Below are 70,574 nucleotides of genomic sequence, written 5' to 3'. Positions count from 1 at the left end.
GCTACCCTTCAATACAAAATAAAAAAATAAAAATGAATAAGATAAAAAAACAAAAGAAGAGGAGATTAGGACAAGGAGATGCACAAATGGAAGACCATGTGAGGACACAGGGAGAAGACAGCCATCTCTAAGCCAAGGAGAGAAGACTTAAGAAATCGATACTGCCACACCTTGATCTTGGACTTTCAACCTCCAGGACTGAGAAAATACATTTCTGCTGCTTAGGCTGCCCAGTCTGTGTTCCTTTGCCATGGCAGCCCTAGCAAACTAATGCAAGCCGTGTGACATCTTTTCACATAAATTCTGTGTCCATTTCCCTCATTTATAAAATTGGGGTTACAATAGGATCTCCCTCATAAGAATGTTTTGAGGCTTTAAACACAGAATATATTTAGAACAGGGCCTGACACAGAATTAGCACTCAGTAAGTAAATGAATAATTATGGCGATGATTACCTGTCTCCCTGCCCCACCAGATTTCAAGGGCAGAGATTCCCTACCCATTTCCCAATGTCTAGCACTCAGTGGAATACAGAATAGCCTGCTCCTAGAAGGGAATAGTGTTGGACAAATGGGTGAATGAATGAACGTCCTTTTAAATGCTGCTTGGAAGAAGGCAGGGCTAAAATTGTTTTCAGTTGTTCTCTCTCTAATATCTAGATGGAAATGCTTAAAAACAAAGTCAGTGCCCAAGTGTCAAAATGGGGGATTTCTGTATTTGGGGGAAAGGAGAGGCAGTGACACTCAGTCATCACTGCCCAGCAGGTGACCTTTACCAGACATACCTGGGCCTGGGCCAGAGGCTTACCTGCATCTTGTGAGGCTGACGCAGCGTGCATGGGGGATGTGGCCGATGAGCAGGACATGACCAAGCACGCGAGCAGGGTGAGGATGTCAGAGAAACAGGCGAGACGCCCTTCCAGCTGGGCTGCCTGTTAGCATAGCGGCTGGCACCTGCCCTGGGCAGACACAAGGGCCTGTCAACTCCAAATGCCCCGACTACACCCATCTTTCTCCTTATTTTTTGCGTATTGAGTTTCGACGCCCTCCCTCCCCCCAGACCCCCCCCATTTTCTGGTCACTGATCTCTCTGCCCTTTTACCTGTAATCCCAAAGCCAGTTCTGTGAACCTAAGAAAGCAATGGGGAAATCTTGGATCCCTACAGAGAGCAATTCTGGCCTTTAAATACCTATGATTCTGCCCAGAGTTGGAGGCTGTAGTTGGCAGAAATTTCCTGGAGATAATAAGGTTTAAATACAATTATATCAGACATTAAAGCCAGCCACCCCAAGCCAGCCTGCCATGAGGCAATGTAGGCATCGTTCCATCAATGTTTATTAAGTGTCTTCTCTGTGCCAGCCAGGCTCTGGATGTTGGGGACACACTGGTCACCAGGAGAGTTTTCTCAAAGAGATAAAGAAGAAACAGCACAAAAGAAGAGACAGCCCTGCAAACAAAACATTCAGGCTTCATTGCAATGTTGCCATCACAGAGAACCTCCTTTAGGGGTGCCATGGGGCGACATGGCAATGGCGACCTTCCAGATGGCATCCTGGAAGGTCTGAGAAGGAGGAACCCACAGATGTGTCTCAGAGAACAAAATGACCACGAATACCCTCGCAGGCCAGGTAGAGACCGTATGAATACTTCCTCCTAGTAAATTTTAATTGTCCCCCATATGCTTCTTCTAAGCCTCTTCTTCCATGTTGATAGTTGGAAATTATTAAAACTGTCCCTGGAAAGGGCGGAGGTCTTCACCTGCTGTCAGGCAAGAGTAGAGAAAGTTGTTTCCCAGGGAATTGTCCAGATCAGCGGCATCCAGTAGAACTTCCTGTTATGATGGAAATACTTGCTGTCTGGTGCAGTAGCCACTGGGTCACGTGGGGCTATCATAAGCCCTTGAAATGTAGCTCATCTTTCACTTCATTTCATTGGAATTAATTTAAAAATAGCCACACGCGGCTACTGGCTATTATATTAGAAAGCGCAGGGCTGGGCATCAAGGAAGCCGCCTCATCAGACCTGCGTCCACCCTGTTTCCTAAGGCTCACTCTCTCCAGGAGCGCTTCATGCCCTGCTCCTCTGTCTCCTGCCCCTGGTGCCCTGTCTCCTGCGGGGATGCGGGCACCCTGCTGCAGGTGTGGTGTTGACACCTCTGGCCACACACTCAGGCGCACAGGAAACGTCCATTTCCTTATTTTCTTTAAGTCAGATAAAACCTGACTGGCAGTTCCCTTTTTGCCAGCTCTGAGGGAAGTTCAGTCTCAGTCCTGAGTGGGCACCCAGCTCTCCCACACCTGTGTCACAGCAAGGTTCCAGGGCTGGGTTACAGAGCAGCCAGACACTGGGTAACCCAAGCTTCCTTCCGGGCAGGGGATGCCTCCTGGGCACCAGGACCCTCTGGAGAGGGTGGGTTGAGGATACTGCCGTCCCTCCCCTTCCTTAAGACATGGGGTCAAAGGTCCCGGCTGCTAATAGAACCCTAGACTTTGTCCGCACCCCAGACAGAGAGATCTCCCCCCTCTACCTTCTAGCTTCTCTCCTTCCCTTCTGGTATTCTTGGCCAGAATCAAAATTTTACTCGCTTCAGCCTTTACCAAAACAAAAACCAGCAGGGGCTGTGTCTTGCTTTGAGCCCAGTAAGCCCAACTCTGGGTCACGAAGGCTCAAAATGGCCAGGTTTTTTTTCCCTAGAACCCTACTGAAAAAGCTTAAAAAGAACCCCACTGTTCAATATTGCAATTAATTACACTTCTTCCTAAAACTGTGATGCCCCACAAGGAGAAGAAAGCGAGAGGCCAGGAAAAGACATTCACAGCACAGGGAACAGCATGTGCAAAGGGACAGAGGCCGTTAAGCTCCGCGGCAACCAGATTCCAGTGGGGCAGCCTCAGGGTAGTTCATCCGAATGGTGGCAGCTCACTGAGTGTCTGCTATGTGATTATTCCCGCCAATCCTCGCGGCTTAGTTATCGTCGTGCCCATTTCAAAGATGAGGAAACTGAGGTTCCAAGAGGTCAGACGATTTGGCCAAGGTCTCCCAGGATCTAAACCCAGGTCTCATGGACTAGAAGCTTCAGTTCCTGCAGCCAGTCTGGGAACAGATGATGTAGTTGAGGAGCAAGGAGGAAGGTGAGACAGCAGTTTGCCTCGGGAATGCGGTGTCCCAGTGGTGAGAGGCCCAGCCCTCAGCCAGGGGGCGCGTCAAGGGAGGCGGCCTAAAATCTGAATCACCCAGGTGTTGCCAGAAACCGCTGGCCCGTCAGTGAGTGTGTCTACCTTCCCCAGCTTCTATTAATAATCAGCCACAGGAAGCCACCCACAGTTATGCACTTAATGATTAAGCACATTGTCACCCCTTCCCAGAGTGCAGTCCTACTGCCCTGGAGCAGGCAGGAGTGACATCACCGGCAAAACCCTCCCTCCCTTTGAGAAGAGGTGGTGTTGGCTGGGATTGCGGGAAGACTGGATTCAGAGTCACAGGGCCGGGGGCCTGGGGCCCGACGTACTCCCTCTTGATTGTCAGGTCCTCCACCTACAGAGAGAAAGTGTTGGCTCCAAGCATCTCCCCGCCAACATTACATACAAGAGTGTTTGTAGAGCCTCTTGCATTTAGAAGGCACTTGGTGGTTTAGGAGAAAGAATGTGGGTTCGGGGACCCTCCAGACGCAGTGGTCAGGGACAAATTTGGGAGCCAGACCGCCTGGGTTTGAATCCCAGCTCTACTATGTACTAGCTGGGCCGTCTTCGGCAAATTACTTAATTTTTTCCGCCTTGGTGTTTCCATTTATGAAGTAGAGATGACAAAAATGGTACCCTAAGTCTTAGAGATGTGGTGAAGATTATGATTATCACATGCAAATGATTTATAACAGTCCCCAGTACCTTGTGCTTAATAGGTATCAGCTATTCACCTTAGCCATGAATCCTTGGCCCAGGATTTTATCTGTTTGAGGCTCAGCTTCCCCATCTGCAAAATGGAGACAAGTAAAATTCATGGTTGCTACCCAAAAAATCCTTTTGCATTTCTTGACCTGGTCCCAGGTGATGGTGGATGGGGAGTTGTCAGCCAGGAGCCCCCAGGGACACCTATCAGACTCTGGTCTCACTTCCTACCAACTAAGACAATCTAAAGTTTTGCCCAGAACATCAGTGAGCACCTGCAGAGATAAGGTAAATGCAGATTCGGAGGCCAAAAGAGCAGATTAAAGTTTAGGAAATGCCAAGGTACCATCCTATCCCCTAAAGCTGGATGATTAGTGGTTGTGTTACTGTACTCAGGTTCAGCTGCTCGTGGCTCAAGAATCCAAAACTGAGAGATAAGTGTTGAGTAAAAGAAAAGATTGCTTTATTGAGGAAGCCTGCAATTCTGGGGAGAAGGTGGACCCATGTCCCCCTAAAACCAACTCCCCGCTTCCCAGGTTTTGCTCAGAGATTATACAGGGAAAAGAGTAAAAGGGCTACATGCTAAGGAGAGGCTGTAGGGGTATGTGATCAGCTTGGGGACATTCTTCTGATGGGTTGGTGGGGAGGTAATCGGGAGTTGGCATCATCAAACTTCTGGTTCCGACCTGTGTGGGTCTACGTGCTTGTGGGCAGCATATGGTTAACTTCTTCCACCTGGCGGGGGTTTCAGTATCTGTGAAACAGCTCAAAGGATATGGCTCAGAATATTATCTATAGCCCTTGAGGAGGAACTAAAAGTCCTTGACTTTGTTTAATGGGTAAACTATTACTATTGGGTCTTGTTTGATTGCTTTCCTTTGCTTTTTCTTGTTTCTCTGATTAAATTTATTCTTTGGCTAAAGTTTTCCTACAGACAAGAGGCAGGTGGAGGACAAGGGTGGCAGGTGTCTGTCCTGGGAAGGCCCCACAGTGTCCTGCTTGGTTACAGTAGTTTTACGTCGACTGTCTGTACATAAGTTCAAATCTTCTTCCTCCTTCCCTCCTTCCTTCTGTTCAATTAGCAAATATTATTTAAGTTTTGCCTGCCCTGTGCAAAGCAGTGTGGTCCCAAGACAGAGAAGCTGCTGCTCCTTTTTGCAGGGAGCTCTGCCTACAGAGGTACAAGCAAAGCAGAGAGGATGAAGGAGCCAGAACAGCTGGGCCGGGCAGGCAGGCAGGTTAGGCTGGAAAGTGCAGTTGGAGGTGGTGGTGGAGACAGGCGGTCAAGCCAGGAAGGTGGGTGGAGAGTGAAGGGTCAGCAGCTTCAGGATGAGTGGCTGCCAAACATACACGCAGGCTCTTCAAAGCCCCCATGACCTCTCAGAGAAAATAGGGGAAGTTTCCCAGGGTTCTGTCCTCCTCAGAGTTTAGGAGTTCTCTAATGAACTGACCTAAACTTAACTGACAGCCTTCTGATTTACTCGAGAAAGGACCCATCTGAGAACAAAGCCAACATGGAGTAAAACTGATCTGGGAGATCCTGAGAGCTAGAGAGACAGAGATCTAGTGACACCAGGCCCTGGATCCAGCCATGCCTGAAGCTAACACTCCTCTGGCTATTATTGCTACATGAGCCCATAAGTATGTCCCCCTTTTATTGCTTAAGCCATTTGAAATTATGTTTATGCCACCTATACACTAATGAGTTCTAACTAATGACAAGAAAGGAAAACGCACAATGCTCTGGGGGCAGAAGGTGGTAAGAGCATGCTTATCTGTGCCTAGTCCAATGGCTGCCCGCTTCAAATACCCCTTTTTCAGGAGGATTTTTCTGAAACCTTGAGAGTAGGTGAGATCTCGGGTCATATAGTCTTCTAAGACTCTGTGTTGTTTTTTTTGTTTGTTTGTTTGCTTGTTTTTGCGGTACACAGGCCTCTCACTGCTGTGGCCTCTCCCGCTGCGGAGCACAGGCTCCAGACGCGCAGGCTCAGCGGCCATGGCTCACGGGCCCAGCCGCTCCGTGGCATGTGGGATCCTCCCGGACCACGGCGTGAGCCCGCACCCCCTGCATCGGCAGGCAGACTCTCAACCACTGCGCCACCAGGGAAGCCCCAAGACTCTGTGTTCTTAACAAATTTGTAACAATTCCAATTATAGAATCATGCCGTTTTCATCTCTTTCTTGCTAGCACTTCACATAGTGCCTGATGGATTTTAAATGCTAGACCAACTACGTATTGAATTTTTTTAAAAAAGTGAATCTAGTTGGAGAAGAACAAGAGAGGTTTACTGGAGGAGCTGACATTTGCCATAGCCTTGGAAGATGGTGACCCAGTCAGGATGGGCTGTGTTGGGCTGCAGTGACAAACACCCTCAGAATGCTAGTGGCACGTGGCAACAGGGTTTATTTCTTCTCCTGGTCACACGTCCACTTTGGTCAGCTGGGGACTCTGCTCTGAGTTTCCTCCTTCCAGGGCCCAGGGGATGGAGTTTCTATCATCTGGAGTCGTCAGTGTGGCTGGGCTAAGAATGATCAGGACAGGAGGTGAATTACAGGCTGGCTGTTAAAGTCCCCATCTGGAAGGGACACAAATCACTTCCACTCCCCGTTCACTGACAGTGAAAATCATACCCATGTGCCTCATTTCAGGGACAGTGGAAGAGCTGAAATGGGGGTGACCAATCTGGTGGCATCTCAGCTCTCAGCCTCTCCCAGATCAGTCTGCTCCACACTAGCTTTGTTCTCAGGCAGGTCCTTTCTAGATTAAATCAGTGTTTTCCCCAGATGAGTGACAACTCCAGAGAAGGGAGTGTAGGAGGGCTTTCTGGAAGGAGAAAACAGCTTGGCCAAAGGTTCAGAGGTGAAGACGTGAGGGTCTACTCAAGGGAAAGCGGTGAGTAACCCAGTGACTCAAGGACGGAGAGAAAAATGCGGACATGTCGAGGGACATCTCCGTTGACACACGGGGGAGGGGTGGTGAACTCGGCAGTCAGAGAGAGCAGTAGAAGGTTGAATTAGGCAGGACCTATGATTTAGGTTATTCAAGATGCCAGCCAAGCACGGGATGAAGGGAATGGAGAGGTAGATGCCAGAAGCGGGGCGGCTGGTGGGAAGCTGGGCAAGAACCACTGCGGGATCATCACAGAGTAGCTTCATCAGGGCTGCCCCCAGCCAGCAGGTAGGTAGGTCTCTCTGCAAAGACATGAAAAATATTTGTTAAGTACATATTAACTATGTACTGGGTTGAATCCTGTCACCACTGCCCCCCCCAACAAATTCATTGTCACCCCTCAGAATGTGACCTCATTTGGAAATACGGTCTTTGCAGAGGTAATCAGTTAGGTTCAGATGGGGTCATATTGCATTAGGGTGGGCCTTTCAGCCACTATGCCTGGTGTCCTCATAAGAAGAGGAGAGATACAGAGACAGAGACACAAGGGAAGAAGGCCATGGGATGACAGAGGCAGAGATCAGAGTGATGCAGCTACGGGCCAGGGAACACCAAAGATTGCCTGCAAGCACCGGGAGCTGGAAGAGGCAGGGAAGGATTCTACCCTGGAGGCTGCAGAGAGAGCAAGGCCCTGCTGACACCGTGATTTTGGACTTCTGGCTTCCAAAGCTGTGAAACAATACATTTCTCTAGTTTAAGCTGCCCAGTTTGTGGTCGTTTGTTACAGCAGCCCTGACAAACTATTCCAAACCAGGAGCAAAGAGACCCTGATTTTTATGGGCCCAAAGTTGTATACCTCTTCATTTCTGTCCAAAGTAAAAGATTCATTACAGGGCTTCCCTGGTGGCGCAGTGGTTGAGAGTCCGCCTGCCGATGCAGGGGACGCGGGTTCGCGCCCCGGTCCGGGAAGATCCCACATGCCGCGGAGTGGCTGGGCCGGTGAGCCATGGCCACTGAACCTGCGCGTCCGGAGCCTGTGCTCCACAACGGGAGAGGCCACAACAGTGAGAGGCCCGCATACCGCAAAAAAAAAAAAAAAAGATTCATTACAGACCCTGAACATATGCTAACACCCACCCTCCTTTGGAATTGTTTTCCTTTTGCAGATTTTCCCCATTGCTCACAACTGGACCTTATATGTCAAGGATGCTCTCAGAGAACTGGGAGAATGTACGGACGTCCACAGATAGAGATCCTTCCACTCGGGCTCCTGAAGCAAGTAGAGAGATCCCTTCCCCCCCCAACAAAGTTTCCAAGCAAGGCTGCATAAAGTAAGGAGAGTTCAGGAATAAATGTTTGCATTCACTCACTTACTCGACCAATATTTACTGGATTTCTGTATGAATCAGGTACTTTGCAAGATATCAGGAGAGGTGGGATGAGATGATGATGGTGATGATGATGATGATGGTGGTGACTAACATTCTCTCAAGGGCTTTCTATGTGCCAGGCACTGTTCTAGGACTTTTCGCAGGTCCTTTACATGTAGTAACTCATATTTCTTACGACAACCCTAGAAGTTAGCTCTGTCATTATGAGTACATCTTCTCGATGAGGAGGCTGAGGCAGGAAATTATAGAACTTGCCCAGGGGTAGGAAGCTGGTGAGTGGCAGAGATGAGACACAGATGATCTGCAAAGAGATGAAAGTACTGGCTTCCGAGGGGGAGGGGGAAGTAAGAAAGTTGGGGGGTGGGGTGTGGAGGCGGAGAAGGCTATTGTTTTTCCTAACAAGCTTTGTAGAATTATTAAGCCAGGACTGACCCCTGAGCAACTTGATAAATTAAACACTAAAAAGTTAAAGGAAGGGGGGCTTCCCTGGTGGCGCAGTGGTTGAGAGTCTGCCTGCCGATGCAGGGGACACGGGTTCGTGCCCCGGTCCGGGAAGATCCCACATGCTGCGGAGCGGCTGAGCCCGTGAGCCATGGCCGCTGAGCCTAAGCGTCCGGAGCCTGTGCTCCGCAACGGGAGAGGCCTCAGCAGTGAGAGGCCCGCGTACCGCAAAAAAAAAAAAAAAAAAAAAAAAGTTAAAGGGGAGATGAGGAAGTGGAGACTATGTGGATGGGCATCTATTTACAGAAGTTTGGGGAGGAAGAGGGAGAGGTTAAGGCTACGGTAATTGGAGGAGAATCTGGGGTTAAGACAGGATTGTTAGGATGGGTCAGTGACTGCCGTGAATGTGTACTTGTTGATTAGAACGACCCACAGGAGAGGGAGATATGGATTCTGGAGAAGCTCGAAGATGGGGGGGGGGCAGAGCCCAATACTAGAGCTGGGGGATGCTGGGTTTTCAGGGACACTTTCTCATCTTAACGGGAGGGGAAAATACGGAACTGCAGCAGTGGGCTCATAAAACGTGGTCGGAAGGTCGACGGCTCCTCTTACCCGCAGGAGACGCAGAGAGAGGCAGGGTAACTGCCCAAGGTGCCACAGCTCCTGGGTGTTGAAATCAGGCATTCTTCCCCTGAACTCCAGCTTTCTCTTGGGTCTCTCTCAACCCTGAGTACCCATGAACTCCAAGAAAGAAGGCCAGGAATGAATGATGCCTATGGTCCTTTTAGTTAGAATAGCCTATGAAAAAAATTTTGGTGCTGCTAACTAGAAATTTCCAGGGACATTAGTCCAGAAAATCCAGTCTCATTCTGTGATGGCTTTGCAGCACACGTGCATTTACTAAGCAAACCTAATTCTACTGCTGACCAGTGAGAAAGAGAAATAATTTAAACAGTTCAATACAATTGCACCCACGTTTGGCTCTGAGAGCTTCTGCTGTCTCAGCTGGCCTGGGCTGGGGACGCGGAGGTGCGGGAAGCTCTCAGTTCCCTGGGGCTGCTCCACAGTACAAGCATCTTCTACCCGTGTGTGTGCAGCCGGGGCTGCCCCCAAGTCAGTCCTTCCTACAGCGAAATGCAAGAAAACTGCTTCATCTGGTACTCAGGGCATCGCAGAAACAACAATGCATTGCAGCACTGAAGGAAAAAGTGGCTGCGTTGGACCCATGAGAGGGAGTCTGGGACCCAAACGACACCTTCATCAGAACTTTTCCAAGCCTATTCGGACTCTGCAACGATCTCCTCTCACCCTGGTTGAAGAACGCCGCCCCTCTCAGAAAATTCCACTCCCCTGTAGAATTCTTCTTTTCTCCTCTCTTTGCCTCTGGTACCTTGTCTCCTCTGTCCTCTCACTTGTTCTCTGCTCATTGTGTTCCAGAAGGCTGGGGCTCCTAAGCACAAGCCTAGCCTCCCATTGGGCAAATCTGGCTGCAGGTCTGGGCTGCTCTCTGTGCCCCACCCCCAAGTCTTCCTCAAAGCTTCCACTTGTTAATGAAGGAGGCTGCAGCCTACTCCACTTTTGAACTTGACCTTCTATATTTTTGCCAGGTAATAAACCATAGGGGCTCAAGAAATGTGTGTTCAAAGTCAAAATGGGGGAGGTAAGGGAAAATGGATGTACATGAGTGGGGTAAAAGAAAGCTGGCCTGCAGACTGTTAGACCGGGGAGGGTGTTCCTACAACAGGGTGGATCTGGAAAAGGCAAACTTTTTGTTCATTACCATGTCCCCAGAGTCTAGAACAGAGCCTGGACAGAAAAGGTGCTCAAGCCAGTTACCCAGTAAATGAGCTCAGCTTAAACTTCTCCTTGTGCAGATGGAGAAAATGAGCCTTGGGGCTCCTGTGCTATGAACCCCAGGGAAGGGACCTTGCCTTTTCACTCCTTTTCCCAGAAGCTCAGCACAGGACCTGGCTCACAGCAGTGGCTCAATAAATATTTGTGGAATGACAGAATAGGTAAATAGCAGGGCCCATGCAGGCAAATGGGACGCACAGAGGAGAGGCAGGCCACTGCCTTGAGCAAAGCCTGGGCTGGTGGAGGGAAGAGGTTTACCACCGGCAGGCAGATGGAGGGGGAGGGGCGCAGGTCCCTGCAAACACAAGTCTGGGCAAGGGGCCTGGGGACAACGACAGGGTCTTTTCTTCACCCATAAAATGATGCTCTCTCAGTGCAGTGATTCTCACCGGGGCTGCACATTAGAACCATCTGGGAAGCTCTTAAAAGACGTCTGGTCTGCCGTCCTTGAGATTCTAATCAAACTGTCCTGGGGTGGAGCCCTGGCACGTACCTTATAAAAATGCCCGGTCAGAACGCCGGGCATTCTGATCTGCAGAGCGGCTTGAGAACACGGAGGCAAAAACCGGACAGCAGACAAGGAAGCTAAGCGTGGAAAGGGTGCTCAGGACAAGTTCTGGGATCCAGGAGAGGAAAGAGTGAGAATCTTCCCTTCCAGCCAGGGTCCTGGGGGCGGGGAGAGAGACGCCAGGGCGGGAAAGGGCGGGTGGGCTCAGAACCCGGGAGGCGGATAGGAAGCGGTGCGGGGGGCGGGGGCGGGGCGGTGTCCAGGCTGTAGGATGGGCTGAGCAAGACGGACGTGATCAAATGGGAGCGTGCATTTCAGCGGAGAGCTGATGCAACAAGGCAGGGGCCTGGGGTGAGAGTCGCAGGGAGCGGGTCTCCGGGAAGCAAAGGAGGCAGCTAAATGGAGCTCGGGAGCTAAAACCTAGAGGAAGTGGGGAGTCGCCCGTAAGGGATGTCAGGGCGTGGCGCGACGGGACTCGGAAGAAGAAACTCTGAGATGGAGATGGTCACACAGAGACACACGGAAGTCCGCATGCACACGGACGAGCGCGCACAGGCACACGCACCCGCGCACAAACGCATCCCCGGTGCACACACGCCCGCTGCACACGCCGAGGCCCCGGCCTTCCGGGCGAAGGAAGGGACAGCAGAGCCTAACGGCCGCCGGGACCGGAGGCCCCTCCCCGCCGCGCCCCTACTCGGGCTTGCGCAACAGGCGGCGGCTCCGGCGGGCGCCCGCCGCGCGCAGCTCCAGCACGGCCAGTGGCGCCCAAGGGAGCGGGAGGAGCGCCCGCGAGGAGGGAGCGGCGAGGGGTGTGTCCCCGCTGCGAGCCGGGCCCGGGAGGGCGGGGGCGGGGCGAAGCGCGGCGGGGCGGGGCCGCAGCGCCTATAAAATCGCCCTCCTCCGGGGCATAAACAAACCTCTCCTGGCTCCCATCTCCGGCTCGGGAGCGCACGCCTCTCTTCGCCGCTCTCGCTCCCTCTGGGGCCGCCAGCCTAGCTCCGGCTCTTTTTGCTTTTCTCTCTCAACCTCAGGTAAGCCTGACGCCCTCTTCCCGCCGGGCGGGGAGGGATCGGTCGCCCGTGGGTGCTGCTGCAGCTCCTGGACCGCCCTTTGTGGCCCCGCGGAGCTGCAAGTGCTCGGCTTCCCCGTGGCGCGAGGGCGAGAGCGAGCAGGGGCTTTGGGGGCGCGGGCACTGCCGGAGTGAGGGGTTTCGATTCGGCCTCAAGAGGAAAAAAAGGTCCCCGTTCACCTTCCCCCTAGCTGAGGAAGTGGGATCCTGGGGGTCGGGGTCGGGGGTGGAGAGGCTCGGGGCACACCTTGACCGCGCTCCCGGGGCCCTCCCAGACCACAGCTGGCGCCGCGGGCCGGGGGGCGAGCTGGAGCTGGGAGCAGGGGGAGGGACCAAGAGTGCGTGTGTCGGAGGCGGGGTGGCGTTTGTCCCTGCAGTGGGGTGTCTGGGGAAGGAGGGGTTGAGTGCGCGTGTGTAGAAAGGCGGTGGGCAGGGGTGAGCGGCGATGGGGATGAGGCGGGAGAAGGGGGCGTGGGTGTGCCTGCTTCCCAGACCGTGCCCAGAGTCAGGGTGCGTCCGAGGGGCGGGGGCCCATTCAGCCTGGAAGCCGGGGTGGGGCGCGCTTGTATGTGTGTGTGTGTGTGTGTGCGTGGTGGGGTGGGTCCGAGGTGTGTCACAGCGCGTGTGACACGCGCGGGAGCGAGGGTGGCAGGGTGCGGCCCCCGAGGTGGCCCGGGGTGGGCACTGTGGCGTCGCGGAAGAGGTGGCCTGGGCCGGAGGGGGCTTCGAGTGGCGTCATTTTCGCCTCCGCCCAGCCTCCCCCGCTTCGCCTCTCTCTCCTGCCTCCCGGGCCCGCCTCTCCTGCCCTGCAGGAGGAGAGCCGCTGGAGTTGCTCGGACGTTCCTGGGCCATCCGCCGCGGTCTCTGGTTCAGCCGTGGGCAGGGCGTGTGCAAAGCGGTGCGCTCCGGGGCAAACGCGCGGTCACCGCTTGGGTCACGTTAGTGGCTGACGCTGGGATTTAGTGGCTCTTTTCCTTACCCCTCCCCCCCACCCCAGCCCACCAGTCCCACTCGCCCGTCTGTCGCCTCTGCTGTCAGACGTCCCTGTGGGTCTGGGGCAGCACCGATTTGTGGCTTGGAAGGGGGAGGTGCCTGGCAGCTGGTGGGGGAGGGAAATCTGGTGGCGGAGGGCCCGGTTGTCTTGTGCCTGAGACCAACTCTTCTTCGCAGATGTCCTGGGCGCTTCAGTTTGAAGTTTGTCTGGTTCCTTTGAGTTACTGGGAAAGATTAAAAATTCAAAGAGAGTTCAGCCAGTGGCCACGCAGGAGGACTTTAGCCTCCTCCTAATGGCCATTAGCCATACTTCACCTTCTCCTAAAGAACAAAATATCTAAACACAAACCGTGTTCTTGCTATGAAAAATGCAGTTTCAAGGCAAACCTTCCAGCACAGCCTCCTCCTTTATAGAAAGTCTGGTATCGTTACTGAGTTTCACAAACGTGAAGTGAAATAAGCAAGGTACAGAGAGTGCCGGCTCCGCCACCTGCCTTCAAGGGGCTCACCGAGTAGGGGAGGAATGCAGGTGCGGGTGCAGCCCCCAGCCCTCTGTGGTGGTAACTGCTGGAACAGAGCGGCACAGGGTGGGAGTCAGGGGAGGAGGGGAGGTAGAGGTGGTCCGGAAGTGCTGGGAAACCTCCAAAGGGACAGTGCTCCGGTGTAAGGATCGAAGCCTGGGATGTCCCTTCTGGTCCCTTGCGGGACCTTGTCTCTCATTAGAGAGTGAGAAGGAAGGCGTTGCCTGCCTCGCCCGTCACTTGGCACTTGGCCCAGGGCCAGGTCCTTGGGCAGGGATCAAACACAGACGCTGAATGAATTGAATGGCTCCTTCCCTTCTGCCCCACTCCCCGATGATCCCTCGGATAGCCAGCATCCCAAGGAGGCAGTAGACCTTTTGGTGGTAGCATGTGCCTGGGCTTTCCAAGGAGACCTTGGAGCATCTCTTGGGGTCTCCTCTCCTGAGATGCAAATCCAGGATTACTATCCATTGGTTTGATAATTTGGACTGGAATTAAAAACTCACACAACTTACTGGTCCAACTTCTACCCATTTTACAGATGGAAACTGAGACAGGGAACGACTTAGGAAGGATGAGCCGAAACTGGGAATCGGCTCTCCGAGACCCTTTCCAGGGGTCTCCTGGCTGGGACTGAAGGTGGTGAAAGGGGGTCTCAGTCTTGAGAGATTTATTTTCTGCTGTCAGAGGGGCAAAAATAAATTGGATCTTCACCGAGTTTCTGGTGAGGAAACTTTCCAGACAGAATGTGGGTGATGGATTGATTGATTTTCAGCGTGAATTGTGTGTTCTTGAGAGATTAGCAGACTCAGTCTAGTGAGAAAGGGCTGCAGCCCCGCTAAGCGGTGGTTGATGGGGTTCGGGCTGCCTCCTCCAGCTTGGACCCCAGATCCAAACAGAGCTGGACCCCCTTTTCCTCCCCTCAGTGCATTGAAATCTGGCCTGAGCTGCCTCAGCAAGGATGGGGAAGAAAGATCGCATTGTGTTTTTCTGATGGCCTGAAGCTGCAGTTCTTCCTTGGGACCCAACTCCAGAGAATCCCATCCAAGGCGTGACTCAGAAGGCCCTGTGCTTCAGAAAGGAAGCCAAGGTGATGACTCAGCATCCGAGAGTCTAGCAAGGAGGGGGCCTGACTCAGGCGGAGGGGGCCGGGGAGGGACAAGACCTCTCTCTCTTCAGATCAGTGGCTGTATCCTCGCATCCCGTCTCATCCTTGAAAGAGCTCTGCTTGGGCTGTCTTGGCTCCATTGAATGGATGAGAAAGCCAAGGCCAAGAATGTTTAAGGGAATGCTTGTGGGCCACGTGACTGAAAGTGGGAGAGCCAGACTTAGAACCCAGAGAGTCAGACTTGAAAGCCTTTGTTCTTTTTCATGATAGCATGTTGGGGTGATCGCATAAGGGCTTGAATGAAAAGTACAGAGAGGCGATCAGGAGCTCTGGGCCTCCGTTTCCTCCCCTGAAAAATGAGAATAACAGACACTGTCTCACTGGGATGTGTAAATATTAATTGAGTTAATCCATGCAAGGAACTGAGAACAGTACTCGCCTGTGAGGACACATGAGGGACTTTGCTGTCAATCAGTTCCACAAATGACAAGGCATTTCCTTGGCAATCAGTGGCAGGAAACTTTGTTCTAAACTTACCCTGACCAGTGGGAGCACCTGCAAATGCTGGACTCATGTTTTGCTTCTTGAAGTTTTTCCAAAAAGCTAGGCTTGGGCTTCCCTGGTGGTGCAGTGGTTAAGAATCCTCCTGCCAATGCAGGCGACACGGGTTCAAGTTCTGGTCCGGGAAGATCCCACATTGCCGCGGAGCAACTAAGCCCGTGTGCCACAACTACTGAGCCTGCACTCTGGAGCCCGCCAGCCACAACTACTGAGCCCGCGTGCCACAGCTACTGAAGCCTGCCTAGAGCCCACGCTCTGCAACAAGAGAAGCCACTGCAGTGAGAAGCCCACGCACGGCAACAAAGAGTGGCCACTGCTCGTTGCAGCTAGAGAAAGCCCGCGCACAGCAACAAAGACCCAGTGCAGCCAAAAATAAATAAATAAAATAACTACATTTATTTAAAAAAAAAAAAGCTAGGCTTATGCTGAACGCTTAAAAATGTAATGGGAACCTAGTCTGAAATGCAGATTTCCAGGCCTAGTAGGTCTGGGATATGCCAGGAATCTGCATTGTTTCAAAGCTCCCTGGGCTGGACTGGGGGTAGGGTTTACTGAAGGCAGCCAGAGTTGAGGATACCTGCTCCAGAATAATGGGTAGGGGGAGAGGAAAAGAAAGAGGTGGCCACATTTCTCATACCTCCAGGGTCTGGGGACACAGTACTCAGTAAGTAGCTCTTATCTGGCTAACGTGACTTGTGATTTCAGGGCATCGCCTGGTTCGGTTGAGATAGGAGACATCCTTGCCATTTCTCAGGTCAGAAAACTGAGGCTTGCGCAGGTCACTTGCTTGTCCAGAATCAAGTGATGGGGTTCTGTTCCACGTGAGCCGCCCTGGACGTTTCCCTGCCCAGATCCCTCTGGACCTGTCTGTAGAACTTGAACTTTGTTTCTTGGATTCATTTCAGGCAGCCCTTGCTGCCTCCCTGATCTCAGTCTGGTTCCCTGCCCTTCTGCTTGCTCTTTCTCTTTATGTTTGGAGACAGAGACGGGCGGGTTGGCCATTTCTGCTGCAGAAACTGAGGAGGTTAAATTCCCTGGACACTCACTTGGCCCCTTGCTGTGCCAGCCCAGGCTTGTTGCAGGGGGGTGGGCAGGAGGGGTGGGGGACTCTGATCAGGTGTGCATGGAGCCCAGCTCTTCAGGGTGGGCGCCTTGTGAGAAGAGACCTGGGTAATCCTGGGAATCTGACTTGGCACTGCAGAACAGACTGGATTACAGAATTCGGGTCCGCACATAGGCCTCTCTTTGACCCAATCTTTGACTTCATCATTTACTGAAGACCTGCCAACCCCTGCTCACCTGGGCTCCAGCTCCAGGCGTTTCCATTCCGTCAGGGCTGTTCCTCCAACAGGTGGTAGGAAATGGGGCTCGTTAGCAGTCTGGGGGCCTTATCTTTTATAGATTTTTTTTCCTCCTTAAACCTGTGGAAACCTCTGTACATATAAATGTTACGCCCATGTGCAGCTCTGCTGAAAGAAGTGGATGGGGACCGGGGTTCCATCCTGTTCCCCCACCTTGACCCCCGACTCCACCCTGTTGGCTTTGAGAAGGTTCTGGGCAGCCCTCTCTGAATGTGGGTGTGAGAGGCATTCTTAAGAGGCAGGTAATTCTGAGGATTCTCTTAGCTGGGAGGCTTCACCTCCTTTCCCCTCCCCTTATTAATCATTGAACTTGTCTCTTGTCTCCAGAAAGCCCTCCCTGGCCTTCCCCTCCAGGCATGCAGGCTGGGTTAGGTACCCTTCTTGGATCATTCTGGGCTGTCTCCTTATTCACCCTTTTCCCCGTAGACCTGAGAGCCTGGCACTTAGTAGGCACTCAATTAATGTTGGTCCAAAGGAAATCTCCACTTATTAAGGCAATAACTTGGGCCCTCTTGTGTAGGAAAGGTCAGAAGGCCATCCAGAGGGTAGAAGCAGCAAGACCAGTTCGGGGAAGGATCCTGTCAGCGTGGCACTCATCCCATCTCAGGGACAAAGGGTTTTGTGAGAAGAAACTACATCCACATCCAATGCGAACACTGGCTCCGCCTGTGTGCTTTCCACAAATTATCCCACAGACCATCCAGTGCCGCCCATGCTTGTCCCGCAGATTCTCAGAAAAATCCTCTAACCCACCCAGCATCCTCCTTTGGACTTCCGTTATTCTGCTGGTCCCTGCAGACGGTCTGATCTTCTCTCTGCCAAACACGTAGCTGGGCTGCCAACACTCCCGCTGAGAACCTACAGGAAGATCCTGGGTGGTGTTGCAGGGAAGGGGGAGGGTGAGGACCAAGCGCTGGCCCCTCCCTCTTCCTGCTATTGTGTCCCAGACACACTCCCTGACCTTCTTGCTAGTTCTGTGCTCTGGCCGAACACAGACAAGTTCCGTTTCAGCTCTAGACTGGTACCCGGGGAATGCATGCAGCTGGGTGTGTCTTCTCTTTAGTGATTCCTTTTTCATTCTTTCAGTATCAGACAGTTCCTTGAATGCCGCCGAGGTTCAACCTCCATGCAAAGCAGCAGGGGCCTCGAGGAATTCTGATTGTCTGATCATCTTTTCCGCAATTGTGTTGTCACTGTTTTATTGACTTCCGAAAGCCCTATTTTTGACTTCCCTTCCCCTCAACTGGGGAACTTTCTTGAAGGTCCAGTGAGTCCAGCCATATTTTTTACTAGGTTTATTACTTAAGTAAAACATTGAGAGTTAAGGCCAGCAAGTTCCTCACCCTCCCCAGAGCCTTGGGTTTCGAAAGGTCCAGAAAACATCAAGAGAACCCACGAACTGCCCGGTAGCTTGGCACCAAAATCTCTTCGGCAAAGAAAGGACCAAAGAACGCGTTCACAGCAAGGCAGAGAGAGGCAAGGCATACCCCAAGGCTACTTTCCTTGAGGTTAACGCAGACGGGGGTCTGTTCTCTGGAAACTTCCGGGGATCCCTGTATTTGGGGAAGACGTTGCGGCGACAGCAGCACCCATTGATCCCCCCGCCCCCCTTTTAAATTCTGTCCTATAAAGAGCCCAGTGTGCTGGAAAAAACACCCCTTTCATGTGGCTTGGAAACCAGGCGTGTTCTGGAGCAGACAAAATCTGGACCACTGGCTGACCGTCACAATCGATGCAAACTTATCAACAATCGCTCCTGGGCCCTCTCTCTCTGCTTCAGTGAAGGACTCCAGGAGGCTGTGGTCTGCCTGCCCCTACCCTGCATACCTGCACCCACATCAAAGGATGGAGTCTAGGCCTTAAGGGAGTCACATGGGCCTTGGCGTTTGAGCCTCAGGTGACCCATCTCTAAGCTGGGATGATCAGATCCACATTCTTCCAGGGACCTCCTTGAGGAACAGATAGAACGATGCAGTGAACCCTTTTTCAAAGTGTTGGATGTCATTGGATGCCATGTCAGGAAGGCACTCTGGGGAAAAGCTAAACACAGAAGTCCTTCTGGGTATTGTGAAGGGAGAATAGAAAAGTCTAAGACGTGGACTGGGCCTCTCATGGTGGCTCAGGGGGGCTGAGAACCTACAGGAAGATCCCGGGTGGTATTGCAGGGAAGGGGGCCTCTCGTGGTGGCTCTGGGGGACTGCCCATGGTAGAGGGAGAAACACATGACTCCTCCAGCTGATCCACACAGGAGAAGCTTCCTGGGCACACATATAGCCCGTCCTCAGCACATCCTCAGCCTGGGGCTGGGGGCACGGTATGTATGTCTATTTAGAGCAAGCTGGTGTCGTGGTCAACTGTCCCCTTTAAGGTTGCTTTAAGCTGTGCCATCTTGATGCTTGGTGACTTGGGGTACATTTCATAATCTCTCTGCGCCTCCGTTTCCCTGTCAGATTGTTCACGAGAAGGTCCACCTTCTAGGGTGGCTGGAAAGCTCAAAGGAGGGACAGAGTTTGGAGCCCAGGAGGTGCCATAGAAGTTCTTGTTGCTGTGATCCTGCTGCGTTTGTGCAGGGCTTTGGCCGCTCTTTGGCTGAGATGGGTGCATCTTGGGGCTCCCAGAGCACATCCTGGATGTTTGTCCTCTGGACACCCCCGCCCTGCCTCGGGGGAGTTCTAGGGGCCCAGCAGAACTTGCAGATAGGTCCCCCTGTGTGGCTTGCTAGAAGAGTGCCAGAGCCGGAGGCAGACTCCTGTTTTACAGACAGGGAGGGGTCGAGGCCAGGAGGAGAGGTTCTTCCAGGTTCCCAGGGCAGATGGATCCAGGCAGAGCCAAGCCGCATGGGGCCCTGGTAGGACCCCAGGGTGCACGGCCCTTCTGTCTGCGTGCAGCACCCTCCCGCCTAGGCTCCCGTTCATCCTGAGTTTTGGGGACCATGTGCTGTCCATAGAACACACGCCACATATTTTGTAGACGGGAAGCCAAGGCCCAGGGAGGGGATGAATGACTTGGGGAAAGTCGTGTGGCAGGGTTCCCATGCCCCGACTCCTAAGCCGTGTTCCTGCTGCTCTACCAGCGTTTTTGAGAATCCCAGGCTCTGTGTACCCTCGCTTTCCCAGTGACTGGTTAACAGCTCTCACGTGACCTCATTGCCTGAAGTGCCTCTGCCTGCTGCCTTCCCAGTCCCTGAGGTCACCTACTTCCCTCCTCTGGACAAATCTCAGTCTTGGCTTCCCTGGAACCCATGAAGTGCAGCTAATTGCTGACTGACTCCTGGGTCTGTTGAACTGGAAAGGTATTTGCCCGCCCCCCCTTGGGACTTTGTTACTCATTGACCTGTGTGATGGTGCATTGGGTTCTGATTGCTGGAAACCCATGTGGCACCTGCTGAAGCTCTTCTCTGTGTCCCCTGCTTGCTGGGCCACTCGGGGACTAAGAATGTATGAAACATAGACCTGTGTTCCCACAGATGTCTGCGGTCTCTGAGGCAACCAGAAAAGTGCACTGTTTAATTAAGCAGCTATTTGCCAGATTCTGTGTGCCATAGTTTCATTTAAGCCCCGCTGCTACTCGCTGGGAACAGGAGTTGTTATGCCCATTTTATAGATGAGCAGACTGAGGCTCAGAGGTTAGATCACAGAGCCAATCAATGGTAATGCCTAGGTCTGACCCTCAAGTCTCCCCGCCTAGCTCCTGGCTACCTTTCACTTCTGCGATGTTGGTTTTCTCAGAATTCCTTCTGGGCAAGCAGGTGGGAAAGGAAAATGTGGTATAAACCAGTCTGGCAGCTGGCGTTGTGACCTGGAGCCCTGTTTTGGGCACGGAGTGGGGTTTTAGCAGAAGGAGGCCTGTCCCAACCTCATTTCCTGTGTAGAGCGGCTTCCTTCTGTGCTGAGACACAGTTGGCAGGTATGGCCCCATCCCCATGCTGCAGGGTGGCTGGGAGTCAGACTCCTGGGCTCCCACCCCTGTGCCCTGTGCGGCCTGGCCCTGTCACCCCCTGTCCATTGCATGATTGCCTCAGCCCTTTTCAGTCCGACACTGCACTGGGACTTTTCAGGAGGCGGTGGAGAAAGGCAGGGACGAGCATCCAGTGCTCGGCCTCAAGTGCAGGGAGAGAGCTTGCTGAGCCAAGTCGGGCCTCAGGTCGGCTGCGGGGAGTGACCCTGGTGTGACCCTCCGAGTGGCACCTGGTGGGGGCGGGGGCACCAGCCAGAGCACCCAAATCAGGTCACCTCCCATCGGTCCCTGACTTGTCACATAGTAGAGTTGTCAACGGAGCTATCAGGGGTCCTTTCTCTCTTTGCTCAGTGCCTGTCGCATGAGAACCTACTGTACGGGAAAGCCACCTCCGAGTAAATCGCCATACGGTCCACGCTTCTTGGAACTTAGATGGTCTTTGAAGGCTAGTCTTGCCAGGGGGGTGGTGGCAGATGATAGGAAGCGGGGGCACGAGGGGCTGCCGGGAGATGTCTCTGGCTTCACCCAAAGCATGTCAGCTTTCTCCTTAAAGACCATCAATTTTTATGTACTGAACTTCCTTATAAGGTTTCCTTTAGGCAAACAGCTTCTGAACCAAAAGTCTGCGAAGTTTTTGGCTTGAGGCAACAGAGACAGGGTGAGGGCTGGCCTCAAGAGGCCTAAGTCGGCAGAGCTGGGTGGCAAGCAGGCTGTCTTCTTGCTCCTCCAGTGGCTCAGGGAGGGCGGTGGGGGACATGGGGAGGGGGAAGGTTCAAGGTGCACCTTCTGCAGCCCATTTGGGCAGCCTTGGTTATTGCGGGCAGTGACCTAGATGGAGGTCCTGGCCAACTCTTCCTGTTGGGACATTTGCAGTTACGGTTATGAGCTACAGGCTGCCCCGGGCCTGCAGGCACCCCCCTGCCCCGGACAAGGAGAACTGGAGCGTCCCTCTGCTTTATCTGGTCTCCCTGAAGACTTCAGGGTCCTGGGGACCTCACTAGCTGCTGCTTGGTCTAGGCCAGGGTGTCTCAGCCCCTTCCCTACTGGGACCAGATAATTCTGCTGCGGGAGCATCTTGTGCACTGTGGGATGATTAGCAGCTGCCCTGGCCTCCACCCACTAGATGCCAGTAGCATTGCCCGGTCACGGTGATCAAGAATGTCTCCAGACAGCGCCAAATGGGGGGTGAAGGGAAGACTCACCCTCGTTTAGACAAACACCGCGATAGCTCTCCACGGGCTCCGCCCTGAGCCGCCCCAAGACGCTGAGCACGTGGAGGGCGGGGCGCCGGCAGGCGCCTTCACCCAACCCTCCCAAAGCAGCGATTCTCAAATGCTGATCTTTAAGGGATTCGTGCCAGTGTTCAACCCACTGTCTCTTGGGGTCTGGGAAGCTGGGTTGTCGGAAGGAAAAGCAGGTGTGGAGTAAAGAGATTTCTCTGGGAGCACGTTTGGGAAGCCAGGAAGGTTGGACTTGAACTATTTCTTGTTCTGAAAGAGGATAAGGGGGCAGGTAGAGGCCAACAGTCTAGTGGAATCAGGGCGTCTGGCAGCCAAGGAGACCTGAGCACACCAGGCTGAACTGCAGTCTGGGATGAGCCCTTATAAATGTAGACCTGTTTTCAAAGCGTTTCACTCTTGTGGTCCAGTGATCACGTAAGAGTGAATTTACGTACAGACATTGCTCTGAAGCTGCACAAAAGCCGTTCATCTATCTATTTAACAAGCGAGTTGAGGCCCGACTTTGCACCTGGCTGTGATGCTAGGAGCTACAGGCAGGGAAGGGAAGGGGCCGGGTAGGCTACCTGTCCTAAGGAACTCACACAGGGAGCTGAAGGAGGCCTGCCTGGGCCCGCCCAGGGGGTAGCGGGAGACCCCGACTTCATCCCTGGCTTCTGAAGGAGCCCCTGTGAAATGTAAAGTCCTTTCCCTCTGAGCACGAAGGGTGGCGTTGCCAGAGCCCCGGGCTTCTGGAAGTCTCCCTGGGCAGTGTAGGCGAGGTGTCCCACGGCCAGGGTCTCGGGACCACGAACACGCTGAGTTAGCAAGGCCGACAGACCTTGGCTTTTCATGCCTCCTGCTTCCAAGCTGGCAGCTGCCCAGCAATGTTCACAAATATAAAACCGACTTTGTTTTCAGAATGTTCTGGAGCCTGGACTCCAAAGGCTGCATAAAGGCATTCTTGTGGGGCTGGTTATCTACTGGGGAAAATCGTGCCGGGGCCCCAGACCCGAGCGTCCCAGGGGATCTGCCCACGGAATGCCACGTACGGCGGCGCAGGGCTGGGGGCCGGGTGGCCGCTGCTCTGTCGCCCGCTGACCTCTGAGAGGTGTGTCACAAAGAGGGCTCTTCTGGGTTCGGGGAGCTGGATCTTCAGAGGAGCCCCGGGCTGGGAGTTCAGACACTTGCATTCTCTCTCTGGCTGTTAACGTCTGCGGGGAGCTTGGGGCGAGGTCCCCATCCTGGAAAGGAGCAGCGTGAGGGCCGAGGTCAGGCGGCTTTTCACCAAGTACCCGATTCGGAAGGTCTGGGTCTGTGACCTGAGGGTCCCTGGCCTCCTCCTGTCACTTACGTCTTCACGCTGTCTCGTGGGCCTCTGCCTGCAACACGGAACCCTCATTCTGGGCCCTTTGTGCCTCACCCCGGTACCGGTGGGCTCTTCGTTCTGCCAGTTTGACTGTTCATCCGTAACAAGAAACGTTTATGCCACCAGGTCCTTGATTAGGCACCCAGGTGTGTGCTCAGCAACTGTCACCACCCAAGCCTCACTCCCCAGGGAGTCGATTATGGTGGCATTTCCACCGCCCGAACTCTGCTCAGCTTAGCTCTTTTGGTTCTTCTGCACTTGCCTGGGTGTCAGAGCCAAGGGGGACGTCTCCTGCCCCACCCGACCTCTGCCCCCATCCCTGCCCTCCCCACCCCCACTCTCCCACCCCTGCTCTGGCTCATGCAGTGCTTCTTGCCTCGAAAGTCCTTTTTCTTTCAAAACCCTCCTGAGTGTTCAGTGTCAGACCCCTTGGCGTGGAGCAGAATGCTCTGCACAGAGCTGGACACGGGGGCGTCTGCGTGGCCGCCCCTCTGTTGGGGCCCCTCTAGTCTGAGGAGGAAGGAGGAGGAAGCTAGTGCCACGCCTGCCTGTGGCGGGCCTCCGCGACCTCTGTCCCCTTTTGGTCGTCCAGCTGGGGCTGCCTGACTTCGGGCTCGGCGATGTGGGTGTCCTTCTAAAATGCAGGGAGAAACGTCCTCAGTGTGGTGGGTGGTCCTGGACTGGGTGTGAGGGCCTGGGTTTGAGTGTAGATGCGTCCGTAAGCCTCAGTTTCCCATCCTAGGCAATCTACCCCCCTGGGTCCCCGGGGGCAAGAGTGGGATGGGATGGGGCGCTGGGTAGGGGGTCGGAGCTGCTGGGCTGTGCAAGTGAAGGCTTGCTCCCTGGCCTCAGATTTGCTCCTTTCTGAAAACATGTCTCAGCAGGAAGCGCTCACCTCCTGGTCTCTGTCCCTTTGTAGGCAGGTGACAGCAAGGACATGTCTCGGGAGCTGCAGGACGTGGACCTCGCTGAGGTGAAGCCTTTGGTGGAGAAAGGCGAGGTGAGTGGAGAGGCCCCTGGCTGACCCCATCCCGTGCCTACTCGTACATGGGCACACGTGTGTGCACAATAGGAACATGCAAGCATGTACACTGCCACGTGTGTATACATGCACACACACGCACATGTCCACTGCTTCCCGGTTTCCACAGGTCACCTTGTCCAGGAATGCAAAGGGACAAGCAGTACCAGTTCAAGTCCCAGCTTGGCTCCCGAGTGCTAAGGCACTGTGGCCAGGCCTCTCACCCACCGCTGGCTTTTCTGCCCTCTCCTCACTGATCTCATTTGTGAAGTAAGGACATTGAACCAGAGTTCCTCTAAGCACCTCCACGTCTGGCATCCTGTGGTTCTAAAACCTGCAGCATGAAGCCCGTTGTCCAGCGACTCTGTCTGCCCCATAGCTTAGAGGTTAAGGCCACATACACTGGGACCAGACTATCTATGTTCAGATCCTGCCTGTGACACCCTGCAGCGTTGTGACCACTGGCAAATCCTTCAACCTCTTTGTGCTCCAGGCCCCCAACTTTAAAAAACAGTGACACTAGGCTTATGTCATGGGGCCAGGGTGAGGATAGAGTGGGTTAATTCATGTGGAGCCGTTAGAACCCTGTCCGCCCTGAAGGGGACCAGCTTTGCTCATGAGCTCTTGTAGCTACAATTATTACCATCATTTTGGCCAAAGCTTTCATGTCTACAAGGCCTCCCTGTTGGAAACAGAAGCCCCTGCCCTACAGCCCAGCCTGGCATGATCCATCCTGGACCGGCTGTGGATGGATGTGAAAAGCCTTTTCATTTACATAGTTGACACTGTATTTTTAAACTATGTTCATGTCCCAGTTCTCACGGAGCCTCATAACGGCCGGTGATGAGACATCTTTTTTTTAAAAATGTAAAGCTCAGGTTCAAAAGTGCAGTTACTCTAAGGTCAATTAAATGCTTTTGAAAGTAATAATTAGCATGCATGAGCCACGTCCTGTGTGCCTGTCTCTGGGCCAGTCATACTTCATGGATTTTCTCCTGCTACACAGAAGGATAAGGCTGTGGTTGATTAGAAACTAGGTTCATTGATTGTTCCCATTTTACAGAAGAGGAAGCTGAGTCTCCAGGAAGTTAATTTGTCCTCTTCGGTCGGTCACATGGTTACAAAATGTGGGGCATGGAGCCAAGCTCAGGCCAGCTGCCACTGGAATGGGCTTATTTAATTCCTTTATGACTCTGCTAGTGGCTGCTCTGTTTTAGGTCCATTATTTCATGGACTTTTCATTATGAAAGTGGGAGGCAACTTTCTATTTCCCATTATATAGATAAGGAAACTGGTCTTGTTGGGAAGGGAATTGCCCAAGTTCATTTGGATAGGTGACACAGCTAGTATTAGAAGCCAGGCCAGGCGAAGCTGCAGAATGCTTGAGATCATTCCCATGCTAGGGGTCTGCAAACATGTACTATAAAGGGCCAGATGGTAATACCTTAGGCTTTGAGGACCACATGGCCTCTGTTGTAACTACTCAGTTTTACAGTTACGGCATGAAAGCAGCCCTAGACAATATGTAAGCAAATGGGCTTGCTGTGTTCCAATAAAACTTTATTTACAAAAAAAAAGGTGGAGGAATGGGGAGGCCCATAGTTTGCCAACTATAATACTATTCACTATTCATGCTCCAAATCCATTTCCTCTTCTGTCTGAATCTTTGACACAGTATTGAAAAGCAAACAAACATACAAAAAAAAACCCCTAGGTGATACAAATACATATCAACATATTCTTATCCCTTTTGAAAAACCATATGAAATAGTATACCATGCTTTGCTTTATTTATTTAACCACTTAGGTTGGAGACCTCTCCAACATCAGTCCATAGAGCACTTGCTTCTCTCTTTCCAGTGTCACAGTGTTCCACCACATTTATTTGACCAGTGCCCTGTATGTGGACACTTGGGTCCACATTACCATTACCAACAGTGCTGCAGGATGTTCATACGCTCGTTGGATCTTACATGTACATCATTTCATACACATGCAGGTGCAGCTCTAAGGTAAACTCCCCAAGTGGCATTGCTGAGTGCAAGGGTAAATGCATTTTTTAAACACAGCATTTATATATTTTAGGCAGCACAGTGCTACCCTTGGAAAATTTTACTTCCCAAACAAACATCTAAAAGATTATCAACTCCAGGTTACATGTCAGTCTGTCTCTAAGTAGAGATTGACCCTTTCTTTCAAGGTTTAGATCAAAGTAAACCCTCCAATTCCTTAGATGGACTCAGCAAAGCGTTTTTAATTAGGTTTGCTATTGGGAAGTTCTTCCTGATGTCTGTCCTCAATCTGGATGACGTCTGCACTCTTGTTAACATATTGAAGGTTAGGGTTGTTCAGAATAGCTTTTCTACTCCCTCCTAGCAACACACACACACACACACACACACACACACGAAGTATTTTTGGCCACATTTGCTTCCACCTGAATTTATCAAACCCCTAATGTTCTTAACCCCAGCCCCAGGGGGTGTGAAGCTATTTTAATCTCCCTCAGCAGGCGGCTGTTACAATCTTATCTTCCAACCCCTGGCTGTCCCAAGGGGTCCTCCTTCCCCTTCCGTCACCTCTTTTGCCTGTTGCTCTGCTGAGCTGTTTTCTTTCATGGTGGGTAGTGGTGGGTCTAGCTGGGCCTCCGCTTTCAGGGGGTGTTGGAACTCCATCTCTGAGCTGAGAAGAAAGCATGCCAGTAACATCTCTTGGAAACTTTGGCCCAGGGTGGCTCCAACTTCAACGCTGAGCTGTACCTTCACTGCTACCCAGGGGACAAGGGCCCCTTTCCTGTCTTCCTGGGCTTAGCCTGCCAGTGTCAGCTCTGGTGAAAGATGGAATTTGGGCTGGACACTCAGAATTGTTGGATTGAGGGAAATGCTCTGTTCTCCTCTTCCACCCATGAGAGACTGGATTTTAATCTAGATGATAGGCTGTCGTGGAAGAAATTTAAAGGCAGTAACATGGTCAGGTTTGAGCTTTAAAAGTGTAGCACATAGATGGAGACAGAGAGATCAGTTACTAGGCAATTACAATCCTGTATCTCTCAAGCTTGTGGTCAGCTTAGACCTTCAGATCTTTTTTTCACTAAGGCTGCAGTCAAAAAGGAATCCATCTACAGTGTCTACTCTTCTGCTGGACTGCTATTCTTTGAGATGAAAAGTCTCTCTCTGTAAGGCATTAGAGAGGCCCCACAAAGGACATAGGGTAGATATAACAGACTCAGGGCATGGAGAGGTCCGTGTGTTCTGACATTATTTCTCTGCCCCGGGAAACTGATGAAACTGACCATCTCTCTTGTCTTTCCACAGACCATCACTGGCCTCCTGCAAGAGTTTGATGTTCAGGCAAGTAGAAGACGTGGCTTCCCTTCCCCCTTTCCTACTCTGTCTTGTCTCTTTTCCTCTTTCTTCCATTGGTTGGATCAGTGTTCAGATGTTAGGGGTAAGGGGAGAGAAGGAAGTGGCCTCAGCTGATTCCCCACACTCAGCTTCTCTCCCCGGAGAGAAGCGCGCTTGAGTTCTGGCCAAGGGCATAGGAGCCAGTTACCCCCTGTGAAAGCAGGACAGATATCCAGCCCCCTTCAACCCTGCAGAGCTGGGCAGAGCTCTGGGGCACGTGTGGAGGAAATGACAAGACACTGAGTGGGCTTGGGACCCCGCGATGGGAGGGAATGGAGGAAGCAGAGGCTTGATGTTCTTGGCTCTGCCTGGGAAAGTGAAACCAGCCTTCTCTGTGGTTTTCTGGCCCCATCTCTGCTCCAGGTTGATATGAGAGCAAGGTGGGAGGTGCATCTGAAGGTTTGTCCAAAAACAAGTTTTGGGGAGAGTGGGTTGGCCTCTCATGGCCCAGGGGCGGGTCAGAACCTCAGGAACTGTAAATCCTGGACTCGTTATCCCAAAGCTGCACGGGCCCCATGCTGTGCCAGGTCCTAGGGGTGGAGCCGGAAGCCTGAGCACATCCGGGTCTTGTGGGCTTCCTGGAGAAGACAGGACCGAAGACAGACCAGATGCAGGCCGTTACGCTCACCTGGACCTCTGCCTGCACATCACACAGGTGCCCTGGCTTCCGGCCCATTCTGAGCCCTGCATCTCCATCATACCTTTTACTCCCTTTTCCCCCCAAAGAGCTCACTCATCCTCCTGAGTCTCGTATTTCAACGATCGGCCCACCATCCACCAGAGGTTGGGAATCTTGCCGTTGTCTTTGGAAGGAAGGTGTAAGAGGGAGAGGGGTTGGAAACGTCGCTGGTGTGAACTCAGGGAGATGAATGTGCGAAGAGCACAGTCAAGGTGTGTGGGCCTTAGTGCACTTATGCGTCATCCTGGCTATACCTGGAGACCCCCCTGACCCGCGCCCGTGGAACCCACGGGGTGTGTCCGAGGGGTTGGTTTCTGTCCGGCCGTTTGTTCTCTGAGGCCAACACATCCTACTGTGTAACATTGACTTGTTCAGAGCACACTTATTACACCACCACTGTGCACCAGGCCCTGGACATCCAGACGTGTGGCACCTGAACTCTGCAGGGGACACCCCACTGAACCCCAGCAGCGCTATGCAGTCGGGATTGCTGTCTCCATTCTTAAAGCTGGGGAAACAGGCTCAGAGGTTAAGCATGCCTGGCCCTCAGTTGCACGGCTAGCACAGTGCCCTGTGTGATTTGACCATGAGACCTGCTTTTACAGCCTCCTAGCAGCGTCTGTGTCAGGGCCAAGAGCAGGCAGCCTGAGCAAGGGTTAGCAGCCACCACGTGCCATTTACTTAAGAGCGGTGTTGGCTTGGCTTGAAGGCGACTCCGTGAGCTGGCAGGGGTGCCGCCTGCCTGAGGGAGGGACCAGCCTGGGGCCCTCTCGCCTCCCTCGCTGCCAGTGGGCGTCTGGGGCAGGCTGCAGGGACAGCCTGGGCTGGGACAGGTCATTTCCGCCCCAGGGCTTTGTGATTAAAAGCAGCTGAGCCTGGAGATGCCCTCTCACCCCCCGGGAGCCGCTCTCTGACTCATCAGCCCTGGGTTTATAGCATCACTGCTGTCCCAGCCTCGGTGCATCTGCAGTGGATGAATTCAGATCAGGGCTGGCATCTCCCCATTTTATGAATGAAGAAACTGAGCCAGCCAGACGGTGAAACTTGCCACAGTCAGGCCACAGCTGAGATGTCATGGCATCTTGAACAAAAGTATCTCTTTTTCCCTCTTTTTTGAGTCAGGCCAACCGGATTTAATTCTAGCTGACCCTTTCAAGGTGTGTGCCCTTGAACAAGTTACTCAACTCTTCTGAGCCTCCCTTACCCATCATCTGTAAAATTAATAAAACAGTAAGAATGACTGATTTTGAGCCCTTACTATGTGCCAGGCACTGTTCTAAGCATGCCGCCTTTACTTTACTTAATTTAATTAAGTGCGCTCATTTACTCTTTGCAGGAGCCCTGGGTGTGGGTTCTGGTATCATCTTATTACAGATGAGTGGTGCCTCCAGGTCATGCAGACAGGGGGGCCCCCCAGACTTCAGGGCCCCCTCCCCGTCTCTCCCGGCTGTAACTCAGACACCAGTGCTGTTCACAGCGGCACTTACTGCTCAGAAAGCAGAGGCCATACTCTCTGCAAGAATGCAGGTTATAGGCATGGATGGACATGTGGAAGTGACCCTTAGACTCTGGGGTCTGGGAACCCCCTGAGCCACCAGCTCCCCCTGCACATGTCCCCGGAGGTGGGAGGAAATGTGGTCAGACCTCCAGGCACACTTTCTCCTCTGGGGTCACTGCTGGTGGGGGCTCAGCAGGGTGGTCTTGACTGAGCCTGCAGCCCTACTAGAGCTGGAAGCCAGGCCACCCGGTGGGTTCAGCCCACCTTTGTGCAGAGGAACAGAGAGGGACCTGGGATGGGTAGGACTAGGACAACTCCCTGGGTCCAAGACTGAACCAGGAGGCGGGGCTATCCCAGGACAATGGCTAGTCACCCAGCCCCACCCATCACCGACCGTGTCTGGTTCGTTTGTCCCACTGTGATTCAGACGGTCAGCTCCCTGCACCTTCTAGGCCATCAAAGGATGGGAGGACCCGAACCCATCACTTCACTGGCTGCATCGGCACCCAGAACACAGACCTTGCTCTTCAAGGAGCGCTTGGTCTCGTGGGACATGGCCTCTGGTTCTACTCTTCGTTATACTTGTTTAAGAAGAAGAGAGTCAGGGTTCGGAAGTCACTTGCCTGAGGTCCCCTGCAGTGACAGGAAGGGGGCACCAGACCCCGGGCCTTCCCCCTTCCAGCCCTGAGAGCTTCCCGTTCTGCCAACGCCTGATGAGGCTGGTTTAACAGTGCTTCCTGCGAGCCAGGCCCTGTGCTAAGGGCTTCCCGGGCAATATCTCATTTAACTCCTCAACAACAGCATAAGCAGAGGTACCGTTATCTTCATCGTTCAATGGGGAAACTGAGGCCGGAGGCTGGGACTGGACATCCCCCTCAGGTCTGTCTGAGCAGGAAGGAAGCCCGTGCTCTCACTGTGCCGTTCACGGGCCGAGGTGTCTGCTTCTCCCGTCCCCGGGCCAGAGCTCCGCCCGCTGGTCTCTTGTCTCACAGGGCACTGGGCACGTGGGGGTGCTCTGGGAAAGCGGGAGGTGAATAGGTTGTCTCCAGGCGTCCCAGGTTTGGCTCACCCAGCCCCTCAGTTTACAGCTGGGGAAACTGAAGGACAGAGAAAGAGGGGAATCATTTGCCCAGGGTTGTGAGGTGCGGGCAGCTGAGGGTGATGACATCTGATCCTCTGTCTGATCGTTTCCCACCCTCGTGAGAACAGGGAGAGATGAGTGACAGGGCAGTAGAGCTGCAAAGATGCAGCAGCTGTGGCAGCCGTGGCCCTGGCTGTTTGATGGGCTCTGGGGGCTGCGAAGCTTGAGTGGCAGCCCCAGGGGCTGGCTGATCATTCGGGGCTGGGCTGGGCGGGGCTCCGGGCAGGGAGACTAACGTACTTTCTCTGTCACTGAAATGTCAGCTCTTGGTCCCGCTCCCGCCACCAAAGCAGCTATCCCCTCTGTGGTTTTGTCTTCCTGCAGCAGCCTTGTGATGTCCCTCCTCCCCAAGGTCAAGGCCACAGATTCACTCAGACTCGAGAGCCGAGTTTGCCCTTTCTTGGCTATTTGACCCAGAGCAAGATGCTTCACCTCCCTTCAGCCTCAGTTTCCTCATCTGTGAAATGGGGAAAGTCGCTCCAGCCTTGTGTAGAGAGGACAGTGACAGAGGGGAACCCTGATGTGATGTTTCCCAATCAGTGTTGGTCCAATAACACACCCGGTCTACCAACTCTATCATGAAGTTTTTCCAATTTTTATTTGTGTGTGTGTGGTGAAACACATACAACATAAAATTTACCATCCTAACCATTTTTAAGTGTCCACACTTCAGTGGCATAAAGTACATTCATAATATAGTGCCACCATTACTTCCATCCATCTCAGAACTCTTTCTTTTTTTAAAAAAATTTTAAATTAACTTTTTTATTGAAATATAGTTGATTTACAAAATTGCATTAATTTCTGCTGCACAGCAAAGAGACTCAGTTATACAAGTTTATACACTCCTTTATTATGTTCTTTTCCATTATGGTTTATCCCGGGTTATTGAATAGAGCTCCCTGTGCTCTACAGTAGGACCTTGGTGTTTATCCATTCTATATGTAATAGTTTGCATCTGCTAACCCCCAACACCCAGTCCATCCCTCTCCCACCCCCTTCCCCTTGGCAACATCCAGAATGCTTTCCATCTTGCAAAACTGTAACTCTGTCTCCATGAAACACTAATTCCCCATCCCCCTCCCCCCAGCCTCTGGCAACCACCATTCTGCTTTCCGTTTCTAAGAATTTAATTACTCTAAGTAGCTCACGTAAGTGGCATCGCACAGTGTTCGTCCTTTTGTGATTGGCTTCTTTCACCTAATGTCACGTGAGATAAGTTTCATCCACGCTGTAGCCTGTGTCAGAATGTCTTTCATTTTTAAGGCTGAATAATACTCCTCTATATGTCTAGACCGAATTTTAATTACCCTTTCATCCACCAGTGGACACTTGGGTTGCTTCCACCCTTCTGCTGCTATGAATAGTGCTGCTGTGATCATGGGTGTGCAGCATCTGTCCAAGACTCTGCTTTCAGTCCTTTTGGGTACGTACCCAGAAGTGGAATTGCTGGGTCCTGTGGTTATTGTAGATTTCTAAAATTTTGGTCATTCAAGAAACCTGGAAAACATAGTTTGTCTCTTCTCTGTGAAGATAATTCCTCGCTTCTGTGTCACTCTTGACAGTTTGCCAAGCGCTGTTATGCGCTCCCTTCTCCGGGCACAGGTAGTAGCAGGAGCAGGGAACAGGAGTTTGGCCCCTGCGCAGGCAAACTTGAAGGTGGCTAAGGCTGCAGTGGGCGGGCTGCCACGTCCTCTCAACATCAGCAGAGTGGCAACCTGAAGACCACAGAGGTTAGCCTCGGCGAGGGGCTGGGGAGGCAGGATACGGCTCATCAACCTCGTGCCCCAGCCTGGGCTGAGCCCTCCCGGTGAATCCCAGAGCTGTCCTGGGAGGTGGATGCATCTTCCCAATTGTGTGTTCCTTTGTTCCTTGAACAAATGCCTGCTCTGTGCCTGGCATTGTCTTAGGTGCTGGGGATACTGGAGTGAGCCTGACAGGCAGTGAGCCCTCTTTCCAGGGGCTTCAGTTCTAAACGAATAGCTCAGCACCATTCCCAGCGTGTTGCCCGGTTTTGCTTTCCTACTGCTCACAACGAGCTCTGTCTTCATCTGACAGATGGAGAGCCTGAGCGCAGAGAGGTTCAGTCGCTTGCCTGAGGTCAGCGGGTGGGAGAGGGGTAGGGCTAGGATTGCACCCAGCCTCCTGACTCCCTAGAAGGGGGAGGCAACACACATGAGGGATTCAGCAAAATGACAACTCCAGCTACTGCAGGGGCTTGGAAGATGATGGTGCAGGTTGATGAGATGGGGCAGGTTTTTGGTTAAGGGGTCGGGAAAGGCTTTTGGAGGAGGTGACATTGGACCGAGACCTGAGTGATTTGTGCAGTTATATGACAGGAGAAGATTAGGGACCGATCACCCATGCAGAGGCATTGGCACATGCAGAAGTCCCTCTGGCTTGGATTCTGAGTCCTCCAGGGGCGAAATGTATTCTTCCTGTAAGCTGTTAATAGGATCCATCTTACAAACGAATCACAATATTTGAGCTGCATCCGAGTTCCGAGTGACACTTTGTCAAGGTTGTTTCCAAAAAGATCTTTGGATACGACTACATTCATTTAGATTTGGCTACTAGATCTTGTTGACTCATGATATCTGTGAAGGTTTCCTCCAGATTTCCAGCAGTCTCTAAAATCGTGGGCGTGGGTCGCCGAAGGATGTCCTTCAGAGGATGCCGTGCACCGTGATGGCTGATGTTCTCTGGGTCACAGCGCCGGGAGCAGAGACTGACAGCACCTTGGTCAAGGGTGGCTGCAGAGCGTACCAGCCCGGAGACTCTCCCACACACCCTGACCTTGGATTCACGTGGGAGCTCCTGCAAAATGACGGTCCCCTGCCTGCTGTGGGCTTCAGCTTCTCTGAGGAGCCTAGGCGAGGGCCCAGGCCTTCCCAGGGGCTTTTGTTGAATCTTTTGGGACTTTGTACTCTCATGCCTTCTTGACAGATGAGGAAGCTGAGGCTTTCCCATGGCCAGCAACTGTGCAGGGGCCGCATCGCACCCAACTCTGCCCCAGATCAGCTCTCTCAACCACGACATGTACTGCAGTGCTGGATTCTAGGTCACCTTTGCAATTTCTATCAAAAAAGATCTGGCCAAGTAGATAATCTGGACAGTGCTATGGTGGGTTTATGTTCAAGCCCTTGAGGGGGAGCTGCTATAAGGACCCGAGAACTTTCATGCCTCAACGGCAGCCCACTTTCCTCTGTTCATTTAGTTGGTCCTTACGGCTCATGGAACCAGGGCCCTGTCTGGGCAGCGCTTCGGGAGTTGAGTTTAAGGAGCCTGAGCTGCCTCACTGTGTGTGTCCAAAAGCAGCCAATGTTATTTTTTGAGGAGTATTTGGCGCTTCAGCATTTTGACTAAATCGGGCAGACTCGTTTCCTTTCCCAAAGTGGTCGAGAATTTTTTTTTTTTTTTTTTTGCATGAATCAAAATACACACTGTTAGCCCAGAGGTCCTCAGTGAGAAGCAGCTCCAGAGCTGCTGTCTTAGGAGACAGCTTAGCTGCCAGAGCAGATGGCATCTCGGCCTTATCTCTTCTGGCCTGACGTCACCTTAGGATGGGCAGCTCTCGAGACCCTACTTTGTCCCCCCTTGGAGAGGCTCGGGAGCCCTCAGAGCACAGAGCTGGGTGGGCAGCTGGCCTGAGGTGCTGGGGCTACAGGAAGGAAGTGGTTTGATCTGACTCTGCAGAGAAGGTTCTGGCATCAGACTAGGCAGTTGTGTTTGCAAATCTGATGAGTGGGGAAAGTGAGAGTATTTTGGGTTCTGGTTTATTTTCTTTGGCTAGAATTCTAGAATACAAGAATATCAGAGCTGGCAGATGCTTTATTATCCAGCCCTACCCCTTCTGCTCCAGGTGGGGAGGCTTTGTGAAGGCCACTGAGGGGAGGGAAGAGGTGGGAAGGGAGCAAATGGGTATTTGCGTGCCCACCCATTGTCTCAGGGCTTCCCTGCCAAGGTGGGAAATGGTACTCTCCTTAGCAGATGAGAGACCAGTTTGGAGATGTTAAGAAACTCGTCAAAGGGTACTATTGAGATAGTCCTGAATTTGGTCCATCTGACTGTTAGATACATACTAAACCCTGGGAGTCGTAAGAGCTGGTGTATCTTGAGCGTTAGCTGTTTGTCAGAAACTGTACTGCCGTCTCTTCCTGCATCATCTCACTTAATCCTCAAAACAACCCTTTAAAAGAGGTTTTGTTGCCAACCATGCTGAAGAGACGGGGGTTTAAGGGACTTGCCCAGTGTCACACGGTGATGAGATAGATGGCAACGCTTGACTCAGTGTGGAGCCAAAGGCCATATAACTGGGGGCGGGGGGTGGGTAAGGCAGCGTGGGGACAGCAGAGTTGAGTCCACTGCTCATCACTCCCCGCTCAGGGGCTGGGTAACTTCCTTTGGCCCCAAATCTCCTCTCCTGGCACTATTTCTAATTCCTTCCACCTGGATCTTTAGTTATTTGGATGGTTTGATTTGATTCGGTTTCCATGGGAATCTGTGTTTGTGTGCTCACCAGGGATCTCCGGGCAATGAGCTGATGTTACCCACAGGGCCTCTGGGTGGAGGGGATAGAGGGGGCTGGGGCAGGAGGGGCAGTGGGCCGGAGGGTCTCCTGGGGTCTGGCTCCTGCTCTGGAGCTCCCAGTCTGGTGGAGCTGGGCCAGGGGGGACGTCTGATCCCCATTGTGTGGGTGCTGATTTTTTTTTTCCCGTCTCTTGGAAGCAGATCAGCTCACAGGGAAAATGGAAATGGTGACCTTTTACGAATTTCTTTCTTTGCACACGATTGCTTCTTGTTTTCCTGCCCCCTGACTGAAGGTGGGCAGACCTCGGAGGCTTGGAAATCCTCAACCCACCATTTCCCATCCCCGCCTGCCCCCAGCCTCACTTCTGAGAAAGCCGTTGGGACTTAGAGCAAACTCCGAGTGACAGATGGCAGCGGCATGCATCTGGGTCAGTGCCAAGGGAGGCTTTGCCTCTTCTGCCCTCCTCTGTGGGCTTCCTGGGAATGCCCTCCCGGTGGAGGGGACGGAGCACCCCGCCCGACAGCATCCCCGTGATGGGGCTCCGATGGGTTTCCCAGGTCAGTCCAGCCCAGGCCATCAGGCTGACCTAGTGTAGACGCACATCTCCTGGTGTTGCAAAATAGATACAGTGGACAGAAGCGGGTTCAGATCAGCTTTCCCTCTGCTAGCCCTGCGTTCTTGGCTAGTCACCTGACTTCCTAGGGGCTTAGTCTTCTAATCTGTAAAAATGGGGGTAGTAGCACTGTCCCCAGGGTGTCACGATTGTGACATAAACACAGCGTCAGACTCAGCATACAGGCCTCCTTTGCCTCCCTCTGCTCCGTGGATGGCCCTGCTTCCACTCTTCCTCTTTTCCCTAATCCAAGAGAGACTTTCCTCCTGATTCTTTCTTGCTTGGAGAATCGCCGTCCTCACGTGGGTTCTAGCTTCCCGCTGTGTTCCCAGGCTGGCACCTTTTCCCCCGCCACAGATCATTTCCTGACTATAACTTTTCTGTTTCTAGATGTGATGTGACAACATTAAAGGAAGCTGAGAAACGGAGGGAGCTTGACCTTTTTGAGATCTTCTTCTCTTCTAGGTGTCCCAGTGGGCCAGGTATCAGGACTCAGAGGCCCAAGGGCCTGTCCGGAATCTTAACTCTGTTACGTGCAGCTGTGTACCTTTGGGTGCTAGGCTTCAGCCCTGGAGGCTGGCTTTTGCCATCTGTGAAATGGCTGTCCTGAGAGCACCAGGGCCAGACCTGGGATTTTTTTTTTTGCATCTGTATGCCATTTATTTTATTATATATATATATATATATATTTTTTTTTTACATCTTTATTGGAGTATAATTGCTTTACATTGGTGTGTTAGTTTCTGCTTTATAACAAAGTGAATCAGTTATACATATACATATGTTCCCATATCTCTTCCCTCTTGCGTCTCCCTCCCTCCCACCCTCCCTATCCCCCCCCTCCAGGCGGTCACAAAGCACCGAGCTGATCCCCCTGTGCTATGTGGCTGCTTCCCACTATCTATCTACCTTACGTTTGGTAGTGTATATATGTCCATGCCGCTCTCTCGCTTTGTCACAGCTTACTCCTCCCCCTCCCCGTATCCTCAAGTCCATTCTCAAGTAGGTCTGTGTCTCCATTCCCGTCTTACCCCTAGGTTCTTCATGACATTTTTTTTCTCTTAAATTCCATATATGTGTGTCAGCATACGGTGTTTGTCTTTCTCTTTCTGACTTACTTCATGGTGTTTGTCCAGTAAGGGGATGGCTGCCCTCCTATGCAAATACGACTGTGCTCCTTCCACACACGTACCCTCCCCTCTCAGTCTTCATAATCCATGTGCTCCTTACTGAATGGTCAGGACAAGATCAGTGGCTCAGCCAGGCCTCCCCTCCCCCACTGCGGGCACAGGAGATGGACCGGGAAGATGCGGGGAGGGGTTATTCCACATAAAGCTGGTGGTGGGGCAAGCCCCTGGCATTTTCTCTGGAGCCTCTGTTCTCATGATTTGCCTTGCTTGCCTCAGCAAGCCTTGACTTAATGCTACGTCTGATGAGCCTAAATCAGCTTTCTTTGCCTGCTGTTCCAAAGGGTGCCCTCTGCCCTCAGGCTGTGCCTTGACCAAGGCTTGCTAGATGGAGGGGAGGGGCGGCCCAGCACGCCAGCTGACTTAGGGCCTGGGTAAGTGTGTCATCCTCTTAGAGTCCAAAGCGTCAGCGTCTCCCTAGGGCCTGCTGGGCGGGCGGATTATGGAGGGAGGCGCAGCAGCTGGTCTCAGAGCTCTCCTAGATCATCCAACCAGTTGCCTTAAACCCTGGGGACTGGTCGCTGTGGCTTCACAGGAATCATCTCTGGGGTGGGCATCTGTAACAGCCAGCACGGAGGGAAACGCTGCAATTTCCAATACACTTTCTGGTCCATACTGAAAGTCTTGGGAGCATCTCCACAAGCAGAAGGGTTCGTTACTGACCTCAGTTTACAGCTGAGGAAAGGAATTCTCAGAGAAGTCCGGTAACTTGGCCAAGGTCCCATGGTGGGTGTATCGTTAGAATTAATATCACCCAACAAAGAGTTCCCTCAGCAAGGAAATGGTTGATATTTTCTCTGACCCAAAAGGCCTAGTACAGCAGGCTGTGAGTATCACCCAGTCTTAGACTCCTTTCAGCTTCCTGCCCTGCCACCCTGAGCGTGTAGCTTTTGTCCTCATGCTCATAACATGGCTGCTGAATCCCTGGGCATCTCGTCCATGTTCCAGGTAGTAAGCAGGCGGAAGGGTGAAAAAGAAAAATTAAAAGGCCAAGTTTGGATCTTTAAAAGAATTATCCTCAAAGCTGCAGCAAATTCTGCTGACATCTCATTGGCCCGAACTGAATCTTCTGACCATCCTTGGCTACAAGGGAGATGCGGAAGGAGAGAATTTCATCAGGCACATTGCTGGGAATTTTGTCGTAAAGAAGAGGACAACGAATGTCTGGGAGGCCCACCGACATAGTCTGCCATAGCTCACAAAGCTCCCAAGCCAGAATTGGCAGCCGAAGAGCTGAAATCTTTGAGGACCACTTAGTGATAGGTTCTGTTTTCACCACCTGCCAGCTTACAGGCAGTGTAGACAGTACGCATCGGTGCCGTTTCACAACTTACCAGCTTACGGGTGGTGTAGACTCTGTAAATCTCTAAGCACCTTCTCAAGGGCAGAGCAAGCCTTTCTCCTTGGGAATCTGCAGTCAGGCTGGGGAGATGGCTAAGAACCAGATACGTGCCATTGTGGTACACGCTACAAGGAAGAGGACAAGAGCCATGTGTCCTGTGTACAGTGGGTGGCGGGAAGGGCCACCCTGAGGAAGTGACGTTTGTGCCGAGGCTGTTCCAAGTCAGACACGCCTGCTGTACATTCCTGCAGTTTGGGGGCAGATGTGTATTTGGGGAGGGTGGGAGGAGCAGGTGTTATTTCTCTGTTCTATGTACCAGCGTATCCCAGCACCTGCCCCGTGGATTACTGGGTTTTGGAGATGCTGGGGAGATAAAAAGCAATCTACGGTCACATCAATGGGGACCTGACTTCCTGCATCCCTCTTTAGAGAGTCACTGTCCATGTTGCATATTAAAAGTTTTCTTTCTTCACGGGGCACCTGGCACAGTGTTAAAATGGAGACAGCAAAGAGCACAGGCTTTGGACTTGGACGGTCTCGGGTTCAGACCCTGCCGCACTGTTCCAGCTGTGTGACCTTGAGCAAAGTCCCCTCAGTCTCCTCATCTGTGAAATGCGGACAGTTGTTACCCAGTGGGGTTGTTGTGCGGATTCAACGGGAGAGCGGATGTAAAATCCTCAGAGCAGGGCCAGATACAATGATTATTGCCATCATACTGCCCTCCCCTCTGCACCCTGAGGGAGTGGCTTTCTAGATTCTTCCAGAGGTGGTGAGAGGAAAATCCAGGCAGCCTGGCCTTCTCTTTCTTGCATGCCCCTGGCTGGATCAGACCCCTGTGAGCCCGGACTTCTGAGATCTGGCTCTGAACTGGGAAGAGTTGAGGATGGCGGTCTGGGTGGTGGACGGGTTCTGTGAGTGTTTCCAGCCACTGTCCTAGCCAGACGGGGGACCCCTGAGGATCCCTGAGACAGGGCTTTCCCCTATCAGCACAGGGAGTGGACCATGCAGTTCTGGGTCCCTCGGTGCCCTCTCTTTGGGAGAACGTGGGGGACACAGGTGGGTTCCTCCCTCCAGGACACTGGGTGATTCATCCCTACGGAGACAGAAGGGAAGAATGTTCCTTTGGGACAGCAGAGGACAAAGGGACGTGTCTGTGAGAGTTTTAATTCCTCCATCCAACCTCAGACCCAGCCTTCTTGGTTTGTGCCAGTGGAGGGAGAGGCCCAGGGCCGGCTGAGGACCTTGTGCGTGTGCGCGGGTGACTTGAGGAGTGGGTCTCAGGCACGGGGAAGGGCACACTTACCTTCCCTCATCCTCCCCATGTGGGCAGGTGGACACAGAACTCAGAGGAGGGCTGATGGGGGCCAACACCCCCATGAGGGCCCAGCAGGCGTGGGTTGTAATCCTGGTTCACACTACAAGCTGTGTGCTCTTGGGGGGGTCACCTCGATTTCTTCATCTGGAAAATGGGTTCGCTCAGCTCACCTGACTCTTGGTGGACACTTGGCGAATCTTATTCCTGCATCTCGGCGACCTTACCACACCTGTACACCTACACCAGGCCACTTCCAGCTTCTGAGACTGGGTTCTTTATCCTTCCAAATAAGGACAACCACAGCTGATGCCTCTTCTGAGGCACAGGCTGAAGTCTGCAGTGGTGTGAGGCCGCGGGCCATGGTCACAGCACTTCTGTGGTGCCTCGTGGGGGTGAAGTGTTAGTGCTCCATGGGGCTCATGCCAATCCTGGGAGACTTCACACCAGTCCTGGGAATTCTGTGGGGAGAGAGCTTGCTGACACCCTCACAGCCAATTAAGGGACAGAGTGGAGGCTGAACCCAAAACAGGCCAATGGACTCCCTAGAGAAGCTATGTTTACCATGATCATGCGAGCGTCAGGTCTTCATCCAGCAGATCCTGAGCTGTGCCAGGGCCTGAGGATGTCACAGTAAACAGGAGAGAGGCAGCCCCTTCCTTCTTGGACAAATTTAGCTCTGGTCCCACGGCTTTATAATTTTAAGGTCTTCAAAGAGATCCATCAGCATCTGTTACCCATTCCCACCCCTCGGGGCTGCTAGACATATCCTGGGTGCCAGCCAGGGCTGGACGTCCCACACTTGCCACCAAGGTGGGGCTCAGGCGCCTCATTAACCCCCTGCCCCCGTGTCCCAAGCAGCCCCATCTCGCCGGGGACTGTATTCCTCACCAGGCTTATCTCCTCTGCTGAGGAACCCGGGGTGGTCAGCTCCCTCCCTTCTTACAGATGGGGCTCCGGGGGCTCAGAGGGCTTGGGGAAGGCAGAGCTTGGATTTGAACCCTGATGCCCCAGGCTGGCGGGGACATTGCCCAGCCTGGCCTATTTTTAGAGGGCGCCTTGTGGGTCAGCTGAGGAGACAATGGAGAATGAGGTCCCCACAGTGAACCATTGTTCCCACGGTGGCTTCAGGGCCAGGGCTCCGCCCAGCAGATGATCTGTGGTCCCCCCTGGGGGCTGGACCATTGCCCCACCGTTTGCGGATTTTTCCAGCGTTTGTATAGGCAGGAGTGAACAGGCACTCAGAGGAAGAGAGAGAAGGCTGGGGAGATAGGGGCCTCTGTGTTCAGGGCACTCATTTGGTTGAGGGGATGAGGCAGGTGGCCCAGGAGGACCCCTGTGCTGGGGATGGGCCTGGGCACTAAGCACTCACCCTTCCCCCTGAGGTTCTATTATTCTTCCCATTTCGCAGAAGCACGACGGCCGCCTGGGAGATGCTTCAGGGGTCTTCAGAGCGGATGCCTGGAAGCCCTGGCATCTCTCAGCCTGGGATGGAGAAGGGAGAGGGTTTTTGTTCAGAGCGCAGGTACTGAGTTTTCCCGCTCTCAAGGTGGAACCTGAAAATTGGGGTGTAATTATTTTTGAGCTCCGTTCTTCAGATTGGCAGCCACTGACCTCAGTGGATGGTGGGGTGCTTCCTTGGTCCCCTTTCCCTTTTGTCTCTGCTTCTCAGGCCAGAGAGAGCTGCCACCCGAAGCCCAGCGCTCCCACGACCAAATTAGGAGCTTTCCTCCATCCGCAGTGAGACGCGCGCTGGGTGTCTGCAGGCTGTAATTCCAGCCACACCGTGACTGCGGGTCCCACATGACAGGCCCGTCTGTCTGTCTCTCCCCAGGAGCAGGACATCGAGACTTTGCATGGCTCCATTCACGTCACACTGTGTGGGACCCCCAAGGGGAACCGACCCGTCATCCTCACCTACCACGACATTGGCATGAACCGTAAGTTCCGAGGAGCCGCGTGTCCTGGGCGAGCAGGTGTCTGCCAGGGTTGGAGGAGAGGACCGCTAGGAAGGGCGGCTGGCAGGGAGTCCGCCTCACCCTCTTTGGCCGGGACTTCCTGGAGCTGTTCTGGGGAGAACTCTTGCCACAGACTGGACGAGCCCAGAAGGCACTGCCTGGAGATGCTGGGGACTCAGGAGTCCTCCACCATCAGTCTGTGTGACAGTGACTGCCTTTAATGAAGGCCTACGGTGGGTTTTAGTGTTTTCACAGGATTGTGCAACCTTCAGCACAATCCAGTTTAGAACATTTTTATTATTCTGAAAGGAAGTTCTGTTCTCTTATCTATCGCCCCCCAATCTCCCACACCCCCCAGCCCCGGGCCACCACTAGTCTGCTTTCTGTCTCTAAGATCTGCCCATTCTGGACACTTTTTATCAATGGAATCACACAACCTGTGGTCTTTCGTGACTGGCTTCTTTCGTCATGTTTTCAAGGTACGTCGGCATTGTGCCACCGTATATCAGCACATTATTCTCTTTTGCTGAATGATACTCCACTGTACGGATACACCGCGTTTTATTTGTGTATCGTCGTTTAATGGGCATTTGGATTTCCCACCTCTCGACTCTTCTGAATACTGCTGCTATGGATGTTTAGATTGCGAGTTCTTAAGATTACCAGGAAGTGTTCCCAAATGTGGGTTTTTCACAAATGGGACTGGAATAAGATCTACTTAGTATTACAACTACACAGAACAGAAATGTTTCTGTGATGATTCAGAAGGCGCTTATGGCCCTTCCTGGTCCAGTGCGTATTGCGAGCTGGATGCTTGCTTGATTTTTGATTAACAGATGGACTGAATGACATTGTTTTTCCAACAGCTTATTAATACCTCGAGGCTGCGAATGATGTCAGTCACTGAAAACCATTTTTCTCCTTCACTCTCACTTCTCTTTTATCTCTCTTTTCCCCCCATATGCCCCCTTATAACCATTATGTACCAGATCCGATGCTAGGTACTTTGATATATACCACCTTATTCCACTGACTCTGATGAGGACACGGAACTGCATTTGGTGGTGTTACTCCTCCATTGTTAAAGTACAGTAAGTGCTGTAACAAAAGACCCAAGGCCTCTGTGGCTTAACATGATATATGTTTAGTTCTCACTCATGTAACAACTCAGTGGACATTCTGTGGGACACCTTCCATGTGGTGATTCAGGGACCCAGGCCCTTTCTAGCTGTGACTCCACCGTCCCCTGGAGCCTCCGAGGCTTCTGTTGGCTCCTCCACACCTGGCAGTCATGAAAGAAAGAGGAGAGAAACCTAGAGGATTGGGTGGCAGGTGTTATGAGGAAATGGGGAGCCTCACATGCTATTGGCTAGAATCTGATCACACGACTGCCTCTGATTGCAAGGAAGGCTGGGAAATGTAGTCCAGAAGTGTGTCCTGGAAGAAAAGGGAAGTGTTTTGGTGACCAGCTGGCCATCTTTGCCTCAGCAATTAGGAGGCTCATCCAAGCCCACGTAAGAGTGGTCCTCCTTGTTTGAAAATCCTGTGTGCCCTGGCCAGTATCCCTGAGGTGAGGGTTTAGGAGACTTAGAGAGAAAGAGAGTGTCAGTGGGGCAACCCCACTTCATACGAGGACCATCACGGCCACGACTGTTGGGGGAAGAAGCAGGAGCTGGAATGGGATCCCCTCCCAGCGCTGCCTGGAAGTTTATGTCCTCCGCCAGCATAGGCAGGCGAGTTTACTGACCGTCTCCACTTGCACACCCACTCCTTTGCCCCGTGACTTATTCTTGCTTTTTATCACCAGAGGAAAGTGGGAAAGAAAATGTAGCCATTCTTTCTTGAAAGTTCCTTCCCCCTGCTGTGTAGGCATGAAACCAACAGAATGAATACAGACTTTATTCTCTCCAAACTTCTTCCTCATCTCTCTCCCGTGCCTGTTCTCCAGACAAAACCTGCTATAACCCCCTCTTCAACTCCGAGGACATGCAGGAGATCACCCAGCACTTTGCTGTCTGCCACGTGGACGCCCCCGGCCAGCAGGACAGTGCTGCATCCTTCCCCACGGGGTAAGAGGAGGGCGCCTCGGGCCCCAGCACAGGGAAAGGAAAGCCCTGCAGGGTGGGAACAGGTGATGGGAGGAGGCATGAGTCAGGCTTTTAAGGTTTCTTTTTTAATTGTAATAAAATATATATAACCTAAATTTTGCCGTTTTTAACCATTTGTAAGTGTATGGTTCACTGACATTAAATGCATTCACATTGTGGTGCAGCCATCACCACCATTATCTCCAGGACCTTTTAATTAGCCTAAACTGAACCCCCATAACCATCAATCAATAGCTCCCCGACCTTCAACCCTCCAGACACCCTGTCCCCACCCCACCACAGCAGCCCAGCTAGACTGGCTTTTTACTAGGGGTACATGGCCCGGACAGGACTGAAGTGGAAGAGGGTCTTGACAAGATGAAATAGTTAGGAGAAAGATCTAGAAAGTTGGGAGGAAAAATAGAGACCATAATTGGAAATGATATTGATGAAGTATGTCCTGTGGGCCAGACTTAATCATCTTTATTTACAAATGTCATTTGTATTTAATCCTTACATGGCCGGTGCTGGTAGCTCCATTCTCTAGATGGAAAAACTGAGGCATGGAGGGGTTAACTGCCTTGCTCAAGCTCACGCAGCTGGTTTAATTGGGGGGGGTGTGTGTCGGGTTTGAGCCCAGTCTGCTGGCTCTAAGACTCAAACTCTCTTTGGAACACCAGGCTGCCTTGATCCCAGGTGTCTACACTGCCTGCTCTTCCCCAGTGCGTGGCTGGTGTGGGCTTCAGCTCTCGTTGTGAGGCTGGGGGCAGGCTTACCGAGGGCACTGGACAGTCAGGGTCATGTGGGGATGGCAGACCTCTCGGACCCCTCACCGTGCTGTAATTCAACCAAGGTGGGACCAGGTTCTTGGGTTTAAAGTCTGCCAAAGAGGTCTTCTTGGTATCACAAAGAGATCTTTTTTGTTAGTGTTCTGAAAAATCCTTAATCATTAATCTTTATCAGAGAGGGAGGAAAGGGATGCCCAGACATCCGTTAAAAGAGTTCAAAGCTTCTTAATACAGCAGCAGATTAAGCGTCTGTCTGTATATCCATCTTTGCTTGGACAAATTGTTTGAAAGACTTGGGGTAACCCAGTGACTCTCAGCTCCCCACGGGGAGATTTTAAAAATATTCTGAAACCTGGGCCCTGCTCTCAGGAATTTTCATTCAGTTGACCCAGAGGCCAAGGCGCAGGGTATTTGTTCCCCTAAGTTACCAGGCGATTCCAGCGTGTGGCTGGTGGGACCCACTGTCTAAGTGGGGTCCGGCATGGTCAGGGGTCGCCTAGGCCCCCCAGGGTTCACCCCCCTCATCCTGAGGCTGAGACGGCAAAGCAGGGATAGGGGCCCCTGGCCGGGTCACTCCCGGCTCTGGAGTCAGCTTTCTACACATGGGGCCTCATGAGTAGAATCCTTGTGCCTACTGGCTGTGTACCCACCCCCCAAGAGCAGTGAGGAAAGAAGCTGTGGAGTTAGGTGTCTCCCCAACTCTCACCGTTTGGGGGCTGCTGGCTCCAAACCGAGCCGTGGCCATTTCAGAAAGACAACGGCTTCATTGATGTGTAGCCCCGCCAACCGGGGTCTTCCTGGCTCTTTCCCTTTTGCACATGCTGGTCCCCCTGCCTAGAGTGTTCCCTACACTCTTCAGTCCTCCAGCTCCCCCCAGCCCACGTCCCCTTCAATGGCACTTCTTCCAGGAAGCCCTTCACTTGGTCAGAACAGATCTCGCTGTTTCAGCCTCCCGCTCTCAGCATCTTCCCCTCCCCGGTGGTCGCCACTGTCATGAGTTAGCGTAGTTGTTTCTGCTGACTTGCCCCCCGGCTCCTGCATGGGACAGTGTCTGCTCTGCTCACGTGGGTTCCCGTTGCCTCGCCAGAAGCCTGGCATGAGAAAGGCCCAACAACTCCTCTATTGAAAGGACTCCTTCCTGCCTGCTCTGATTCCTGAGCCCCAAAGTCGGCATTGTGGAATGCCTTCTAGTGGGTGTCAGCGCCCCTCCCCGCAGCACCTAGACCGAGTGGGTGTTGTGAGGCATCTTGACGGCTCCCCCAGGGACCTGCCTCCAGGATCACGGGACATTCGGAGGAGCTGGCTCCTAACACAGCGTGCCGTGTGGACTCACTTTCCATAAAACGGGCCAGACTCCCTGATGACAGCCAGGACCTTGGTGAAAAGGACAAATCTTTGAGTTCCTTCCAGGAAGATGGGAAAGGAAATGTGCTAGAACTCTGGCCAGGGGTGTAGGCACCTGGCCGGGCGTAGGCTCTAGGGTTTCTTTCTGGAAATTCAAGGGAGGTGAGCATACACTTGCTTCTGGAGAGGCAGAGGGAACAGCATGTGCAAAGGCCAAGAGGAGATCCAGTCTAGAAATGGTAGATAATCTGGAAGGAGAACCTGCTGGCCAAGAAGGATCCAGCCTGGGAGGTGGCTTCGTGTAGTGCCAGAGGTGGGCCTCTGCTGTCCCCATTGGAAAGGTGGGCACAGTGGGAACAAGAGACCCTTTCCAGGCCCTGCTAAGGAGTTGATGATGGGAAACTGTTGTTTCCTGCAAAGGGGAAGCCCTCGCCTTAATGTACAGACCCAGGCAGCCTGCAGGCTCCCTGATCGCCCAGTGTGAGTCCTCACCACTGTCACCCTCCTCAGTTCCTGCTGTCATGGGCCAGTTCTGAACAGAGAGGAGATCCCCCAGCCCTCTGTAAACAGGAGGAGTGGTCCCGGAAGATGTGTGAGTCGAGTCATCCCTGTGCCTTAAAATCGCCCTGGGTATCCATTTCCCGAAGCCACTGTGTCCAGCCAATCAGGGTGGCTTGCCTTCTCTGCCTTGTCTCCCAGTCTTCTTCTCAAGCATCTCTTGGGGAGAGGAGATGAGAGGGAGGGGCTTCCCCAAGGTCAGGAGGGCTTCACGGGAGGGCTTCCAGGAGGCCTCCTTTGGGAAGGTAAGTGAGTACATGGGCCTTGAAATCCTGAGAGCTCCAAATCCCTGCTTGTCTGTGAAGCCAAGTTACTTATCTCTTAGGCTTAATGGTATTTACAATCTTTATATGAGGGAAATCATAGCAACCTCATAGACTAGTTGTAAAGATTAAATGAGCTTACAGTGCTCATCAAATGCTTGTTGTGGGACCTGGAACATAGGAAGCGGTTTGTAAAGGGTCACTTTACAAAGTAAAAGGTAGGGGAATTGGGATGGAGAGCATCCTTGCTCAGAGGAGCAGGCTGCGTACACGGTGGGGTGCTCGGAATGGGGGCCACGGGAGGGGACTAGACTGGGGCGTCTGGGTGCACAGGGCGGTTTGTTGCACGGTCCCCGCCTATCAAGTGTGTTTTCGTTTGCACTGTTCATTTCCGCCGGGGTCCCGGCGTTTGTTAACTGCCTCTGCATGGCCTCTCCCAAGGTACATGTACCCCTCCATGGACCAGCTGGCGGAAATGCTGCCCGGAGTCCTTCACCAGTTTGGGTAAGAGTGAGGGATCCACCCCGCCACCAGCTTGCAGAGAAGGGTGATCTCTAGCTTCTGCCTCTCCTGGGGTCTTGATCTGGCCCCAGCACTGAAATCTAGGTTAATGCTTAAAGATCAGGGAGGAAATCAGCTTGTTACACTCTGCAGACACTGTTTTTCATGCAGTCTCTTTACTCCCATCTGCCTCTTGCAAGGCGGGCTTTTCTCCTCGAGTCAAAATCCATCACCCGATGACAGCCACTCCACCCATCCTTTCCTCACCTCTCTTCTTTTATTGCTTTCTCTTTCCCATGGAACATTCTGGAATAGGGTTGCCTGAACCCTCAACGTCTCCCTCCAGGCCTTTATTTCTTCAGGGCTCAAGGAAACTTCTTAGTGGAGCCTTTTGTACGATGATAACACCTCCATGTTCTTGCCCAATTCATTTTCATTCCAAGTTTTAGAATCCAAAATAAAGCTGAAGAGCAGGAAAAAGCAGTTTGGTAACTAGGCCTTCCCTAGTAAATGACAGTGGGACTGTCAGAGCCTGTCCACGGTCGGGAGAGGAGTGAGGGAAAGGCATGGGTCTTTCCAAGGTCATGGTCTTCTGTCCAGACATAAAGCATGATGCATTGCAGGTCCTGCAGGGCACGTATGGCAGCATGGTCCCACTTTGTCTAGCCTGCCAGCCACCCTCAGCGATGCCCACGACACACCCTTGGGAAGATGAGCTTCCTCAGCGCAAGGGGCGGGGAAGGTTTTCAAAGGGCGCTTCCCATCACTCACTCCTTCTGGGACATGAATTTTTATTTCTCCTTCCAGACTGAAAAGCATCATTGGCATGGGAACCGGAGCGGGTGCCTACATCCTCACTCGATTTGCTGTGAGTTCTTTCATTAAAAAAAAAACAAAACTCTCTCTCTCTATGCACAATATATATACGTTTTAAAGAAAATTAATTCAAGATTAAGGAAGAAGATTAGAAAAGCACCAAAAAAAACTCCCCAAAGGGAAAAAGAAATGATTATATTTCTTTTGAAATGAAATGAAATAATTCCATTTCCCAAAGGAGAGCCACAGTGCACTTCGGGGTACGTGGTCCAGAGTTACCTATGCACGTGAGGTGTGTGGGTGTGCACTCATGTACACACCAGCAGCTCTTTCACTTCACTGAAATGCCGCACGAGACATGTTCTTTTATCATCATCTTTGCTCGCTTTGCAGTGATTGTGGCCAGTGATTGTGGTCCTCATGTCACTGAGTACTCTACTGTGCTACTTCTTTGTGATAGCTGCACAGTTTTTGTAGTCAGGGAACTCTTGGACCCTGACTAATTCTAAACTAATCAGAGATATATGTGTTAACATGACAGATGTCACTTATATTACTAGGGGTCCAGGTCAGGTGCTGCTGGGTCCTTTGTATCCTTACCAAACATTTGTTTCAAAATGCAGTGATGCTCATTTTATTCAGCCATATGTAATCTGATGGCCTGTTATTTGCTGGACTTTGCTAGAGGTTAGGCATGCTGGCACGAATACAAAATGGTCTGGCTGTCTAGGCTCTGAGCAGATAAAATAAGGTCTCAACTGTATCTTAGGTCTCTATCTCCATATCTCTGAGAAGTAATAGAATTCTTACTGATTACTGAAGAGCTGATTAACTTGTCTGATTTATGAGGTCCATGGTATGTTGTACCCATTTCACAGCTAGGGAAGCTGAGGGGCAGCCGTGTGAAGTGACTTGTCCCACGTAGGTCTGCCAAGCACATGTGCTCCTACTTCTCCTATGGTTTCCTCTTTCCCTTCTCTCAGGAACCCCATTTAGTGTCTACTAAGCTGGAACCTTGGTTTTGGAAGGGGGGCAGTGTCGAGAGCAGCAGCCTGCTCTGGGGGTCCACACGGGTCCTCTTCTGGTACTTTTCTCAGTCTTTGGTTTGACGTTAAAGTTCACAGTCTCTCAGATGGCTAGGTTGTCTCTCTCACTTCGTGTCTCCAATTGCAGCTGAACAACCCCGAGATGGTGGAGGGCCTCGTCCTCATCAATGTGAACCCTTGTGCAGAAGGCTGGATGGACTGGGCCGCCTCCAAGGTGAGGCTGGGGGCCTGGGTCGGGCAGGGGGTGTCCCAGTCTGCAGAGGGGCAGGTGTGCCTGACTCTGACTGGAGCACAAAATGCAAGAGACCTCTCCTAGCCCCACCCCTTCACCACCCCCAGCAAAGAAGGCAGCTTTCCTCCGCCTGGCTTTGAGTAGTGAATATGACCTCAGCCACGTGCCATTCAGATCTCAATAGGACACTGCTGTCCAAGCCAGCGATACCAGTGGGACATGGGTCCCGAGCCAGCTTTGATAAGGACAGCCTGGGTTAAGAAGTGTTCGCTGGGGACTTAGCATATGTGGGCCTTAGATCAAGATGCTGAGAATAAAAAGATGAACAAGACAAATGCCTGTCACCCCAGTCACCTACATATTATTAATGAAAAAGAAATAACGTACCTGGTACTGATTCTATGCCACTTAACTTTACGATAATAATAATTAGCTAACAAGTGTTGAATGTTTATCAAGTTCTCTTTATTAGCTAACAACTGTTGCATGTTTATCAAGTTCTCTTTCTACTCTCCGTGGCTATACCTGCACGACCTCATTCAATCCTCAGTCACTCCAGGAGTGGGGATTGTTATAATCATTTTACAGAGGAGGAAACTGAGGGTCGCAGGGGTTAGGAAGCTGTCTAGGGCCGCACAGAGCCAGGCAGTGGGAGGACTGGGGCCGAACAAGATCCCTTGGACTCTGTGGTCCTTGGAATCACCTCTGAGCTGGGCTCACCGCTGGCCCCGCCTCTCCATCAGCAGGTGTCAAATGCCCGCCGAGACCCAAGCACCGCAGGTCTGGGAATGCAGAGCTAGCAGGACACATCCCTGGCTGGGGAAAGGGCCCGAGCTGTCTCAGGAAGCTGTGCTCTGGCTGGGTTCCTTGTTTATCTTTTAAAGGGATTATTGTTTTTTTTCATAAAGGCCCCAGTATTTGCCAAGGAGAGGGGGAAACCATTCCAACTCTAACAGGACAAAGACTTTCAAGCCGGGGTGATCCTGGCTTCTCATTTTGAAAGTGTGTTTTTGCCAAGTTTGGGACGGCTGTTGGGGACAGGGGGTTTGAAGGGGTCCCCCCTCCCCCTACTTCCCACCCCATCCTGGCCACTGTGATACTTCATTTCTTCCTGGAACATTCCGCCAGGATGAGGGAGCCCTTTCCTCCCACCGGTGTGCTATTCAGGAGTGGAACACACTCCCTGTTTTTTATTTTGTTTTCCAGCAAAGGGAATGGCACTGTGGTCGGCCAGTTTGGCTTCTTGGTAGCTGTTCTGAGCCAGACATGGGGGCTGGGACGTTGACAGCTGGCTAAAGTGGAGCCTGAGGGCTGTTTGGGGGGTTTTAGTATTTGCACCGTATCTTTCCTTTCCAGCCCCAGCCTCTCTTTGGGGTCTAGTGTGTGTCAGGCACTGGGGTCTGATCCTGTGACATGTGTAGTTGCCATGTGTAACCCTCACCTTGGCCTTGTGAGTCTGAAGCTCCTGGCATCCTGGTTACAGATGAGAGGTCTGAGGTCCAGTGGCTCTGCTACTCTCCCAGGGCCACACAGCTAGGAGGTGGCAGATGGGTCAGCCTAGGTCCCCCAGGTCTAGAGCTTCTCTCCCCTATGGGTTCCTGCCTGACACTGAAGTTGGTCAACACACATTTGTGGAGCTTCTGCTGTATGCCTAGCATTTACAGAGCTCTCACTGTGTACCTAGCATTTATGGAGCTTCTGCTGCATGCCTAGCATTTATGGAGCTCCTGCTGTATGCCTAGCATTTATGGAGCTCCTGCGGTATACCTAGCATGGACGGTGGGAGCAGGTAGAGAAGAGAAGGTCAGTATCTTCAGAGAGAGGAAACTGGCTTAAGAGGGAAAATCTAGAGGATGATACAGAAAGGATAGTTTGAGGTAAGCAGATCCTGGCATGTAGACTGGGAGCTCAGTGTGTGTTTAGAAGTCACGGACAGGCCCCCCTTACCGAGGACTTGGTGAGCTGAGGCCTGACAAAAGCTGGGAGTATGTGGGGTCTTTGTTCAGACGCATTTTCTCCACATCTCCTGTGCCCCCGGCTCTGAGAGTAAGGAATTGATGACCCTGCCTTCCGGGGCCCCAGGTTCAGTAAGTAACTGGAGACAGGTAACCGCCTTCCCATCAAAGGGGTGTCCTCAGACCTGAGTGCCAAGGAGTCCACCCTGCTGCTCCGCCCCCAGGGCAGTGGGATTGGCCTGCCCTTGTCCGGCTACTGTGAACGCCGGCTTTCTAATCCCTGTTTCTGTCCTCCCAGATCTCCGGATGGACCCAAGCCCTTCCAGACATGGTGATGTCTCACCTCTTCGGGAAGGTGAGCAGTGTGGCCTGGCGTTGTGTTGTTCAGTCGTGTGCTGCCAGGCATGTAGAGCACAGAGACGGCGCAGAAACAGCAAGGGGCCACTCCGTCTGACCCTCCTGAAATAGCCCAGCGTTACTCATGCACAATCGTCTCGCCATTCCTTCTCTCTTGCTCTCCCTTTAACAGAAGTCTTTTTTTAACAGCTTTGTTGAAGTACAATACACTGCACATATTGAAATTGGACACATTTGACAAATTTTGACATTCTAAAAACCATCACTGAAGCCATCACAGATGACTAACAAAATACCGTAACCCCCAGAACTTCCCCTGGGATGCTTGGGAATCCTCTCCCTCCTCCTCAGGTAATCTCTGATCTGCTTTGGGTCACTGTAGATTCATTTGCATTTCCTAGATTTTTACGTAAACAGTATCAGTACGTGCTCTTTTATTTTTAAATCTGGCTTCCTTCACTCAACGTTAAGTTATTGTGCGATCCATCCCTGGCATTGGGCGAATCAAGAGTCCGTCCCTTTTTAGTACTGAGTGGTGCTCTGTGGTACGGGTGTACCAGAGGTTGCTTCTCCACTCACCTGTTGATGGACACTTGGGTTCTTTCCAGTTCTGGGCTCTAACAAAGCCTACAGCAAACACATCCGTGGAATTTGCTGTGTGTCAACCTTGGTCCTAAGGACTCTATGACCCGTATGAGAAGGGCCTTTTATTCCTAGTTATGGATCTATTTTTTTTTCCCAGTTGTACATGAGGAAGCTGAGACCAGAGAGGTTGAGTGAGCTGTGTGAGGTCTCACAGCCAGCGAGAGGGGCTGGGACTGGAACCTATGAGTCTTGCTCCAGTGTGCGTTCCGGTAACCATCTGTGCCTCTGCTGGTGCCTGGCTCTCAGACGGGTTGTGGTGCACTTATCCCCACTGAGCATGGGCTGAGCCAGGCCCCTGGCAGCATGCGAGTGGTGTGTTTCTACCCTGTCACCCGGCCAGCGTGGCCCCTGACTCTGGCTTTGTACCTCCTGCTGGGCTGGAGGATGTACTGCTCTGATGCAGGGGTCTGATGTGGCCCTCAAGTTGCCCAGCTTGAGGTGACTTGCTCTGCTCACTGTGTGTGGCCTACACACCACTGTTTGCTCCTTAGCTGAAGAGTGTGACCATCTGGCGTGTGACCATATGACACCCAGGGAAGCAGAAGTTTTGCCGGGCTGCTGAAGTGTGCACTGTGTCTGGTCCTTGTATTAGTTTCCTGTGGCTGCTCTAACAAAGTACCACAAACTGCGTGGCTTAGAACAACCAAAATATATCCTTTCTCAGTTCTGGGGGCCAGAAGTCTGAAACCGAGTGTTGGCCGGGCCACACTCCTCCAGTGGTACTAGGGGAGGATCCTTCCTTGCTTCTTCCGGCTTCTGGTAGCCTCAGCCTTCCTCGGCTTGTGGGTTCTCACTCCAGTTTCTGCCTCCATCTTTGCACGGCTTTCTCTGTGTCTGTTTCAAATCTCCCTCTGCCTTTCTCTTACAAGGACACTCGTCACTGGATTTAGAACCTGCCGGCATAATGCAGGATGACCTCATCTCTGGATCCTTAACTTAAATTACGTCTGCAAAGACCTTTTTTCCAAATAACATTCGCAGAGTCCAGGAATTTGATGTGAAACATGTCCTTGGGGCCACCTTGTAGCCCACTAGAGCCCTCTTTCCTTTCTCATGCTTCTTTTCACGGTTTGCAATACATTTTCTCCACCCTGAGTGTATAATCTGAATCTGACAGCAATATGGGAAAGATCAGAGCCAGCATCTGTATTTTCTTGGAAGAGGGGTGTCAAGTATAGAGTAAGAACTTTGCCTGACTGTTCCCCAAATTACCTGGGGTATATGTTGGTACCCCCGAGTTGCTGCAACTGTGTTTCAATCTGTAACCCCAGCACAGTTCCTCGGACTATTTTTTTCCTGATGTTTTTTGGGGAAAAGCTGGTCTCTTTGTTGCTTCAGTGACCGTGGACTGTCTTGACACAGCTCAGGGAGACACTGGGCCCCCTTTTCTCCCTCTCACTCCTGACCTGGTTGTTGTCAATCACATCAGGCCCTTTCGTGAAACCTGTAGCATCCGCTGTTGTACAAATGAGAAACAGAGCAAGCTCATAACTTGTTTCTTTGTCCCAAATCACATTCAAAAAGGAACCAGGGAGAGGGAAGGCTGTGGCCAGCCTTCTGCAAGGGTCTGGTTGGCCCTCCTGGAAATCAAGATTGCCCTTCATTCTGGCACCTTCCTGTTGCATGAGTTGGTTTTGTTTTGCAAACATGAAAAACTTCTTTTCACCTCTCCCCATTAAAAAGAAAATAATAGTAATTGCTAACAGTCGCCTCGATGTTTACTGTTGTCAGTGGGCTTTCCAGAGTGACCAACCTCTGATAAATCCTACAACTTGATGAAGTGGGTGATGTCATCCCCACTCTTTTTTTTTAAAAGGGAGCTGAGGCTCAGAGAGGTGAAGCACTCGCCCAGTGAAAGGGCAGTGACGGAGCCAGGAGGACTGACTTCAGATCAAAACTCCTGAAGTCCGAGCCCAGAAGGGCGTGCTTGCTGCTCCAGCTTTGCGTTCCCTCTGTTCCCAGCTGATATTCAGACATCAGTCTGCATCTGGGTGCGGCTTCCGCTTTCCTGAAGGTTCCCCCAGGCTCCATAGCAGGCTCATGGAATAGGCATTACTGCCTTCACTCCGTAGCTGAATAACCTGAAGAATGGTGAGGGTAGTGACCGGCCCGCGGCCGCGGTTCCCGCGAATGACATTCTCCCCTCTGTCAATGCAGGAGGAAATGCAGACTAACGTGGAGGTGGTCCACACCTGCCGCCAGCACATCCTGAACGACATGAACCCCGGCAACCTGCACCTGTTCATCAACGTCTACAACAGGTACCAGGACGCCGCTGGGCCACACGATGGCCGCTTGTCAGGCTTATTTTGTAGGTCCGGAATGCACATGGGGCAAGAGAGGAGGGATTGTAAAATTAATATAAGATGCAGCCCCTGAGCAAATCGATGAACAGAACGAGGGTGCCCAGTAAGGGCCCCTGGGAAGTCAGGTGCCTCCTGGAGTTTTGAGTGCTTTGCAAGGAGCTGAACTTCTACTCCAGACCACCAGGGGCACACGCACGAGTGGGAACAGTCACATCGCAAAGGGTTTGCGTCCACGCCTGTGCCAACGCTGACCCTAAGGAAGGTCCGGGTGTGGGGAGAGCTGAGAGCGAGGGCAGCAAAGCACTGGGGGAGGACGGGAAGAATCCAGGGAGGCTGCTGGGAGGCCAAGGAGTCACTCCAAGGATAAGGACGCATGAGCATGGCCTTTGGCGAGGGCCCAGCCCTCTTAAGGATGCCTGATTGCTGGTCTGGGGCTCAGCTAGGGGAGGGGACAGCTCCGGGCCACTGGGAGCAGCCAGGGGTTCTGGAATCTCCAGGGAACTCAGCCTGCGGCTCCCACAGAGGGGGCAGGAATAAGCCCCCTGGGCTCTGTGTCTCTCACGTGTTAATCACTGGACTTCATGAAGGGCATTCGTGTCCCTTTCCTCTTACCCTCCACCCAGCCTCTCAGTGCAGGGGGGACTGGTAATGGCCCCAGCGTGTAACCAAAGACACGGAGGCTGAGTGCCCATTTATTCAGCAAGTGCTAAGTGAGGACTGGAGTGGGCAGGCTTTCGGCTGGGCGGTGGGCACCCAGGGGAGACGGGCAACAGCCCCTCGCTGCCCCACATGCTGCAGGGACGAACTGGTGCCTCTGAAAAACGCTATGATGAGGGTGCTCTCACCATCATTTCCTGCTGAGGAAGCGAAGGCACAGAGAGGTTCGGCATCCTGCCCAAGGTCACACAGCTAGGAAACAGGAGCGTGATTTGAATGCAGCCGGGCTGGCTCCGGGCTGTGAGCTGGGAAAGGGTGTCTCATGGTGGGAGCTGCCAGGCAGGGAGAGGCTGGTGTCCGTCTGCAGGGGAGAGTAATGGAGCCACACTGGGTACAGTGGGAGACCATGAGAGGGTTTAAAATGAGGGAGTGAAAGGATCAGGTCTGAGTTCTGAAGAGTTGGTTTGGTTACTATGTAGAGGACTCAGAGTTGGGGGCAAGAGTGGGAGTGAGGCTAAGAGAAGAGGCTGGACACCATTCGGGAGGTAGAGGCTCCCACTAGGGGGGACGGGAAGCAGGGACCCTCTGTAGAGGAGGATGCAATTTGTACATAAAAGGAAAAAAGCACGTGGGGGACAGTGAGGTGGGGTCCATGAGTCCCGCTGTCTCTGAAGCCACTTCTATGGACCCAGAGAGGCTGGGGTGGGACCTCACACAGCTTGGGATGTAGGTGGGTGTTTGCCAGAGCGGCCAGTGCAGGAGCTCCTGGGGTTGGCTCGGTGGGAGGGGCTTCCTCCAGGGGAGGGTCTGCTGATGTAAAGGTGTGTTTATTTGTTGTTTGTCTGTAGCCGGCGGGACCTGGAGATTGAGCGGCCGATGCCCGGAACCCACACGGTCACCCTGCAGTGAGTTACCCTTCTCTCCTGCACTGTCTCTTTAGCTGTGCTCACCGTTGCCGGCAGCACCTCAGTTCTGAGTTTGGCAGGACTGCCCCGCCTTGTGCTAGGACAGCTCAGTCAGCGAGAACTGCGTGGATTCTGCCCAGGGATTGGGCATGGCCCAGCCTCACTCGTCTTCTCCTTGTGCAGGAATTTGGTTTGTAGGGTGTCCCCAAGAGCTGTGGGGGGGAGCCTTGGACCTCAAACAAGGAATGCTAATAACCACAACTGGACAGAATTTATGAAGCACCTACTCTGTGCCCAATACTGTGTGAGGCTTTGCTTCACAGAGCCTGGAGATGAATAAGACATAGGACCCACCCTGAAGTGCCCTATAAAGCTAGAAGGAAAAGACAGTCGTGGGTACAGCCACCTGGATTCCAACAGTAACAACTATGTCTTTTTATCGTTCCTTAAGTGAACCGTATTATTTGACCCCTGAACTTGGCACATGCCATTTTCTTTGTCAGGCGTGTCGTTCTCATCTCTGTTTTTGGTTGCTGGGAAAATCCTGCTCATCCTTCCTTGTGGAGAGGGTGCTTGAAAATAAAACATCAGGGCATAGACATTCTCTGGCTGAAATTCATACTAAGGTGTAAATGACTACTAACCCATTTTTTCCTAAGAATAAAGCAGAGGATAGAGAATGAAGTTAGTAAAAAGAGCCAAAGGTACTGGGGAAAACAAAGTAAATTTTTTTTTTTTTTTTTTTTTTTTTTTTAGAATTCTGGCCCCAGCCTGGCAGGGCTGGGAGCATGAGAATCTGTCAGTGAACCTTGTGTTAACTTCCCCTTGTCTCCCTGCCCCCAGGTGTCCTGCTTTGTTGGTGGTTGGGGACAGTTCTCCTGCTGTGGACGCTGTGGTATGTAGAAATCAGCCACTGGTTTCTGTGCTTAACAGTCCAATTCTGGTTACCTTGGTATGAAGTCTCCCTGCCCATCCTCTTCCCCTCCTTTGCTCCCATCAGGGCAAGTGACATCTTCTAGATGCCATATTGGCCTTTAGTCAGAGGGTCCAGCCACCAGCCTCCTTCCCTGGTGACTGCCAGCCCTAGTTGCTTGGCAGTGGGGCCGCTGTCTCCTCTCCCAGGCCCCCTCACCTGCCGATCTGCCTCCCATTGGCTTGTTTATATGGGCGTGTTTCTGCTTGGCTTCCTGGCCAGGAGACTGTCTGGATGTTTGGGAATCAGGTGGAGCTTTCAGACCTGGTTGGAGCCTGATCATCTGGTGGGGCAGACAGGCATCTGGGGAGCGGGGCTTAGGAAAGGTTTTCTGGCTCATTTCACCCCTTAATTCCCACCTGTGATGTGGTGGAGGCAAAACCAGACTCCATCTTTCCAACACCCCCATAGCCGAGGACACGGGAGACTTGGGGGCTAGTGGGCAGAGTCCTAGAGTAGTGACATGCCTTGTGCAGTAGGCTAGAGCAGGGTCAGCAAATGTTCATTTAGTAAAGGCCTGGGGTATCCAAATGAACCATGAATTTCTTGCAATCTAGTCCACTGGACAAATCATAAGATGCATCAATAAAGATATATTGTTTACATTGAGGGAGGTGATAACTCTTACCATAGGCATTTTGAACATCACAGGTTACAGGTGGGTATTTTGCCCACTTCTCGATGCACTTTTAAGAAGGTCATTGACAAACTGAAGAAAGAAACCATCTTGGTGGATATGATTTCATTTGAAGAATGGTTGTCAGGACTGGGGTTGTTGGATCTAAAGAATTACTGGCAGCAGCTGGTTAAACAAGCCCATTCATTTAGTAGCTATTTCTGGAGCACCTTCTACATTTTAGCTAATCTTCGCAACAGCCCTTTGAAAAAGATATTATCCCCATTTTATTGATGAGGAAACTGAGGCTCAAAGAAGTTAAGTAACTTGTCCAAGGTCACACAGCTAGTGATGGTAGGGCTGGAATTTAAAGCCACTTCTGTTGAATCCCAAAGCCCACATTCTTTCTTCCATGACAGTAGGAATACTGGAGCTCCTGGTGATGGTGGCAGAGTGGCAGGGAGAGGGCGAAAATTCATGACTTTGGCTCCAGGTAGACAATTTGCAAATTTCTTCTCCCTCTTCTTGTCTAGGTGGAGTGCAACTCGAAACTGGACCCAACGAAGACCACTCTTCTCAAGGTACAGGGAAAATGATGGAGGGTTACATTTGTTCTTTCTCAGAAATCCCTAAGTTTCCTGCAAAATTGAGTTGTGCCTGATTATGGCAAAGCTGGTGGTCAGGAATCACAGAAATGGTGATTTAGTATGTCTGTTCACAAACATCTATTGGGTGCTGGCTGGTAACCCAAGGCTGCAAAGATGAGGGGATCCCTCTCTGGCACCCCAGGAGTTTACGGGCTGCTGGCCATGGTGCTGTGAAGAGGGATGGATAGGAATTGTGTGGGCGGGGCCTGATTCTAGACAGACTCTCCCCACTGCACCACCCTGCCCTGCTGAATGGGCCCCTGGAGTTCTGTCGCTGCATTCCCGTTGGGCTGAAGGCTGCCCCAAGTTAGCTGACCTGGAGGCTAGCCCTTGGGATTTAGTCTTGAGACTCTGGGCTATAGGCTGGCCACAGCCCCACTCAGTCTCACCAAGACCTTCCAGTCCTATTTCCCCAACCTCACCTCACTGCCCAAGTGCTCCAGAGCCCTGGGCTTTGGATAAATATTCACACATGCCTGGAATGGCTTTAAACAGTGATGGCGTTGGGTTTGGTGATTTACTAGCAACTCTGGAAATGATAGCATTTACCAAGGGTGGCCAACCAGGAGCCCCATCAGGCCTGAAGCCTTGAATCCTGCAGTTTCCTTCTGAGGGGTCTTTAAAGAGATTGTGTGTCCAGGGCCTCGTGCAGTGAATGCTTTCTGGTCAGACAGACCCTGGCCAGAATTTTGCAAGTTCCTCAAGTTCTCTCTGGCCCAGTTTCTGCCTCTGAAGTAGGACAGTCATCCCTTCCAGGGTTTTGGGGGAGCAGAGAAATCATCTACAGGGCCTAGCACAGCGCCAGGCCTGTTGTAAGCTGCAAGTAATGGTTGCCAAGAAGGCAGAGTTTAATGCCGAGACGGATAGTAATCAAAGCAGGCATGCCAGGTGAGGTGGGTGTTTCCCCACCTGTAACATGTCCAGGCCCCCCTCAGCAAGGCAGGCCTGGGGCAGGGCAGCGGGCAGAGTGGATGCCCGTTTGGAGCTGGTCCACAGAGCCGGCATCCCCTCCACTCAGACCTTTGGCACTAACCAGCTTTCTTTCTCCCAGATGGCAGATTGTGGAGGCCTCCCACAGATCTCCCAGGTGAGTTACACCTGTCCCCACTCCCCAGGTGGAGGACATGTGCCTCTGTGACATGTTAACCCCTTTCCCTCACTGCCTGCTGGCCGCCCACCTTGCTATTACCTCTGATGACACATTTGGACCTGTTACCGTTTATAAAAGGCTCTTGCACATCAGGACTTACTTGGTCCTCCCCAGAAGCCCCTGTGGAGTAGTTGATGCTGGCGTTCACAGGGGTGAAGGGATGTGCCAAGTGGACACAGCTTGGCAGTCATGCACCAGAATCTAGGTGTGCCTGACCCCAAAGACCACAGGTTTCCGCTGGAGCCACAGGCTCCTGGAGCCCAGGGGCAAAGCAGGGAGAGCAGAGAGGAGATGGACCAAAGGGTGTGTTTCTGTGTTTGTGTGTGTGTGTGTGTCTGTGCACGCACATGTGTATATGTGTGTATGTGAGTATGTATATGTATACATGTATGCATGTGTGTGTGTGTATGCACATATAAACATATCAATCATTGTAGTGTGTTTGCTGCACAATAACTGTCCCCTCCAAGTCTCCACCCATAAATACCACCCCCCCAACCTAACAAGTGAATGAATTTTTATCTCTTCTTATAATTTTCTATCATTACAGTTTTGCACTCTATCTTACTATGAAATATTTTGTGCATTTTGGGTTGTCTTTTCCACCAAACTGTGCCTTGACCCTCTTTCTCCCTCCAGTCCTGAAAGGGACTTCAGAGCTTCGGTAATCCAGCGATTTCTCAATCGGATGTGTGCCTTTTTCTAGCTCTAGGTGCCCCCGCAGTCCTGACAAGTCCCCCTGAGCTCCCTGGGAACCTCCTTTGCAGAGTGAGCAGGCACAAGTGGCCTTGGGTGGCTCTTAACTTCTGTTTCCAGTGCCTCTCTCTGCTCCCACTGGCAAAGAACAAAATATTTTCAACTTTTTATCTGCTGTTGTGTTTTGCCCAGTTGATAGCTGGAGTAGCCAGAGAAGGATGGGATGTCTCAGTTTCTAGAGGGAACAGATGGGTTTCCAGTAGAGCCCTGCTTAGATGTAAATAGGAATTAATACCTGCACACGAGTGACGGAGCCATTCATCCATCCAGCCCGCTTGACACTGCTACTGAGACAGTGCAGCTTAAGTTGGCTGCAGAGAAGAGGCACCATTTTTCTTTCCACCTATACTTCCTTCCTTCCTTTATTCCTTTCTCTACTTGAAATGAGAAAAATCTAACTCTATCCACAGTTAAAACACGTTTTATATGTCATGGCAGGAGCTGAGCTAGCCCAGGCACCCAGGAGAGCAGCCCAGTGAGGACCAATAACTGTGTAATCCCTCCTCCTCCTGCCCTTGCAAGTTGGGTGTGTTTTTACAAAAGACGTGTTCCCATCCTTCATTCCATTCAATCCTTGCAACAGTCTTTAGAGGGAGGAGGAGCATGCATTCTATCACAGTCACAGAAGGGAAATTGAGGCTAACAGATGGGGAGATTGCCCTTGGTCACCCAGGGTAGCCGAGTTTGGGCCCAGATATTCTCCTTTCCAAGCCTGTCCTCTTGTTTCTGTCCGCCATGTTGAACACAGATGTCGCTGCAACTCTCGTCCCCTTCTTACACTCATCACGTGACCCCCAGAGGCCAATTGCAGCACAGGCTCTTCTTTAAATGTCATTTGGCGCTTTGAGAACAGTGGCAGGAGTTGGTGGAGGTGGGCAGGGACACTCCCACCCCATGACTGCTCGCCAGTGAAAGGAGAGGGTGTGAGAATAGACCCAGGACATTGCATTTAAGAGTTGGAATTAGGGCTTCCCTGGTGGTGCAGTGGTTGGGAGTCCGCCTGCCGATGCAGGGGACACGGGTTCGTGCCCCGGTCCGGGAAGATCCCACGTGCCGCGGAGCGGCTGGGCCTGTGAGCCATGGCCGCTGAGCCTGCCCATCTGGAGCCTGTGCTCTGCAGCGGGACAGGCCACAACAGTGAGAGGCCCGCGTACCGCAAAAAAAAAAAAAAAAAGAGTTGGAATTAATTAGCCTGCGAATATGGCCTTCACCTCCCGTTTAGATTAAATTAAAATTTTGAGTATAATTGATAGAACTGGGTGTGTTCTCAGCATTCCCAACTCATTTTACTTAAAGTAGCCCAGTTGATTGATTGATTTGTCTGTCCACCTATCCATCTATCCATCCATCCATTCATCTGTTCTTCCTTCTTCCATCTTTTTCTTTCCTTCCATCCATACAGCCTTTCTTCTTTATGTCCATCCATCCTTTCTTTTCATTAATCTATCCATCCTCCCTCCCTTCTTCCTTCCTCCCTCCCTTCTTTGCTTCCTTCCTTCCTTCTTTCCATCCATCTTTTTTCATTTTCATCTATCCATTTATCCACCATCCTTTCATCCATCCAGCCAGGCAGCCAGCCTGCTACTGGGGCTGAGAGTAAACTGTTAGGGGGTTTGGAAAGCCCTGAGTTGATATACAAGACCACTGATGAATCATAAGACCTTGGATGGATTATTTATCTCTCCAAGTCTGCTCAGCTGTGAAATATATATAAAGATGGTACTAACCTCATAAAATTATTGTCGGGAAGATGAGATAATGCTGCAAAACCCTTAGCACAGTGAGTGGCCATGACATTCTAGACCCTGAGTTGGACACATCACTTTATCCAATGATGTCTTCTTTAGAGAAGCCCTCAGGAGTAGGTGTGGCACCCTGCCCTTATTTTTTTTTTTATTTTTTATTTTTTTTTGCTATACGCGGGCCTCTCACTGCTGTGGCCTCTCCCGTTGCGGAGCCCAGGCTCCGGACGCGCAGGCTCAGCAGCCATGGCTCACGGGCCTAGCCGCTCCGCGGCATGTGGGATCTTCCTGGACCGGGGCACGAACCCGTGTCCCCTGCATCGGCAGGCGGACTCTCAACCACTGCGCCACCAGGGGAGCCCTGCCCCTATTTTATAGGTGAGAAAACTGGCTCAGATGGTCCTGTAACTTCTGGTCAAAGCTAATTTGGGTCTCCATAATTATCCCAGAGTCTTCCCTTTACTTTTGTGTTTTGTCCTATCAACCTGAGGTGGCCCTCTGTCTTGGGCCAAGCTCTTTAAGGAAGGTGACCACAGGCACGGCTGCACGATCTGGACCTCTGGTGACTGACCGCACGTTCCCTCTTTTCTCTTGCAGCCGGCCAAGCTTGCCGAGGCCTTCAAGTACTTCGTGCAGGGCATGGGATACAGTGAGTATGGCCTTTCCTAGCAGGCGGTGGGTTGAAAGGCAGGTGTGGGAATTGGAACCAGGTTGGGATGAGTACAGGATTCTGTATCACCTTGGCCAGCTTCAGCTTTTTTGCAAACTGGGCAGGTCAGGGAAGAAGTATTGAGGTGTGTGGAGGACGGGCAGCAGGGCAGGGGTTCTAGTATCTCCTCAGACCATAGTGCCTCATTCTCCCTCCGTTGTTGAACAGAAGCTGTTTCACACCAGGGAATGTTTTAAGGTTTAGGTGAGGACTATCCCTCTGAGCACCAAGAAGACAACAAACAATGAGACCATGAAAATCTTTTTAATTTTGATTACATCCTTTCTAAGAGACTTGGAGTGATGATGGCGATGCTGGTAATGGCAATGATGATCATGATGATGGTGGTAATGGTGGTGGTGGTGATGATGGTGGTGATAATGATGGTAATGATGATGGTGGTGGCGATGACAATAATGGTGGGGGTGGTGATGGTGGTGGTGTGAGGATGGTGGTCGTGGTGGTGATGATGGTGGTGGTGATGACAATAATGGTGGTGGTGGTGTGAGGATGGTGGTCATGGTGGTGATGATGGTGGTGGTGATGACAATAATGTTGGTGGCAGTGATGGTGGTGGTGGTGATGGCGATGGTGGTAGTGATGATGATGAAAGATTAATAAATCCTTTATTTTTTCTTACTTAATCATCACAATAATCCTAGGAGATACTCTTATCCTCATTTACAAATGATGAAACTGAGGCTTTGAGAGATTAAGTAAAAAGCAGAGTGGGGATCTGTGAAAGTTCTTTGAAAACTGTAAAGCTCCGAATAAGTGGGTGATAAAGTCACTTACATTCAAGACAGAGCATGTCTTTGCTAAATCATTAGATTTGGGAATTGAAGGATAAATAGAAGCACAGTTAAAGAACTTGGAGCTTCTTGCGTTATGATTATCGTTTATTTACAGACATTTATTCACAGACACATTTTCAGAAATGCAGTCCCATGACCAGGACAGACAACACCAAGTGTAAGCACACTGCTGGGCAGCAGCCACCGTTGGTATATGTTGGTGTGTTGGCCACGGTTCCGGCCCTGATGTGGTTCCGTTGGTTCTTTCTGTCTGCTGCCTGGAATTATAATTCATGTGCCCACCTTAACAAGGAAGTCTGAGCGTCTAATCACTTCCCCCCCCCTTTTTTTTTGCTGAGGCTTAAACTGTTTGCTCATTTAAAATAGTAATGTTATATTTGGTCAACTGACTGCAGTCTTAAGGTTGGCCTCAGCTGTGTTTAGTTTCTAGAGTGGCTGAGAGTGGATGAGCCTGATTTACATGCTTCGGACAGGATCCCTGTCCCAACGTGCCCTCTGCCAACAGAAAACATCTGCTTGTGGGTCTCCTGCCTTTCCATCCTCTCTCCCTCCGAGAAAATGTGCAGGCAAAGGCAGTAACTAGAGAAGGCCTTCATTTACCTTGCAGCCATGAATTGCAACTCGTTTATCTTGGACCTGCCCTGGGTTTAGAGTTCTGCTTTGAAAGTGCATTCTGGGGAGAAAGGAAGTGAAAGGCAGGCCTTGTTTTTCCCCCCACATAAGCTTCTATTTCCAGAAAGCTGAAGCATCCTGCAGGTCGTAGGGAAAGACAGTAGAGAGAGCTGGAGGCATCAACCAAAGACAAAGTAATCATTCATTTACTGAGCGCCTGCTCACAGCAGTGGGCCAGAATGATGAGCCCTCAGCATCCATGACACCATGCTAGGGTCACCAGAGCCCTGCAAGGTCAGTAAGCCCCCAGATCTGGGGTCAAGAAATAGGGGCTCAGAGAAAGTGTGTGAGTAACAGATGTAGGATTGCTCCCAATTTTTTTCTGGATTCAGCAACTGGCTCTGTAAGAAGAGGATTCGGTACAGCAAGAATGAATTCTGTCTGTGGGTGTCTGCCACAGAAAGCCAACACCTATGCCCCTTGAGTGAATAATGTAACCCCTACATGCCTGTGTATTTATCAGCTGCCTCGGTGTGTGATATCCATTATTCAATATGGCCTTGGCAATGATGCTTCAGTTGGGTGGTGTAGTAGTTTCCCAGGGCTGCCATAACAAATCCCCACAAACTGGGTGGCTTAAAACAACAGAAATTTATTCTCTCACAGTGCTACAGTTCTAGAGGCTAGAAGTCCAAGATCAAGATGTGGGCAGGGTCATGCTCCCTCCAGAGATTCTAAGAAGAATCCTTCCTTGCCTTGTCCCAGCTTCTGGTGGTCGCCAGCAGTACTTGGCTTGTAGCTGCATCACTCTGATCTCTGCCCTGTCTTCACATGGCTTCTCCCCGTGTGTACCTGTGTCTCCTCTTCTTAAGAGGAAACCAGCCGTGGCATCAGAGTTCACCCCAACCCAGGGTGACCTCATCGTATCTAAATAGATCTGAAAAGACCCTATTTCCAAAGAAGATTACAGTCTGAGGTCCCGGTGGACATGAGTTTGGGGGGATGCTATTCCACCCAGTACAGGCAGGGGGACTTTTTGTCTTCATTCCACCTTATAAGCCACCTGCTGTGTTCAAGGGCATTTTATATATTTTTTTATTTTTATTTTTTATTAGTTTCTGCTTTATAACAAAGTGAATCAGTTATACATATACATCTGTTCCCATATCCCTTCCCTCTTGCGTCTCCCTCCCTCCCACCCTCCCTATCCCACCCCTCTAGGTGGTCACAAAGCACCAAACTGATCTCCCTGTGCTATGCAGCTGCTTCCCACTAGCTATTTGTTTTATGTTTGGTAGTGTATATATGTCCATGCCACTCTCTCACTTTGTCACAGCTTACCCTTCCCCCTCCCCATATCCTCAAGTCCATTCTCAAGTAGGTCTGTGTCTTTATTCCTGTTTTACCCCTAGGTTCTTCATGACATTTTTTCCCTTAAATTCCATATATATGTGTTAGCATATGGTATTTGTCTTTCTCTTTCTGACTTCCTTCACTCTGTATGACAGACTCTAGGTCTATCCACCTCATTACAAATAGCTCAATTTCATTTCTTTTTATGGCTGAGTAATATTCCATTGTGTGTATGTGCCACATCTTCTTTATCCATTCATCCGATGATGGACACTTAGGTTGCTTCCATGTCCTGGCTATTGTAAATAGAGCTGCAATGAACATTGTGGTACATGTCTCTTTTTGAATTATGGTTTTCTCAGGGTATATGCCCAGTAGTGGGATTGCTGGGTCATATGGTAGTTCTATTTGTAGTTTTTTAAGGAACCTCCATACTGTTCTCCATAGTGGCTGTACCATTTTAAATCCTTTGGAATGGACAGTGCCGTTGATAGTACCTGGGAGGTCACAGGTTCCCTGAAGGAAGAGATGACAGCTGACCACTCTCTGTGGCCTTGGTTTCCAGCCTGTGGCGCGCAGGGATTAGCCTGGCCGACCTTGAACGTCCTCCCAGCTCTGGCAATTGTTGACCTTACAGGGTGGTGGGCACACACCCCGGCACTGCTACCAGGGCGTCAGTGGTAGTATTCCCATTTTATAGGGGGGGCCGGGGGCTCAGAGAGGGACACTCCCAAAGTCCCAGAGCTGGGATGCAAGTAGCAGGTAGCAGACAGAGCTGGCATTCAGACCAGCTGTGGGTTCACGCCACTGTGGGATCGCAGCAAGTCCTTACTGCACCTGGGTCTCGTGCTGCACCTCTGTGGGCAGAGACAGAAACGATGGGGAGCCCGGCAGCTGGATGGCTGTGAGGATGGACAGGAGCAAAGGTGCCCAGGCGGGTGGGGCACACAGCAGGCAGCATCCCCGGTGTGCAGGTGCCTCCAGCGCTGGCCCATCCCCTCACGGGTCTCTCTCCTCTCTCCCAGTGCCCTCCGCCAGCATGACGCGCCTGATGAGGTCCCGCACAGCCTCGGGCTCCAGCGTCACGTCCGTGGAGGGCGCCCGCAGCCGCTCCCACACCAGCGAGGGCGCCCGGCTGGACATCGTCCCCAACTCCGGCGGCCCCGGGAGCAGCGCAGGGCCCAACTCCACGGAGGTGTCCTGCTAGGTGGCCTTGGGGAGGGCCGCCCCTGGACTCTGGGATCGATCGCTGTAGCTGCCCCTCCTCCTCCGGCCCCTCCCCGCCCCTGCCTGCCAACCACATGTAGCTCGGTATTAATCCAAAGCTTATTTTGTACGAGTGAGCTCTGGTGAGGACAAAGTGAGATTGGGTTTGTGGAGGGCTCCCTTTCTGGCGAGGGCGGGGTGGGGTGGACCAAAGGGAAAGGAGCATCTCAGTGTCCTGTTTCCACTGGCGAGCGGCCTAGAGGCCACTGTCTCACCCTCCCTCAGAGACACCAAATTGCCAAAAACAAGAAACACAGAGCAAACACTTGATCAATCCAAGGCTAGGCTGACCTGAGCATCCTGGCGCGAAGGGACATTTTGTTGGAAGCCCGGCCCACCTACTTCCTGTTTCCCTTCCAACTAAAGAAAAAACAGACCCAGTTTCTGGAAACCAAACCCTTTCTGATTGGGAGACGGGGAGAGCGGGGAATGGTGGCGAGCTCTTGTAACAAAGCCCAACAGGAAGCGGGGAAAGAGGTGGAATTTATGCAGAGGCTCCGAAGTGTTTGGAAGAGCAAATCTCTGTCATGAACTTGAAGAAGTAGATTTTTAACGTCTGCACATATATACACTTTTTAGTGCCGGTGCCAGAAGCCTGTTTTTCTGGCATTTTTTTAATGGACAACAGAAGCAGGCGACAGAATCTCCCAGTTTTTCAAAGAAATGGTCTTGGCAAACGTTTGGTATCGGGGGTTTGAGGCTTTGATTCTGCTGCCTGCCTCTTCCTCCACGTCGCCTACTTTCTACCCCAAATACATGGACGAGTGATTCTTTCATTCATGGGGAAGATCATGGAGATTTGTAGTTGCTTCTTTGAAACGGAGGGCCGTGCCTGGCTGTGATGCGTCTCCATGCAGTGGCCAGGGGAGGGGGACAGGGGCATTGAGGTGGGGTGGTATTTTTGGTTATTAGATGTAAAGGATTCCTCGTGGTTGGGATGGAATCCAGTGCAGTTGTGATTTCAGTTGATCCCATCTGGTTCCCAGGAACCATGTGTGATTGAGTTAAATCTAGCTTCCAATCTCTGACAACCCGGGTTGAACCTGAACTTGACGGCCAAACATTTCTGACCTGGTGACCTTCCGGGATCTTCAGATAGAACTGTTCGCTCTTGTAGGGGGTGGGGAGTCCCTTGGGGAGTGGTGGCCCAGAAGATACAAGGATTCTGGAATGTGTATTCCATGGGATTTCCTTCCCTCTCCTGCCTTCCCGTCTACCCTGCCCCTCTAACCTCTCGCCAAACAGGGTGGCACCACTGACACTTCTGGGCAACGTCAGCGTAGCTGTCAAGTTCCTCTACTACTTACTGCCTTTTGATTTTTACTTTGGCTAACCGTGGATCTTCTTATAGGAAGTTTGATCAGAGTGAACGGAATGTTGTGACTCAGCCGCCGGGACCTAGTGGTTACTGGGAGGAATAGTCAAGCCTTCTAGGTAGCTTGGGGGGATAATGAGTCCGTTTATCTGCGACCTACCCCCTGGGAAGCAGAAATGGCTGAATCAGAACAAGAAACTGTTGTGTACAAGTCTTTCCAGAGGAGTTTCTTAATGAGATATTTGTATTTATTTCCAGACCAATAAATTTGTAACTTTGCAGTGGCCTGTGTCTTTTTCCTCCGCCTGAGAGGCCGTGCATTGGGATGGGTCTTTCCTTACCTGGGGCTTCCTACCACATGCCCCTCACCTTTGGAATTCTTTGCTTTAGAGCATCCCTGTCTGGTAAAAATATAATACAAACCACAGATGTAACTTCAAATTTTCAAGTAGCCACATTAAAAAAGGTAGAGACAAGTGAAATTAACTTTAATAATTTAAACCAACATATCCAAAATATTATCATTTCAACATAGGATCAATATAATTATTAAGGTATCATGCATTCATTTCTTCCTACTAAGAAATCCAGGGTGTGTTTTACATCACAGCACATCTCAATTCAGACCAGCCCTGTTTCAAGCGCTCAATAGCTGAATAATACAGTGACAAAGGGATCAAGCTTTTCAACCTGTAATTAGAAGGAAACATCTTTTTTCACATTTTATTTTTATTATAGAAAAGCATGTGGAAGGACCACCCAGTGACAATCCCTGTAATGCTTCTGGCCCTTGTATTTTTTAAAAAAATGTAGACACAACAGGTTTCGGTACAACCTCCCATTTCTATTTAAAATTAGTTTAAAATTTACAAAACAGTTGCAAAGATAGTACAGAGAGTTTCCATATACCCCACCTCCAGTTTCCCCTATTATTATTATCATCTTATGTTACTACAGTGCATTGGTCACAACAAAGAGATCAACATTGGTAGATTACTATGAACTAAGTTCCATACTTTCTTGGAATTTCACTCATTTTTCCCTGTTTTCCTTTTTCTGTCCCAGGATTCCGTCCAGATACCAGGTTACATTTCGTCATCATGCCTGCTTTGCTTCCTCTGGCCTGTAAGAGAGTCTCAGACTATCCTTGCTTTTGATGACCTTGACGGTTTTGAGAAGCCCTGGTGGGGCATTTTGTAGAATGGCCTTCAGTTGAGGTTTGCATATATGGTTTTCTCATGGTTCAGTTGGGGTTCTGAGTTTTTGGAATGAAGACCCCAGAGGCTCAGTGCCATTCTCATCACCTCGTGCTGTCAGCATGATGGGTCAACGTGATGTAACACGGATGAGGTTGACTTTGATCGCCTGGCTGAGGTCGTGTTTGCCAGGTGTCTCAACTGTTAAGTTCCTTTTTCTGCTTTTCCATACTTGTTCTTTTGAAGCAAGTCCCTAAATGCAGCCCACACTTAACACCCCCCTCCTTTTTAAACAACTATCTTACTGTTTATTATATTGGTGTTTTCTTCATGTACCTTGAAGAGTTTCTTAGCATAATTAGCTGTAAACACTTCTGCAGCCTGCATCATCGTGCAGCAAGTGCCTGGGCAGGGAAGGATGAGGTGACCGTGTGTGGTGTGCACGTCAGGAAGGGTTTTAACGCATGAAATACAGCACAAAATAGTGCAAAAGGAACCACTGATAGTGAAGTGTAATTCTCCAAATGTTCCGATTGTGTGACGTTTCTTTATTAATAAGTTAAATAGGGCTTCCCTGGTGGCGCAGTGGTTGAGAGTCCGCCTGCCGATGCAGGGGACACGGGTTCGTGCCCCGGTCTGGGAAGATCCCACATGCCGCGGAGCGGCTGGGCCCGTGAGCCGTGGCCACTGAGCCTGCGCGTCCGGAGCCTGTGCTCCACAACGGGAGAGGCCACAACAGTGAGAGGCCCGCGTACCGCAAAAAAAAAAAAAAGAAAAAAAAGTTAAATAGAGATGCGGAGGCAGGTCTCAATATAATTTCAAGGTAGTGATGAGCATAATAGCAGTTCAAAACTGCCACAACTGTGGTAAGAAAGATGCATGTGATTTCAACTGGTGATATTACGGTTTGTGGCCCACAATGCCACATTGCAATTAGAGATTAGTAAAAACAAAGATTCATTTCCCCCCTATCCAAGCACACGACCCCTGAATTTAATCCATGGATCCCTGGTCCAAGGACCCGAGGTTAAGGAGCCCTGCTTTAGATGCAGGAGGAGAAGCACGTAGGCTCATCCTTATTCTACATTCACAATAAGGGCCTTTTCTGTGACGGACCCTGTGTGAGCAGGGACAAAGGAAAGGCAGGCAT

General features: G+C 51.7%; 1 protein-coding gene across 1 annotated transcript; it reads left to right on the top strand.

Annotated features, from left to right (window-relative positions):
* Positions 1 to 11,920: 11,920 nt before the first annotated feature.
* Positions 11,921 to 66,854, top strand: NDRG1 (N-myc downstream regulated 1; the record flags this gene model as incomplete). The annotated part of the gene is made up of 16 exons (XM_079722778.1): positions 11,921 to 12,003; positions 24,048 to 24,128; positions 27,464 to 27,499; positions 41,691 to 41,796; positions 43,763 to 43,883; positions 47,296 to 47,358; positions 48,163 to 48,223; positions 49,345 to 49,431; positions 51,703 to 51,759; positions 54,564 to 54,667; positions 56,218 to 56,274; positions 57,118 to 57,169; positions 58,397 to 58,444; positions 59,562 to 59,597; positions 62,756 to 62,807; positions 66,673 to 66,854. The coding sequence occupies exons 2-16, from the start codon at positions 24,066 to 24,068 to the stop codon at positions 66,852 to 66,854; spliced, it is 1,125 nt and encodes a 374-aa protein (XP_079578904.1). The 5' UTR covers positions 11,921 to 12,003; positions 24,048 to 24,065.
* Positions 66,855 to 70,574: the final 3,720 nt, after the last annotated feature.

This window comes from Hyperoodon ampullatus, assembly GCF_949752795.1.
Source record: "Hyperoodon ampullatus genome assembly, chromosome: 17".
Lineage (NCBI taxonomy): Eukaryota > Metazoa > Chordata > Mammalia > Artiodactyla > Ziphiidae > Hyperoodon > Hyperoodon ampullatus.
Note: the sequence above shows the minus strand (reverse complement) of the source record. Positions and strands in the feature narration are given on the sequence as shown.